This window comes from Scyliorhinus torazame, chromosome 5 (assembly GCF_047496885.1).
Source record: "Scyliorhinus torazame isolate Kashiwa2021f chromosome 5, sScyTor2.1, whole genome shotgun sequence".
Classification (NCBI taxonomy): domain Eukaryota; kingdom Metazoa; phylum Chordata; class Chondrichthyes; order Carcharhiniformes; family Scyliorhinidae; genus Scyliorhinus; species Scyliorhinus torazame.
This window is the reverse complement of record NC_092711.1, coordinates 114,485,707-114,556,345: the sequence shown is the minus strand read 5'-3', so window position 1 is coordinate 114,556,345 and position 70,639 is coordinate 114,485,707. Positions and strand designations below refer to the sequence as shown.

Below are 70,639 nucleotides of genomic sequence, written 5' to 3'. Positions count from 1 at the left end.
GACCCACACTGCAATGGGTCCTTGTCCCGCTTCAAGATCAACGAGATCAGCGCCCTGGACATTGTCGGGGGCGGGGTCCCCTCCTCCCTCGTCTCATTGAAAGTCCTCACTAGCAGCGGGCCCAACAGGTCCATGCACTTCCGATGGAATTCAACCGGGAACCCATCCGGCCCCGGGGCCTTTCCCGCCTGCATGCTCCCCGATCCTTTAACCAGCTCCTCCAGCCCAATCGGATCCCCCAGCACAACCGCCTGCTCCTCCTCCACCCTCGGGAACCACAGCCGATCTAAAAATCAGCGCATCCCTCCCTCCCCGTCGGGGGCTCAGACCTATACAGCTCCTCATAGAAGTCCCTGAACGTCCCGTTTATTCCCACCGCCCTCCGCACCGTGTTCCCCCTTTATCCCTAAGTCCACCAATCTCCCTCGCTGCCTCCCGCTTACGGAGCTGATGTGCCAGCATCCAACTCGCCTTCTCCCGATACTCATACACCGCCCCTTGCGCTTTCCTCCACTGCACCTCTGCTTTCTCGGTAGTCATCAAGTCGAATTCCGTCTGGAGGCTCCGTCGCTCCCTAAGTAGCACCTCCGCGGGGGCCTCTGCATAGCTCCTGTCCACCCTTAATATCTCCCCCATCAGTCTCTCTCTCTCTCTCCTCTCTCTCTTCTCCCTATGGGACCTAATGGAGATTAGCTCTCCCTTGACCACCGCCTTCAATGCCTCCCAGACTACCCCCACCTGCACCATTGTCATTGGCCTCTAAATATCTTTCAATACACCCCCGGATCCGCCCGCACACCTCCTCATCCGCCAACAGCCCCATATCCAGACGCCACAGCAGGCACTGGTCCCTCTCCTCCCCCAACTCCAGCTTCACACAATGCGGGGCATGGTCAGAAATAGCTATGGCCGAACATTCCGTGCCCTCCACTCTCGGGATTAGCGCCCTACTCATGATGAAAAATATCCGGGAGTAGGCTTTATGGACATGGGAAAAGAAGGAAAATTCCCTGGCCCCCGGCCTGGCAAACCTCCATGGGTCCACTCCCCCCATCTGGTCCATAAACCCCCTGAGCACCTTGGCCGCAGCCGGCCTCTTACCCGTCCTGGACCTAGAACAGTCCAGTGCTGGGTCCAGCACAGTGTTGAAGTCCCCCCCCCCCCATTATTAGGCTCCCTGCCGCCAGATCCGGAATCCGACCCAACATGCGCTTCATAAATCCGGCATCATCCCAATTCGGGGCATATACATTCACTAGTACCACCCGTACCCCCTGCAACCTACCATTCACCATCACGTACCGACCTCCATTTCTGCCACAATGTTCAGCGTATCAAACGACACCCGCTTCCCCACCAAAATCGCCACCCCTCTATTCTTCGCGTCTAACCCCGAGTGAAAGGCCTGCCCTACCCACCCCTTTCTCGGCCTAACCTGATCTGTCACCTTCAAATGCGTCTCCTGGAGCATAACCACATCTGCCTTGAGTCCCTTTAGGTGCGCGAACACCCGGGCCCTCTTGACCAGCCCGTTCAGGCCTCTCACAATCCAAGTTATCAGCCGGATCAGGGGGCTTCTCACCCCCGCCAACTAGCCATCTCCCTTTTTAGGCCAGCCACGCGCCCGCCCTTCCCGCACCCTCCATTCCCCCAGGAGGCGCCCCCCACCCCCACCCCCCCACCCCCCGACTCTCTCTCTTAACTCCAGGTCCGCTTTGGCCAATGCAGCAGCAACCCAGTTTCCCCCTTCCCCCCCCCTCCCCCAGCTAGATCATCCTCTAGCTGTATTGCTCCCCCCATGGCACACCCGTAAGTCAGCTGACTCCTGCTGACCCCGGCCTCTCCCGCCATTCCATCGACCTCCCAGTGTGAGAATCCCTCCACCTCCCCCTGGTAATCAGCGGGCGCTCCTCTCCAGCACTGCCCTTCCCCCGGCCCCGCCCCCTTCCTTCCCTAGCGCGGGAAAAAGCCTGCGCTTTCTATCCAAACTGGCCCCGCCCTCTCTGGCACAGCTCCCTTTCTGCGGCCTTGTCTCAACTCCCCATCCCCGAGCCTCCAACCCCCCCCCCCCACCCCCCCCCCACCCCCCCGCGGGGCCGTGTCCTTCCAACACCAACGCCCACATCACACAGCCCTCACATTGAACCATTTCGCCCAACCCCACCCAGCCCCCAAGAAAACAGAACAGAACATCCCCTAAAACACAGTAACCCCCCTAGGCACCCCCTCCCAACAAACCCTCAGCTCGAGTCCAACTTTTCAGTTTGGATGAAGGTCCACACCTCCTCTGACGTCTCGAAGAAGTGGTGCCGATCCTGAAATGTGACCCACAATCGCGCTGGCTGCAGCATCCCGAATTTCACCCCCTTCCGATGCAGAACCGCCTTAGCCCGATTGAAGCCGGCCCTCTTCTTGGCCACATCCGCGCTCCAGTTGTGGTATATTCGGATCTCTGTGTTCTCCCACCTGCTGCTCCGCTCTTTTATGGCCCATCTCAGGACACAGTCCCTGTCCACAAAGCGGTGGAACCGCACCATCACTGCCCTTGGCGGCTCATTGGCCTTGGGCCTCCTCGCCAGGACTCGATGAGCCCAATCCAGCTCCAGGGGCCTTGGGAAAGCTCCCGTGCCCATCAGCGTATTAAGCATCGTGACCACATATGCCCCGGCATCGGACCCCGCCACTCCTTTAGGGAGACCCAGAAACCGGAGATTCTTCCTCCTCGACCTATTCTCCATGTCCTCAAATTTCTCTTGCCATTTCTTGTGCAGCGCATTGTGCGCCTCCACCTTCACCGCCAGGCCCAAGATCTCACCCTCGTTCTCCGAGGCTTTTTGCCACCCCTCCCGGATCGCCGCCCCTTGAGCCTTCTGGGTCTCCACCAGCTTGTCGATCGACGCCTTCATCGGCTCTAGCAGTTCTGCCTTCAGCTCCACAAAGCAGCGTTTGAGGAACTCCTGCTGCTCCTGCGACAAAAATGCCGATGCTGCTTGGTCTCCACCCACCTCCATCTTGCTTCTCCTCCCTCCCACATTTCGCTGCACCAAAATCACTTTTTTGACTGCTCCACTCCTGGTCCAATCCATACAGTGCCGGGGGAACCGTACTGTCACCTTCCCACACTGGGAACTGTCGAACAATTGCCATTGGGGCCCCTCAAAAGAGCCCAAAAGTCCGTTTCTGACGGGAGCTGCCGAACGTGCGACTTAGCTCAGTGTAGCTGCAACCGGAAGTCTTTATGGGACAGATTAGATATATTTGATTTATTAATGTCACATGTATTAGTATACATGTTGTTTATTACATGCTATACAGATAACACATACAGTACACAGGGAAGGAAGGAGAGACTAAAGAATGTAATGTTTCAGTCATAACTGGGATGCAGGGAAAAGATCAACTTAATACAACGTAGGTCCATTCAAAAATATGATGGCAGTAGGGAAGAAGCTGTTCTTGAGTCGGTTGGCACTTGACCTCAAAGTTTTATATCTTTTTCCTGACGGAAGAAGGTGGAGGAGAGTATGTCCGGGGTGCGTGGGGTCCTTAATTATGCTGATTGCCTTTCCGAGGCAGCGAGAGTCAATGGATGGGAGGCTGGTTTGCGTAAAGGACTGGGCTACATTCACGACCTTTTGTAGTTTCCTGCGGTCTTGGGCAGAGCAGGCTCCATACCAAGCTGTGATACAACCAGAAAGAATGCATTCTATGGTGCATCTGTATTATTTACAGTTCTGTAATAAAGTAAATATATTATTATTTCTCGTGTTGTGATATAAGACTGTAGCTACGTTATAAATTTCCAGTCATCTCTTCCCTCAGAGCGTTGTTAGTCTTTGGATTTCTCTTCCACAGGGACCAGTTGTATCTGGGGGTCATTGAATATATTGAAGCACAAGTTTGTCAGATATTCTATTGACAATGGAGTTGAGGGTTATGGGGAACAGGTAGAAAAATAGAGAGAAAGCTGAGATGAGGAGGGATTTCTTCACTCGAGGATGTGGTGAAGTTTTGGAATTCTCTACCCCAGAGGAATGTGGAGCCTCAGTCATCAGGTATGTTCAAGACAAATGTTGACAGGTTTCTAGATATTGAAGATATCGAGGGATATGGGGACCGTGTGGGGAAAATGGTGCTGAGGTAGATTGGCCCTTGTGCTCCCCATAATCTATGAAAATTTGTGGGTCAGGTGAACTCCATGATATACTTTGGTGTTCTCTAAACCCTGGCCCATAACATTAAATATTGAAGATATTGGGAGCTAATGAGGATGGTGTGAGAAAATGGTGCTGAGGTAGATCGGCCAAGGATCGCATTGAATGGTTGAGCAGACTTGGTGGGCCGAATGGCCTACTCTTGCTCCTATTCTAATCTCTGTGTCCTGGTCAGGAAGCAGTGAGCTCAGCTCGGATCTGTCAATCAACATGAATCAGCACCTTCAGGAGAATTGGGAGGGTGAATATTAGATACAGCAGAGTGAGAATGGAGGGAGTGTGTGGGATGGTGATTTACAGCTTTTTGGAGAATGAGAGAGGAAATAATGTTCCATAGGAATTAGAATTGTCTGTTCTGAATTTCTATCCTGTACCAACAATGATGACTTTTGTAAATTGTATTTAAAGGATATCAGAAGAGGAGGAATTATAGACAGAAATCTCAAACGTCACGTCTCGATGTGACAAACTCACTCGATTCCTTCTGATCTGAATATCATCGGGCTCTGAATATCATCGGCGAGAAGGAGAAATGTTTGTCCGATCTGTCGGCTTCAAAAGATTTTAAACGTGAGTGTGACTGGAAAAGCACCAAGACCCACACAACACACACCCGAGTGAGGGTGTTCCAGTGAACTGACTGTGGAAACATCAGTGTGATTGGAAAAGCACCGAGACCCACACAACCCACACCCGAGTGAGAGAGTTCCAGTGAACTGACTGTGGAAACATCAGTGTGACTGGAAAAGCACCGAGACCCACACAGCACACACCCAAGTGAGAGTGTTCCAGTGAACTGACTGTGAAAAGGGCTTCAACAGGTTACACAAATTGAAAAAACATCACGCCATTCACAGTCAGGAGAGACAGTGCACATGTTCTGTGTGTAGACAAGACTCCCCTGATTGTCCAATCTGGAGAAACACGAGGAGACCCAAAACATGGAGAAACGATGGAAATGTGGGGCCTGTGGGAAGGGATACAGATTCCCATCTCAGCTGGAGGTTCATCGACGCACTCACACTGGGGAGAGGCCATTCACCTGCTCTCAGTGTGGGAAGGGATTCCGTGATTTATCCAACCTACGGATCTATCAGCGAGTTCACACTGGTGAGCGCCCGTTCACCTGCTCTCAGTGTGGGGACGGATTCACTCAGTCATCCAGCCTGCAGACACACCTGCGAGTTCACACTGGGGAGAAGCTGTTCACCTGCTTTCAGCGTGGGAACAGATTCAGTGATTTATCCAGCCTGCAGCGACATCAGCGAATTCACACAGGAGAGAGGCCGTTCACCTGCTCTCAGTGTGGGGAGGGATTCATTGATTCATCCACCCTGCGGACACACCAGCGAGTCCGCACTGGGGAGAGGCCATTCACCTGCTTTCAGTGTGGGAACGGATTCAGTGATTTATCCAGCCTGCAGACACACCAACAAATTCACACTGAGGAGAGGCCATTCTCCTGCTCTCTGTGTGGGAAGGGGTTACATAGAAACATAGAAAATAGGAGCAGGAAGAAACCATTTGCCCCCTTTAAAAAAATGTTTTTATTCTCCATTTTCACATTTTCCCTCACAATTTACACCCCACCCACAGACAGTAAATGGTAACAAATACAAAATCAATCCCCTTAACAATAACAACGATCCCATTCTCCCACCACCCCAAACAATGGCCCACCTGTCAATGTAAGCATCCAATAAAACAAATCCTCCCACGGTGGAAACAAAAGACAAAGGAGAAAAAGAAAAAGGAGTCTGGGACCGCCCATGGTCACCATTAACCTATAGAGTCCACTCCCCTCCCCATCCAACCTCTGAAACAGTACCGTACATGATACCCAAGTGTTGTAAATAACCCCCCCCCCTCTCCAACTCCTCCCGTCCACTGCCTCTTGTAAAGCTCCTCCCCCCAACCTTGGTTCCTTCCCCCCAACTTTCCACCACGGCTACACCACTCAGACCCTGTTCTGCCAGGCTCCGATGGCCGCAGTCCCTCCCCCACCTCACTCCCGTTCACTGGCCGGCTTAAACCGGCCAGCGTGGAGGCCCCTGCCCGGGTCCCTTTCCCACTTGCCCGGCCCCAGGAAAGCCCAGAAATCCCCTTTCAGCACACAAACCCCGCATATCCACCTACACCCCAAAGAGCCCTCATTTCGAGTGAAAGTCCCATCACTTCCCTTGTCCAAATATATACATCATTGGTTCCTTTAGCCCCTACACCCGCACGCAGTGAAACAAAAAAGAAGAAAATACAGTCATGAGGTTACATCGGCACATGGCCATTTCTCAATTTCTCAGTTCTGCCACAGTCCTCCTGCCTTCGCAAACCCCTCCGCTGCTTCCGCCGTTCCAAAATAAAAGTCCCTGAGCTTGTAAGTAACCCTCAGCTTCGCTGGATATACAATGCCGCACTGCACCTTGCTAATGTACAGTGCTCACTTCACCCGGTTGAAGGCAGCCCGCCTCCTCGCCAGCTCCACCGTAAAGTCCTGGTATACACGTATACCAGCTCCAGCCCACTGCACCACCCGCTTCTGCTTGGCCCAGCACAGCACCTTCTCCTTCACACTGTACCTACGGAAGCACAGAGTCACTACCCTTGACGGCTCATTCGCCTTGGTACAGGCCTCCACGACCGATGAGCCCGATCCAGTTCATATCGGGAGGGATCCTCCCCCTCCTCCAATAGTTTCGCCAGCATCGCTGGCCATTTCTCAATTTCTCAGCAAAATACTCAGTCGGCCTCGGTCCTTCAACTCCTTCTGGCAGCCCCCCAATCCTCAAATTCTGTCGCCTGGATCTGTTTTCCAGTTCTTCCATTTTTCCTCGCAGATCCTTGTTAATCTCCATCACCTTCCGCATCTCCTTCCCCATCGAGGTAAATTAATCAGCGTGCTACAATAATATCTCCTCCACTTCCTTCAGTGCCTCCCCTTGCTCCCGCACCTCCGCCACTGCACTCGCCACCACCATCGTCACCGGGGAAATCGCCTCCTCCACCAGCACACTCAAAACCTCCCTCATCTCAATTCCTCATTGTCTCCATGTATTTTGTAAACTGCCTTTCGAATTCCGCAGCCATCACCTTAGTTATTTCTTCAGCCGTAAGCAATGCGGCCTCCCCTGGTGCTCCAGCCTCCATTTTCCTTGGTGACCCCGTGGTGACCTTTCCATTTCCCGACGGACCTTCAGCTGTTTTTTTTACGGCCGTTTCTTTGCTCACCCTCGATATTTTCCTTTACTGTGCCTTCACTGTGCCTCCTCTGTGCCTTCTCCCTGCTTTTGCCGCCTCAGTGGACCCTGGGACCGGGCTTAAAGCCCCGAAAATGCCGTTCCCAGATGGGAGCCCTCCATTGTGTGGCTGCCTCCCGCCCGCCATTATCGGAAGTCCCCATAATTTGCCCCTTTGCCCCTGGTCCGCCATTCATTATGATCATGGCTTATCATTCAACTCAATAGCCTAATCCCACTTTCCCCTCGAGATCCTTTGATCCCCTTCGCCCTAAGTGCTGTATCTAACTGTTTTTGAAAACATACAATGTGGGCAGCACGGTAGCACAAGTGGCTAGCACTGTGGCTTCACAGCACCAGGGTCCCAGGTTCGATTCCCTGCTGGGTCACTGTCTGCGCGGAGTCTGCACGTTCTCCCCGTGTCTGTGTGGGTTTCCTCCGGGTGCTCCGGTTTCCTCCCACAGTCCAAAGATGTGCAGGTTAGGTGGATTGGCCACGCTAAATTGTCCTTAGTGACCAAAAAAAGGTTAGTAGGGGGTCATTGGGTTACGGGGATAGGGTGGAAGTGAGGGCTTAAGTGGGTCGGTGCAGACTCGATGGGCCGAATGGCCTCCTTCTGCACTGTATGTTCTATGTTCTAATGTATTGGCATCAACTATTTCCTGTGGTAACAAACTCCAAAGGCTCACCACTCTCTGGTTGAAGAAATTTCTCCTCATCTCCGTCCTAAATGGTCTACCTCGTATCCTCAGACTGCGACCTCTTGTTCTGTACACTCCCACCCTCGGGAAAATCTTTCCTGCACCTACACTGTCAAGTCCTGTTAGAATATTATAGGTTTCTATGAGATCCCCCATTCTTCTGAACTCCAGCGAATACAATCCTAACTGATTCAATCTCTCATACGTCAGTCCCACCATCTCAGGAATCAGTCTGGTAAACCTGCTCTGCACTTCCTCGAGAGCAAGAACATCCTTCCTCAGATAAGGAGACCAAAACTGCACACAATATTCCAGATACGGCCTCACCAGGGCCCAGTATAGAACAAAGAACAGGCCCTTCCGCCCTCCAAACCTGCACCGATCACGTGTCCTATCTAGACCAACCGCCTGTAGCCTTCTATATCCCGTCTGTTCATGTGCCTAGCCAGATAAGTCTTAAAGGTCGCTAACGTATCTGCCTCAACCACCTCACGTGGCAGAGCATTCCAGGCCACTACCACCCAATGTGTAAAAAAACTTCCCCCGCACATCTCCCCTGAACCTTTCCACCCTCACCTTGAACTTGTGCCCCCCTTGTAATTGTCATTTCCACCCTGGGAAAAAGCCTCCAACTGTTCACCCTGTCTATACCCCTAATAATTTTATAAACTTCTATCAGGTCGTCCCTCAGTCTCTCTATGGGGAACAATCCCAGTTTATTAAATCTCTCCTCACAGCTAATACCCTCCATACCAGGCAACATCCTGGTGAACCTTTTCTGTACTCTCTCCAAAGCCTCCACGTCCTTCTGGTAGTGCAGTGACCAGAATTGGGACAAATGTGGCCTAACCAACATTCTGTGTAATTGGAACATAATGTTTGAGCTGTTATACTCGATACCCCGTCCTATGAAAGCAAGCATGCTATGTGCTTTCTTCACCACCATTTCCACCTGTGCTGCCACTTGTAAGTATCTGTGGACCTGCGCGCCCAGATCTCTCTGTGTCTCTCTGCTCCTGATGGTCAGCATCTCCACATCATGAGTGTTAAATGCTCTCAGTTCTGTCTATTATGAATCTTTGTTGCACCTTATCCAGTGCCTCTATTTCCTTTTTCTAAATGGAGATCACCAATGCTGTCAGAGCTCCCAGTGTAGTCTAACCCTGGTTCTAAACAAGTTGAACATTTCCTCCGTGCTTTTTAATTCTATCCCTCTGGAATGGAACCCTAGATATGGGCCTCACACTTTAAGAAACATGTGAAGTTCTTAGAGAGGGTGCAGAGGACATTTACAATAATAACAATCTTTATTATTGTCACAAGTGGGCTTACATTAACACTGCAATGACGTTACTATGAAAATCCCCTAGTCGCCACACTTCTGCGCCTGTTCGGGTGCACTGAGGGAGAATTCAGAATCTCCAATTCACCTGACAAGCACATCTTTCGGGACTTGTGGTAGGAAACTGGAGCACCCAGAGGAACCCACACAGACACGGGGAGAACATGCAGACTCCGCACAGACAGTGACCCAAACCGGGAATCGAATCTGGGACCCTGGTGCTGTGAAGAAACAGTGCTAACCATTGTGCTAGAATCGCACCAGGGATAAGGGACTCCAGTTAGTTGGAGTGACTGGAGTAGTTGAATTTCTCTCCTGAGATTACAGCTTCTGGAGGGTGGAGAATAGGGCCATTCAGCCCTCTGAGACTGTGTCGGCTCTCTGTGGAGCAAGCCAGTCTGTCCATTGCCTTTTTCTTTCCCCAAATTTGTGCAGGTTTATTTCTCTCAGTGCCTGTCCACTTTCCCATTGAAATCCTTCTGTCATCTCTGCATCTCCTACCCTCATAGGCAGTAGGTTCCAGGTCATTACCACTCGCTTTACAGAGACATAAGGCTCCGAGAGCACGGATTAGTCTATTTGGCCCATTTTCCCTGTGCCAGACCCATTTAATCCCAGACTTTGACTATTTTGTTTTCTTTTTTGGAATATATCAAATGACAGTCCAATGAGGCTCGACCACCGTTTACAGACAGTGTATTACAAATCACAACAACTCGCTGTGTTTTACAACAAATAATTGAGCTTATGGTGTGTCTGGAGGTTCACAGAGTATTCAAAATGTGTCAACACCGTGGTTATTACTCAAAATTAAGACTCAGTCTTCATCAATGATTTTGGTGAGGACACAGAGTATAATATATCTTAGTTTGCGGACAATTAGAATAAATATTTCTATAAAATCTCTCACTACCACTAGACCTCCTAAAGTGTTTTAAAGCCAATGGAGTACTTTTGAACCATATTCACTGTTGTAATGCAGGAAACTGTAAGTACCATGTGTAATCACATTTAGTTTTAAAATTGTTATTTTCATAGTATATTCACTGTCATTAGTAACAAGGTCAAGGAAGCCCTTTTACACCTCTTAACATGTGGCTCCCTGCAGCCATTACACCTTCTGTACCTTTTCTATATTAACTATGTATTGATTTCACATCAAAAAACAATAATTAAATTAATGATTATTCAGTTGTGAACATTCATCATTAGTGAATTGGTGTATTGGGTAATTATATTGTAAAGACTAGATCTTTATTTTAAAAAATAACATGATCAACCAAAATGTTTCCAGAAACTGCAGAGCTATCAGAATCTGTTTGAAAAAATAAATTACTCGATAATTTTGAGAAGTTACGAGATGTGGTGATAAGCCTGTAGATAATATTGCATGTACTCAGCAGTGTTACCTCCCACCAGTAGGTGGTGTCAGGCATCAATCAGGTGTCATCTGGCTACCAGCAGAAGGTTGTAAGGTATACATGAGGCCAGTCACACATAAGGATAGTTCCAAGGGAGTCTAATGCAACTCTGTGATAATTTGGTCTGTAAAGCATTCTGATCATGACCTTACCACGTGTACATTAATAAATCATCGTTCTGCCTAAGTCGCACAGAACACAACATTAGACATCATATTCTGTCAAGAATATGTAGGCTAGGCATTGGGTGTAATGGTATTGTTATTGGGCTGGTAATCCAGAGACCCAGGTTAATGTACCAGCCTCCCCGAACAGGCGCGGTAATGTGGTGACTAGGGGCTTTTCACAGTAACCTCATTTGAAGCCTACTTGTAACAATAAGCGATTTTCATTTTCATTTCATGCTCTGGGGATCTGGGATCGAATCTGCCTTTGACAGATGGTGAAATTGAATAAAAGTCTCGAATTAAAAGTCTGATGACACTGTTGATTGTTGTAAAAACCCATTCACTAATGTCTTTCAGGAAATCTGCTCTTCTTACGTGGCCTGGCCTCCACATGCCTCCAGATCCACGGCAATGTTGTGGTTGATTTGTAAGTGCCCTCTGAAATAGCCTCATAAGGCACGCAGTTCAAGAGCAATTGGAATGAGCAGTAAATGCTGGCCCAGCCAGTGACGCCCACCTCCCATGAATGAATAAATTCTAAGGCGGCTCATTGTTCAATCTGAAGACGAGTAAGAAACGGTCTCTTTGATTGGATTGGATTTATTATCGAGGTACAGTGAAAAGTATTGTTCTGCGTACAGTCTAGATAGTCTCCACCTTTGACCTGTTCATTTGGTTTTTAGATGAAGCAAAAATGATATAAACGAAGAACAAGAACTACACTCCAGAGAAGAATGTTTTAGACTGTATGGGGGGGGGGGGGGGGGGGTGGAAACTAGTGATACAACTGGCTACATATTTGAGGGAATTAAATGACAGAATTCGGAGGAAAAACCTCACGGGTTAGAAACAAATCAAAATATCAAATTATTACTGAATAGTGAAACCTCCAGTCAGACATCTCTAACTGGACATCAGCTGATGGATGATCTGTCGTCTCCACGGGGTATGTACTACGCGGTGGAATTATTAAGGGTCTCGGCAGACAGCAGCAACTGACGAGGAACTCCTGCATTTTAAATGACAATAGTTTAGGAATTTTGGCAGCTTGATGCCACGGCGGGAAATTTGTAAACAATGCAGCAAACAATATTGCAATGGAGAGTGTAATAGATATCACGGACAAAATGTCCTGTAAATTGTTAGGGACTGTTATGTATGGATTCAATTGGGTTGTAACCCCAAAGGTTGACTGTATTAAATGTGCAAGTGGTGTTATTGCAAAGTAGAAAAACAAACAAATAATGGCAAGTGTACGCTTCATGCTGTAAGGGAAATGATAACGGACAAAAGGGATTTGAAGAAAACTGAGTTATTGTCTCATGTAAGCCAGGGCTGGCAGACTACACGGTTCAGTCCAATGTTAGACGTTAGTGTGAGGAAGTCAGGAATAGAAACAGGATCGATTGAAGCTTCGGAAATTAATAAAGCAAGATAATCAGTGGATAGTTCATGAGATCATAATTTACCATTCCAATGAGAAATGGAAAGCACTTTCTAAACAGCCAGTGATGGACAAACGACCCTTTTGGTCGCTGATGGACTGAGATGTGTGCTGTTTCTAGGGTACATGAAGCTTCTACGGCGCTGCTACCCCAAGGCAGGCAGATGCCTTGGAGGTAGTGGAACACACGGATATAGCTATTGCGTTGCCTCCCTGAGCAGCGACAGCTGTGGTTCACAGTGATTGGACTTGAGGATCTATCGACACTGGTCTGCGAGATGGATGAATTTACAATTGATTTCCGTGCACAGTTTACAAATCACGACATGTACACACAAATGACAAGGATCAGGGATATCTGCTAGTCAGTACAACTAGAAGGGGGATATAAACCCTAAAACAGGATTCAGCTCAGAGTCAGCTCTCATAGCTCGGTCATGGGGTTTTACCTTATGCATGGATTGATAATACTTATTATAATTGTATACTGTATAATCATTGGATGCCTTAATATGTGTTGTAAGGTGACTATGGCTCGGATGATGCCAATAGACTCGGCCCATCACCAATCACCAAGATGACATCCCCTTACTGGCGACCATCAAACCAGAAGGAACCCGGACGGAGAGCCAGTGGCTGTAAAAATGTGATGAGGTGTTTTATGTACGGAATGTAATGAATTGTGGGACGGTCTTTCAGACAGACATTGATACAGGTTATTAACCCGGGGATGTTTATAACGGACACTGGAAGTTGTATGCCGAACCAAAATCCAAATTTGGACCGAGACAGCAACAGGACTATTGTTGGTCTGGCGAATTGTTAGCACACTTTTTGACCATCAGGGGGAATACCTACCCAAACATTTCTCTACCAATAGAGACCCCCGTGGCAGAGGTGAAAGAAAATATAACATGTCTGTTCTCCACCTGCACTGAACGGAGGTGTAGCGTAACCCAGACATTACCCCAATGCATCAGCCACAACGCCACCGGTGTCCCGTTATCGGCAGGTAGCGAAAGGGAATGTTGGTTAGGAGGCGGAATAGTAGTTATCATAGAATTATAAAAGGAGGGAATGAGGAAATGGGTAGTTAGGAGTAAAATTTTACTACAGTAGAATAAGGAGTTAGGTTAGCGGACTTTGTAAAGATCTCTAGTTTATGCTGGGGAAAATGTGCAGCCTGCAAGTGGGATTCAAGGCAGGAAGAGGGGGGCGGGATGGGCAGCCACTGGGACCATTTCTTTGTTGTAGGAGATACTGGTGAAAGGGGCCTCAGGGTTAAGGGATGTGGGGAAAGCCTATGGGAGCTTCGCATTTGCCACCGTTGCCTTATTTGGTTGTGTGTAATTTGGTCATGTGTATGTGAAACTTGATGCTACATGAATGTATATGAAAACGAGGTGCTTTGCCCCTTTGTCTCTCACTTGCTCCGGGAATCTCAGGGACTGTGTTGGTGTCCTGTGTTATCAGAGCGAGTCTAGCTTGCAAGCTGCTTGGAATAAAATAGATTTTTAACCTATAAATCTGACTTGGTAATTTTACTGAGACCAGACTGAGAGCAAAAAGAACTCGAAATCGTCATTTTCAAGAATAATAATCTTTATTGTCACAAGGAGGCTTACATTGCATTGAAGTTACGGTTAAAATCTCCTTGCCGCCACGTTCCAGCACCTGTTCGGGTGCACGGAGGCAGAATTCAAAATATCCAAATTACCGAACAGCACATCTTTCGGGACGAGTCGGAGGAAACCCACGCAGACACGGGGAGAACATGCAGACTCCACACAGTGACCCAGCCAGAAATCGAACCTGGGACCCAGGCACTGTGAAGCCACAGTGCTAATCACTGTGCTGCCATATGGCAGAAGCAGTTAGATATAGCACTTAGGGCGAAGGAGATCAAAGTTTATGAAAGGGAAAGCAGGATTAGGCTATTGAGTTGGATAATAAGCCATGATCACGATGAATGGTGGAGCAGGCTCAAAGGGCCAAATGGCCACTTCCTGCTTCTATATTCTATTTTTCCATGTAATCCCTTCCGCAGATTGGGTAACTGTATGAATCCATTCTGAAAGGGAGCAGATGAATGGCCTCTCCCCGGTGTGAATCCACTGATGTCTCTCCAGGATGGGAAAAAAAAAAAAAAATCACTGAATCGCAGGGTGGATGTATCAATAAATCTCTTCCCTCACTGAGAGCAGATGAATGACGTCTCCCCAGTGTGAACTTGCTGATGTCTCCGCAGGGTAGATGAATCACCAAATCCCTTCCCACACTGAGTGCAGGTGAATGGCCTCTCCCCAGTATGAACTCGCCGATGTGTCTGCAAGGTGGCTGACTGACTGAATCCCTTCCCACACTGAGAGCAGATGAATGGCCTCTCCCCAGTGTGGACTCGCTGATGTGTCTGCAGGCTGGATATCTGAGTGAATCCCTTCCTACACTGAGAGCAGGTGAACAGCCTCTCCCCAGTGTGACTGCGTCGATGAACCTCCAGCTCAGAGTCCACACCTTTCCACGGTTTCTCCATGTTTTGGGTCTCCTCACGTCTCTCCAGATTGGACAATCAGCGGAAGCCTTGTCAACACACAGAACATGTGCACTGTCTCTCCTCACTGTGAATGGTGTGATGTTTCTTTAGGCTGCGGAACTGGTCAAAGCTCTTTCCACAGTCAGTTCACTGGAACACTCTCACTCGGGTGTGTGTTGTGTGGGTCTCGGTGCTTTTCATGTCACACTCCCGTTTAAAACCTTTTGGAAGCCAACAGGTCGCACAAAAATATCTCCTTTGCCCCGATGATATTCAGATCAGAAGGAATCGAGTGAGTTTGTCACATCAAGACGTGATGTTTGAGATTTCTGTCTGTAATTCCTCCTCTTCCAATATCCTTCAAAAACAATTGACAAAATTCATCATTGTTGGTATGAGTTAGGAATTCAGAGCAGACAATACTACTTCCTAAGGAACATTATTTCCTCTAGTTCTCCAAAAGCTGCGAATCTCCATCCCACACAATCTCCCTCCATTCTCACTCCGCTGTATCTAATATTTACCCTCCCAATTCTCCCGAAGGTGCGGATTCATGTTGATTGACAGATCCAAGCACAGCTCACTGCTTCCTGACCAGGACACAGAGATTAGAATAGGAGCAAGAGTAGGCCAATTGGCCCACTTGAGTCTGCTCAACCATTCAATGCGATCCTTGGCTGATCTACCTCAGGACCATTTTCCCACAAGATCCCCATATCCCTCGATATCTTCAATATCGAGAAACCTATCATTATTTGTCTTGAACACATCTGATGACTGAGGATCCACATTCCTCTGGGGTACAGAATTCCAAAGCTTCACCACATCCTCGAGTGAAGAAATCCCTCCTCATCTCAGTTTTCTCTCTATTTTCCTGCCTGTTCCCCATAACCCTGAACTCCATCGACAATAAAATATCTGCCAAACGTGTGCTTCAATATATTCAATGACCCCCAGATACAACTGGTCCCTGTGGAAGAGAAATCCAAAGACTAACAACCCTGTGAGGGAAGAGATGACTGGAAATCTATAACGTAGCTACAGTCTTGTTTTAGGAGAGAAATAATACTTTACTACAAACTGTAAATAATATATCTAGCAAATGCCATACAAGAGCACGGGACATATCTCTGTCCATTATTAATTTACCGTCCACTGAAATGTCAGCCACCTCCTGGGGAACCCACCCCTTTAATTGTGAACATTAGGAAAGAGACCATTTAGAATAACTGATTATTTTTTTCCAATTAAAGGGCAATTTGCCATGGCCAATCCAGCTACCCGGCACATCTCAAGGTTGTGGAGGTGAGACCCACGTAGACGTGGTGAGAATGTGAAACTCCTCATGGATAGTGACCCGGGGTTGGGATCGAACCCGGTGCTGTGAGGCAGCAGTGCTAACCGCTGCACCACTGTGCCACCAGTGACCATCCTTTTAGTCAGACAAATAAATGCGTCAACCTGTTCAGGAGAAGGGTGGGAGGAGTTGGAAACACTTTGTGGAGCCGCAAATCTGCATGAAATTGTCCCCCCCCTTGAATTATAATAATCTTTATTGTCACAAGGAGGCTTACATTAACACTGCAATGAAGTTACTGTGAAAAGCCCCTCGTCGCCACATTCCGGTGGTGCCTGTTCGGGTACACAGTGGGAGATTTCAGAATGTCCAATTCACCTAACAAGCATGACTTTTGGGGCTTGAGAGAGGAAATCGGAGCACCTAGAGGAAAACCCACGCATGAGGAGGATGTGCAGACCCCACACAGACAATGACCCAAGCCGTGAATAGAACCTGGGACCCTGGCGCTGTGATGAAATAGTGCTAACCGCTGTGCAATTTAGCTTGGTTCCAATTTGGGCTCAAGTCATCAATGAGGACTCTGATCTCTGGCAAGGAAGGAAACCCTGGCAGGTGGGCGGGGAGGATTCACGAACACCCGCTGGAGGCCCCAAGCCCCCAATAAGAACTATTGATTTTATTGTCAGTCTGCAGACAGGAGTGGGAGAACTGAACCCAGGCAGAGGAGAGGGAGGGAGAAAACTGGGAGTGGAGGAAAGAAATGGTGCAGATGGTGAGATGGGTTTGCATTTCAGCCCAGGGAGGAGGGAGAGTGTGTGGGACAGGGAATAATGTTACAGCGAAACTAGAATGGTCTGTTCAAAATATCTATCCTGGGCTGTCGGTGATGGCTTTTGTTTTTTATTTAATTAAAAAATATGTATATTTGGAGTACCCAATTCATTTTTTCCCCAATTAAGGGGTTTACAGAATTTACAGTGCAGAAGGAGTCCATTCAACCCACCAAGTCGGCACTGGCCCTTGGAAAGAGAACCCTACCCAAGCCACACACCTCCACCCGTTCTCCCGTAACCCAGTAATTTTAGCGATGCCAATTCACCTACCCTGCACATCTTTTTGGATTGTGGGGGTGAGTCCCACACAGACACGGGGAGACTGTGCAAACTCCATACGGACATTGATCCGGGGCCGGGATCTAACCCGGGTCCTCAGCTAACCACTGAGCCACCGTGCAGACTTTTGTAAACTCCTTTTACTGGAGGATTTAATAACAAGGGGAGGATTTACAGAAGGAAACTCAAATCAAACTTCACATCAAGATTTAACAGTCACTCCATTCATCAGGACCTGAATATCATTGGTCTGTGAATGTGGAAGCAAAAATGTTTGTCTGTTCTGTCTGTAGAAAAAGATTTTAAAGATCAGCGTGACTGAAAACCCCCTGAAACACTCACTCGACTCGAGTGAGAGTTTTCCAGTCTGAAAAAAAAATCACACTGTTCAGAGCAGGGAGAGACCGTACACATGCTCTCTGTTGGGACACGACATTAACTGAGCGTCAAACATGGAGAGGGACAAGGACACCAGCAGCATGCTGAAACAGCGGAAATGTGGGGACTGTGGGAAGGGATTCAGATCCCCATGTGAGCTGGAGATTCATCACCGTAGTCACACCAGCGACAGACCATTCACCTGTTCTGAGTGTGGGAAGGGATTTACTCAGTTGTCCCAGTGAGGATGTACCAAGATGTAGGAGCCGGGCTTGCAGGACATGGACTGGGGTCCAGTTATCTGTATTGGACAAGATCTACGTTTCCTGGGGGTGGGATGGGTGTTGTGATTTCCTGTATTTAGTCTTTGATATTGTCTGATAGAAACACGTGTTTCTGTGTGGGGATGAAGGGAGATTTTCTTTAGGTAGCACAAAGTAGATATAAGGGTGGAGGGGGGGGGGGGGAACAGAGGGAGACACCTTTGGAAATTAAGGCTAATAAAGGGACTGCATTCTGAAATATGTTTATCCTCCAGGTGGGCAATATTGTTTTCATTTTATTTTTGTCCTGAGAGGAGCTGCCCCACCAGCAATAAGCTGGTGAATGGGAGTAAGATGGGGGGGGGGGGGGATCTGCAGCCAGTGTACCAGTTTTGACCAGAGACTGTGGGTGGGTTTTCATCCAATCTGGGTCTATGTGGAGCATTGGCGGGAAATGGGGGGGGGGGGGGGTTTAAGCTCGCTGATGACGACTATAGAACTATTTTTGTTTTAATCTGAGGGTGTGTGTGGCGGCCATCTTGGGTGGAGCTTAGGCCTGTACTTTTTGAAGATTTAATGGATAGTCCCTCACGGTGGAAATTTCATACAGTGCAGAAGGAGGCCATTCGGCCCAACGAGTCTACACCAGCCTCCAAAAGAGCACGCCATCCCGCACCTCACCCTATCCCCCTAAACCAGCAACCCCACCTAACCTTTCATCACTAAGGGGCAATTTAGCGTAACCAATCCACCTAAGCTGCACGTCTTTGAACTGTGGGAGGAAACCGGAGCACCCGGAGGAAACCCACGCAGACACATGCAGACTCCGCACAGTGACCCAAAACGAGAATCAAACCTGGGGGTCTTGAGCTGTGAAGCAACAGAGCTAACCACTGTGCTACGTGCTGCCCCAAATGGCTGATTCCCATGATGGGGAAGGGAGGTGGGAGACCCCTGATTTGGCTGGTCACCTGGAACTTAAAGGAATTGGGTGGACCAGTGAAGATCAAGAGTTTTCGCTCCCTAATGAATCTAAATGCTGGTATGGTGTTCTTGCAGGAGACTCACTTGCAGGTTAGAGATCAGATCAGACTGCGGTGGGGTGAGCCAAGTGTTTCACTCGGGCTTTGATGAAGGGCTCGAGGTGCTGCAATTCTAATCAATAAAGGGGTCCCTCTTCCGGTCACTGCGGACACGAATGGGAGATACGTGGTGGTCAGTGGGTCATTGGTGGGTACATTGGTGGTGCTGGTGAATGGCTATGCCCCTAACTGGGATAATGTGTCATTTGTAAAAAAATTGTTGGGATCCATCCCAGACCTGGATACACATCAATTGATTCTTGGAGGTGATTTCAATTGCGCTTTGGATCCAAAAATGGACTGGTCCAAGCCTATTCAACCGCTACAAATACTCAAAAAGGGAATGAAACCGGACGGACCACCCGGTACGACCCAGGCACCAGAAACGACAACAGCAAACCCGGCAAAAGATAAAGAAATCTGTTCCCATCAGCAGATTGTAAAAGGATTATGGGACACAGATTTAAGATTGTGAGCAAGATCTACAGGGAGATATGAGGAAGAAATTTTACACAGTGAGTGATAATGATCTGAACTCAATGCTTACACACAAAGGTCGATAACATCCAGATCCTGATAACCCGAATGGTGCTGTCAGAATTTGATGTGAGGATCGGTTGTGAGTTTCCTGTCTGCAAATCCTTTTCTAAGTCCCTGTGAAAGAAGTTTACAAAGGCATCACTGTCAGTCCAGAAATGAAATTCAGGAAAGATAAACATTCCTCCTGGTTTGAATTTGCTGTGTGCAAATCCTGCGCTTATAATCTGAACGAACACAGGACATCCTGAAGGGGGACGGTGAACAGCCAGAGGTCATAGTTAAATCAATAGCAAGGAGCGATATAGGATCAGAAGGCATAGAATCTCTGTGGGTAGAGTTGAAGAATTGCAAAGGTAAAAAGACCCTGATGGGAGTTATGTACAGGCCCCTTAGCAGGAGTCAGGATGTGGGGCAGAAAATAAATCAGGGGGTCCGTCAGTTTCAACCTTTTTTGTAGCGGTTGAATAGGCTTGGACCAGTTCATTTTAAAATACAGTACAGAATTGAGGTCTCCTCCAAACGGTGAGTGCAGTGGCATCACTAAGGAGAAGGTTCTGTGGAAACTGAAAGGTCTGAAGGTGGATAAACCACCTGGACCGGATGGACTACACGCCAGGGTTCTAAAACAGATAGCTGGAGGAGATTGTGGAGGCATTGGTGGTGATCTTTCAGAAATCACTGGAAGCAGGAAGGGTCCCAGAGGACTGGAAAGTGGCTAATGTAACACTGCTGTTTAAGAAGGGAGGGAGGCAGAAGATGGGAAATTTTAGGCCGGTTAGCCTGACTTCGGTCATTGATAAGATTTTAGAGTCCATTAAGGGGCAATTTAGCATGGCCAATCCACCCAACCTGCACATCTTTTGGGTTGTGGGGGTGAAACCCACACAGACAAGGGGAGAATGTGCAAACTCCACACGGACAGTGACCCAGGGCCAGGATTCGAACCCGGGACCTCAGCGCCGCAGTCCCAGTGCTAGCCACTGTGCTGCTCTCTAGAGTCCATTATTAAAGAGGAGATCGTGGAGTAGCTGGAAGTGCATGGTAAAATAGGACTGAGTTAGCACTGCTTTGTCAAAGGGAGGTTATGTCTGACAAATCTGTTAAGAGTTCTTTGAGAAGGTAACAAGGAAGTTCGACAAAGGAGAACCAGTGGACGTGATTTATTTAGATTTCCAGAAGGCTTTTGACAAGATGCTGCAGAAGAGACTGTTAAATAAGTTAAGAGCCCATGGTGTTAAGGGTAAGATCCTGGCATGGACAGAGGATTGGCTGACTGGCAGAAGGTAGAGAGGATAAAGGGGTCTTTATCAGAATGGCAGCCGGTGATTAATGGTGTGCCCCAGGGGTCTGTGCTGGGACCACAACTTTTCACAACATACATTAATGATTTGGAAGAAGGAACTGAAGGCACTGTTGCAAGTTTCAGATGATAGAAAGATCTGTAGAGGAACAGGTAGTATTGAATAAGCAGAGGGGCTGCAGAAGGATTTGGACAGGCTAGGAGAGTGGGAAATGAAGTGGCAGATGGAATACAATGTGGAAAAGTGTGAGGTAATGCACTTTGGAAGGAGGAATTTAGGCATAGACTATTTTCTAAATGGGGAAATCAGAAGCACAAAGGGACTGGAGAGTTCTCGATCACGATTCTCTTAAGGTTAACGTACAGGTTCAGTCGGCAGTTCAGAAGACAAATGCAATGTTAGCATTCCTGTCAAGAGGGCTAGAATACAAGACCAGGGATGTACTTCTGAAGCTGTAGAAGGCTCTGGTCAGACCCCGTTTGGAGTATTGTGAGCAGTTTTGGGCCCCATATCTAAGGAAGGGTTTGCTGGCCCTGGAAAGCGTCCAGAGGACAATCACAAGAAAGATCCCAAGTGGCCTAATTCTGCTCCTATGTCTTATGCTCTAATCCCCTGTGAAAGGAGTTTCCAAAATCCATCGCAGTCAGTCCTGCTGCTCCCTGGTCCAGGATGACCGCTCATGCTCCCTGCTGCACACTGACCCTCGTTGTCATCAGTTTCTGCCCCGGGTCTTCATGTGACTGAACCGAGCCGCAGAGCTTTGGACACGTGGGGCAGGATCTCCAATAAGACAGTTAAATCTGGAGACCAGCATTGGCTTCCTTTTCTTTCCATCTCTGCATCATCAATAAGACATTGGGACTGAAAGACTAATGCAGTTTGATGGACAAGTTGTCTCCATTCTGAACAATGGGGAACAAGCTCCTCCCACTCATTGAACATCGCTGGACAAAGGAGATGCACATCCAATAAAGATGGCGGCCGTTAACCCGAGCTGAACAGGAGGAGCTGCAGTCCCGCTCGGTACAAACTATGACCCAGAAACTCATTTCCGAGGTTTACTACTTACAACAACTTCACACAATGTTTCCGCCCACCCGCGCGATCTGCCGCTTCCTTCATATTGTTAAACGCCTCTTACCGATTTCGCATCTGAAGACATAGCCCTTCCCCTTCGCCATTACCCACAGTGCGCATGCTTGAATTAGAGCGGGTCCCGCCTTTTATTCACTCCGATTGGTTGGAGGACCAGCCGTTATCTGTCGGTCCTCCAGCCCCATCCCTCTCATTCTATTGGTCAGGACTGCCGTCAATCACATGCCATTGTGACGGTTACAGATGGTGAGTGGCCATAGGCTCAGGCTGACTCGCGATTGTCCAATAATCATTGAATCATGGAATTCGCAGTGCAAAAGGAGGCCATTCGGCCCATCAAGTCTGCACCAGCCGTTGGAAAGAGCACCCTACCTGAGGCTATGCCCCCATCCCATCCCTAGACCTCCACCCTATCCTCGTAACCCCACCTAACCTTTTTTTGGACACTTGAGGGCAATTTGTCATGGCCAATCCACCTAACCTGCACATCTTTGGACTGTGGGAGGAAACCGGAGCATCCGGATCAAACCCACGCAGACACGGATAGAACGTGCAGACTCCGTACAGCCAGTGACCCAAGCCGGGAATCAAATCTGGGACAATGGCGCTGTGAAGGAATAGTGCTAACCACTGTGCTACCGTGCCACCCAAAGTGAACAATTGCTATTTAATCTAAAGAGTCTGTGCTGAGAAAAGTGACATCATAATTACTGAGTGAAAGTAAATCTTTAAGTATGAATTGCAATTTATTTGTACAATTGTAACAGGCAGTGAAAAGTCAGATTCTCTGAAGTTAAACTTGAGCCTTAACGTTCTGCATTGGATTTCACAAGCTTTTGGAAGCTCCATCCTCTTTAACCCTTTTTGGTCTAGGAAGGTTGAAGCTTTGGGTTACTTGTGAAAGCTCATCGTTTTACTTTTATTTTTCTTTTGTTTTATTTGAGTCAGTTAGAAAAGGGCCTGAAGAAAGAGGGGGGCAAAACAAATTTGGGCAAAGCTGAAAAAGTTGCCAAAAGAATTGAGAATACAAAGTTTAAAATGGTGTTTCATAGAATTTATAGAATTTACAGTGCAGAAGGAGTACACCTGGCCCATCGAGTCCACACTGGCCCCTGGAAAGAGCACCGCACCCAAACCCACACCTCCGCCCCATCCCCACAATTCCGCCCTATCCCCACACCTCCATCCTCACTTAATCTTTTTTGTACTCCAAGGGCAATTTAGCATAGCCAATCTACCTAACCATGCAGATCTTTGGACTGTGGGAGGAAACTGGAGCACCCGGAGAAAAACCACGCAGACACAGGGAAAACATGCAAACTCCGCACAGCCAGTGACCCAAGCCGGGAATCGAACCTGGGACCCTGGCGCTGTGAAGCCGTTGTGCTAACTCATTTCATATCTGAAAATAAAGTTACGTAAAGTCAACACAGTTGTGAACATTTGACAATGTTTGTTCCAACACCCTTGAGAGCAGAGAAGTTAATCATTTCCACTGAACAGCACAGTGATGATTTAAACAAAAGGCATTGCCTTTTCAAGATTTGGCTTCTTTTAAGGCAAAGTGTTTTGGAATGAAAAATATCAGCATTATCTCCAAACTGATTGCAAATTGAATGACGTGCTGTTAGGTGGTTTGGACATTCTGAATTCTCTCTGTGTACCCGAACAGGCGCCGGAATGTGGTGACTAGGGGCTTTTCATAGTAACATCACTGAAGTGTTAATGTAAGCCTGCTTGTAACAATAAAGATTATTAATATTAAATTGGTCAGAAAGATTCCTCAGTTGTTCCTTCATAGTCTCTGTTGTTCTAACCCTTCTGCCTGTCCACCAACTGAATCCAGAGACTCCTTATTCTCATGGTGACATTCCCTGTCTGCCTAGTAAATCAGCCCTTCAATTTTTTGCGGATTATTTCAACTTGTTGCCACATTACAGTAACAAATGTTGAAATGTTTGCTCCCCACCCACAGGGTTTCGGCTGCTTAAAGCCACAAACAGAAAGGTCCAGTTTTCTCCTGGGGTTTGAGACAAACCAGCTTTCAAAATGATGCAGAGTTTCAGCCAATGAGGGAGATCCGAGCCCCGCCCCTCATTCACTCCGATTGGTTGGAGGACCAGCCGCTCCCGCTCGGTTATCCAGTCCCGTCCCCTCTTACCATAGCAGCTGTCAATCACTCCCTGGTATTGTGATCGAGAGCATGCGCAGTGCCGATACTGGAGTGATGTTGGTGAGAAATTCTTCGCCGTTCAGAATTAGAAACTGCAGGCGAGCGGGGAGCAATAGTACTGGCGGCTGGTTGAGAGGCTTCATAAACACCTGGTGTAGGCCCAGGACCCCGAAAGCTAATGATCCGCGCTTGCAAACAACGGGCTGCAGTTGCGGTTCTCTGACAACAGGCCCAAGTTAGCGGCCGCCGTCTTGCTGAGGGCGATATGCTGCAGTGCGCGTGCGCGATCATTGGGTCAGGAAGTCCGAGGGCGCTCCAAGCCCCGCCCAGTGACAGAAACATAGATTCATTTTAGAATTTATAATCATAGAATTTACAGTGCAGAAGGAGGCCATTCGGCCCATCGAGTCTGCACCAGCTCTTCGAAAGAGCACCCTACCCAAGTCCACACCTCCACCCTATCCCCATAACCCAGTAACCCCACCCAGCACTAAGGGCAATTTTGGACACGAAGGGCAATTTATCATGGCCAATCCACCTAACCTGCACATCTTTGGACTGTGGGAGGAAACTGGAGCACCCGGAGGAAACCCACGCAGACACGGGGAGAACGTGCAGACTCCGCACAGACAGTGACCCAGCGGGGAATCAAACTTGGGACCCTGGAGCCGTGAAGCAATTGTGCTAACCACCATGCTACCGTGCTGCCCATCTTCAAGCTGAAATTTTCTTATTTATTTATCCTTTCATGGGATGTGGCGAAGCCAACACTAATTGCCCATCCCAAATTGTCCCTGAGAAGGTGGTGAGCTGCCTTCTTGAACCGCGGTTCGTGAGGGAATTCCAGGAGTTTGACCCAGCAACAGTAAAGGGACAGTCAAAAGAGTGACATGGTTGCACAGCAGTTAGCACTGCTGCATCATAGCGCCAGGGACCCGTGTGCGATTCTGGCCTTGTGCGACTGTGCAGTGAGCACCTTTGCTTTTTAAAAAAATATAAATTTAGAGTATCCAATTTTTTTTTCAATTAAGAGGCAATTTAGCATGGCCAATCTCCCAAGCCTGCACATCTTTGGGTGGTGGGGCTGAAACCCACGCAGACATGGGAAGATTGTGCAAACTTCACATGGACAGTGACCAGGGCCCGGATTCAAACCCAGGTCGTCAGAGCCGCAGTCCTAGAGCTAACCACTGTGCCACATGCCACCCTACACCTCTATTTGGAATTATTTTGCAGATTCCTTAAATCCACTTCACAAATTACTTCTCTACCTGAATGAGTCATACATTCAATCCCGTCAGGTGACATTCCGCTTGTCACATTTTACCAACCCAGAAATGACCCATTTATTCCTACTGGCTGCTTCCTGTTAGCTAACCAATTCTCTATCCATGCTGATATTTTGCCCCCACACTATGAGCTCTTATTTTGTGTAATAACCATGGCAAATATCTTCAGGAAATTCAGATAAAGCACATCTACAGGTTTTCCTTTATTGACATCCCTTGTTACTTCCTAAAGATCCTTGAAAAATAGTTCATCATGTTTGATTCCCTGAGCCTCATTTTCATTTTCAACAATGTCAAAAGAAAAATCAAATCTCCTCTACCCCTCTGGCTCCTTTGCCATTTACCTTAGATGGACTCACTTTCTGTTAAAGAGCTTGTCAACCCGTCTCACCCACTTTCCCGAAAGTGAACATATTTAATCAGGAAAAGTCCTGCAAATTAAAATACTTTCTGGTTAAACATTTATTGACGAAACAGAACATGGTTAAAAAACTAACAGAAAATGACTTGAGGATCACAGACAACCAGAGTAACAGGATGTTCACAATGTTCTGGTCCCAAATGTTTTCCCTGCGGCTCCTCTGTACCCTGTTCCTGTGACTCCCCGCTTTGGACCCAGGGGCACTGAACCCTGGGGGTCGCAGCAACATCAGCCCCGGTAACCCTCCACCCCTGCTTAGTTGGAGATCCATTTCCCAGTCAGGTCTCCAGCACCTTCCTGTCTCTATTAGTGAACAGGCCCCTTTATTCTCAGCTAAATTCAGCCCCCAGCTCCATCACCGGGCTGTCATTGACAGAAGCAATAGAAACAGAAAGGTGCCCGAGGCTCAAATGGGAAGTCAGAATTTGTGGATTGGAACCTCCATAAAGGTCGGAAACTTCTTGAGAAAAAAAAATCGAGTTCCCAGTCAACAAATTAAAGAATAACACAACGGGACTTCAAGTTTTGTGACTTTTAATGCAACAAGCAAAATAGAAGCTACTTTAACCTACACATAAAACTTTTCCCATTTATAATACTAATGATAATCTTTATTGTCACAAGTCGGCTGACATTAACACTGCAATGAAGTTACTGTGAAAATCTCCTAGTCGCCATACTGTTTGGGTACCCAGAGGGTCAATTCAGGATGTCCAATTCACCTAACAAGCACATTGTGGGCAGCACGGTAGCACAGTGGTTAGCACTGTTGCTTCACTGCTCCAGGGTCACGGGTTCGATTTCCAGTTTGGGTCAGTGTGTGGAGTCTGCACGTTCTCTCCGTGTCTGCATGAGTTTCCTCCCACAAGTTATGCTGTTAGGTGATTTGGACATTCTGAATTCTCCGTCTGTGTACCAGAACAGGCGCTGGAATGTGGTGACTAGGGGCCTTTCACAGTATCTTCATTGCAATGTTAATGAAAGCCTACTTGTGACAATAAAGATTATTATTATTACAAAGGAGACAGAACATAGGGTGGGAGAAATCGAGGGAGAATAGAATACGAATGTGAAGGAGCAAAATACACACAAATGGACTGCAGAAGTGTCTATAGGTACGTAAAAAGGAAACGTTTGTCATTCCAGATAGTCAGGAGAGTTTAGAATGAGGAATAGAGATCTCTACAGCCACCTCGTTCAACACTCTGGGATGTAGATCATCAGCTTTTGGGGATTTATTCACTTTCAACCCCATTAATTTCTCCAGTACCACTTTTCACGAATTCTCATCTCTCACTGTTCCTCGTGCTCACGAATCCCTCGGTTCGCTTGTGTTTTGGGGAAATTTTTGCTTCTTCTCCGTGAAGACAGACACGCATTGCTTAGTTTCTCTACTATTTCCTTCCTTCCTATTATGAACTCTCCTGTCTCTTCCTGGAATGGACACATATTTGTCTTTGACAATCTTTTCCTTTCCACATACCTAGAGAAGCTTTTCCAGTCGCTTTTCTCCCCAGTTTGCTCTCATATTCGATTTCTCTTTATCTGTTTCTTGGTCCCCCTTTGCTGAATTCTAAAACAAGTTCCCAATCCTCAGGTTTACTACTATTTTGACCATGGTTTTGAGCCTCTTCCATTGATCGAATGGGATCTTTAACTTTTCTTGTCAGCCAAGGTTGCATCACTTTTCCTGTTGGATTTTTATTCCTTAAAGGAATCTATATTTGTTGTATATATGTGAAATAAAAGTTGCAAAAATCCCAGAGGACCATAGGCTGCTCTCACCTTTGACAGAGAGAGAGCGGACTGGAGGTGATTTAACCTGAGGGTCAGCACACCTCAGGTGAGGGGCCTGGTTGAGAGAAGGCAGGGCCTTCATGAATAAACGCAGCCAGTACAGGAGTCGAATCCACTCTGTTGGCCTTGCTCTGCATCACGAACCAGTCATCCTGCCAACTGAGCTAACCGACCCCCTGATAAATATGTAATAATTGCCATGCTTTTGGGGGGGGGGGGGTCCAAATGGAAACTAAATATCTTCACACTTCCAAACACCCTTTCACTCTGTGATCACCGCGCAATTTGAAGCCAGGTATTAGCAACAAGGCTCAAAGAGCATTAGCCCACTGGAGGCAAAATGATGAGACCTGCCGTCCAGAAGAAAGAAACCCTCTGACCATCCCCACTGACCACCTGTCAGAATGAACAAAATGCAGTCCTGGATGTAGAGCAGAAACAATAACAGCAGAATCCAACTCCTGTAATCGACTGTGAAATTGTTGGTGTCACTGCAAGTCCGATGAAACATGCAATCCCGTCTCACATTGAGAGGTGGACGGCCTCTCCCCAGTGTGAACTCGCTGGTGTCGCTGTAGGGTGGACAATTGAATAAATCCCTTCCCACACTGAGAGCAGGTGAATGGTCTCTCCCCAGTGTGAACTCGCTGGTGTGTCTGCAGGATGGACAACCGAGTGAAGCCCTTCCCACACTGAGAGCAGGTGAATGGCCTCTCCCCACTGTGAACTCGCTGGTGTGTCCGCAGGATGGATAACCGAGTGAAGCCCTTCCCACAGTGAGAGCAGGCGAATGGCCTCTCCCCACTGTGAACTCGCTGGTGTGTCCACAGGGTGGAGGTGAATGGCCTCTCCCCAATGTGAACTTGCTGGTGCGTCTGCAGGGTGGATGAATCACTGAATGCCTTCCCACACTGAGAGCAGGTGAATGGCCTCTCCCCAGTGTGAACTCGCTGATGTCTCCGCAGGGTGGATGAATCACTGAATCCCTTCCCACACTGAGAGCAGGTGAACGGCCTCTCCCCAGTGTGAACTCGCTGATGTGTCCACAGGGTGTATGAATGACTGAATCCCTTCCCACACTGAGAGCAGGTGAACGGCCTCTCCCCAGTGTGAACTCGCTGATGTCTCCGCAGGGTGGATAACTGTGTGAATCCTTTCCCACACAGAAAGCAGGTGAACGGCTTCTCCCCAGTGTGACTGCGTCGATGAATCTCCAGGTGCGATGGGGCTCCGAATCCCTTCCCACAGTCCCCACATTTCCACGGTTTTTCCATGTTTTGGGTCCCCTCCTGCCTGTCCAGGTTCCACAATCAGTTCAGAATAATAGCGTCTCTTCCACTGTGAATGGTGTGATGTTTTTTCAGGCTGTGTAACTGGTTAAAGCTCTTTCCACAGTCAGTTCACTGGAACTCTCACACTCGGGTGTGTGTTGTGTGGGTCTCGGTGCTTTTCCAGTCACACTGATGGTTGAAATCTTTAGCTGACAGTTCAGGCAAGCATTTCTCCTAGTTTCAAAGGCCGATGATATTCAGGTTCCAAGGAATCGCGTGACTCTGTCAGATCGAGACGTAACTTTTGAGATTTCATCTGAAATTCTTCCTCATCTGTAAAAACAATTTACAAAATTCATCACTGTCAGTACAGGATAGAAACACAGAACAGACAATTCCTAGGTGGACGGGTAGGGATGGGGTGGAGGTATGGGCTTAGGTAGGGTGCTATTTCCAAGAGCCGGTGCAGACTTGATGGGCCGAATGGCCTCCTTCTGCACTGTAACTTCTATGATTCTATGATCTACAGGAGGGACATAGAGAACCTAGTGGAGTGATGGTACAACAGCAATCTCTCCCTCAATGTCAGCAAAACTAAAGAGCTGGTCATTGACCTCAGGAAGCAAAGTATCGTACACACCCCTGTCAGCATCAATGCTGCTGAGGTGGAGATGGTTAGCAGCTTCAAATTCCTCGAGGTACACATCACCAAAAATCTGTCCTGGTCCACCCACGTCGGCCCTACCACCAGGAAAGCACAACACCTATACTTCCTCAGGAATCAAAGGAAATTCAGCATGTCCACATTAACTCTCACCAACTTTTACAGATGTACCAGAGAAAGCATCCTATCTGGCTGCATCACAGCCTGGTATGGCAACTGCTCGGCCCAAGACCACAAGAAACATCAGAGTTGTGAACACAGCTCAGTCCATCACACAAACCTGCCTCCCATCCATCAACTCCATCTGCACCTCCCGCTGCCTGGGGAAAGCGGGCAGCATAATCAAAGATCCCGCCCACCTGGCTTACTCACTCTTCCAACTTCTTCCATCAGGCAGAAGATACAAAAGTCAGAGAACATGCACGAACAGACTCAAAAACAGCTTCTTCCCCGTTGTTTCTAGACTCCTAAACAAGCTTCTTATGGACTGACCTGATTAACACCATACCCCTGTAAGCTTCACCCGATGCCGGTGTCCATGTAGTTACATTGTGTACCCTGTGTTGCCCTATTATGTATTTTCTTTTAGTTTAGTTTATTTTCATGTACTTAATGATCTGTTGAGCTGCTCTCAGAAAAATACTTTTAACTGTACCTCGGTACACGTGACAATAAACAAACCCAATCCAATGTATGGAACTGTACGCCAAACAATTCTTTTCATTGTACCTCAGTACATGTGTCAATAAATTTAATATAATATAATCCCCACTCTCTGCTGTCTGTTGGTTAGCCAATCCTCTATCCAAGCTAATATATTACCTCTCAACCCACTGGGATCTTACCTTCATCAAATGTATTCTGGAAATCCAAATATACCTACAGGACCCCCATTATCCATTTGGCTTGTTACATCTTTCACCATTCATATATCACAGAATGGAGGGGAAGGGCATATATCATAATCCTACAAAATAGAATAATATACCCACTCCCCAGAGGTGTTCGGAAAATGAATGCATAAATTGAAAAACAACTCTTTATTTTAAATTTAATACCTTCGTTTATAAATTGAATTGTGTTTGTTTAACTATATTTCCAAAATAACTTACACACCCTCGTATTATTTTTTCTTCTGAGACCATGAACTCTGACAATGATCGGTAAGTGGACCGGGTCCATAAGACATAGGAGCGGAAGTAAGGCCATTCGGCCCATCGAGTCCACTCCACCATTCAATCATGGCTGATTTCAACTCCATTTACCCGCTCTCTCTCCATAGCCCTTAATTCCTCGAGAAATCAAGAATTTATCAACTTCTGTCTTAAAGACACTCAACGTCCCGGCCTCCACCGCCCTCTGTGGCAATGAATTCCACAGACCCACCACTCTGGCTGAAGAAATTTCTCCTCATCTCTGTTCTAAAGTGACTCCCTTTTATTCTAAGGCTGTGCCCCCGGGTCCTAGTCTCCCCTGCTAATGGAAACAACTTCCCTATGTCCACCCTATCTAAGCCATTCATTATCTTGTAAGTTTCTATTACATCTCCCCTGAACCTCCTAAACTCCAATGAATATAATCCCAGGATCCTCAGACGTTCATCGTATGTTAGGCTTACCATTCCTGGGATCATCCATGTGAATCTCCGCTGGTCCCGCTCCAGTGCCAGTATGTCCTTCCTGAGGTGTGAGGCCCAAAATTGCTCACAGTATTCTAAATGGGCCCTAACTAATGCTTTATAAAGCTTCAGAAGTACATCCCTGCTTTTATATTCCAAGCCTCTTGAGATAAATGACAACATTGCATTTGCTTTCTTAATTACAGACTCAACCTGCAAGTTTACCTTTAGAGAAAATCCTTAAAGGATTCACAGAATGGAGGGGAAGGGCATATATCCCTTAAAGGGTCCTTAAAGGACATTTGTTTCCTTCTTTCCGTGTTTGTTTAAGAAACAGAGATTCATATCCTCTCGTTTTGTACCTATTGTGGACGATGTTTCACTTTACAGCTCTGGGTAAATAACGTAAAATTTTGATGCCTAATTTCGAATTCCTACACTGCAGAAGGTGTCCATTGAGTCGGCACCAGTCCTCTGAAAGAGCACCCTACCTAGGCCCACCTCCCCATCCCCGCTTAACCTGTACATCCTTGGATTGTGAGAGGAAACGAAAGCACCCAGAGGAAACCCATGCAGACCCGGGGAGAAAGTGCAAACTCCACAAGTCACCAAAATCCTGGAATCAAACCCAGGTCGCAGGCACTGCGCGGCAGCAGTGCGACCATGCTCACCACTGTCCACCATACTACCTGGGTTCGCAATATTGCTGATTTCCGCTGCAATCGCCAAATCATAGCGAAATAATTAACAATTCCCTGCTTGGTTGGTAGCTATCATGGCGGGGACATTACCCGACACCCCCCGCGGTGGTGAATGTCCTCTGTCCAGAGCACAGGAGAGCAGTGCGCAGGCGCAGGGCCGCCCTGTCTTGGAGCATGCGCAGTGATAGCGATGGGAAGCCTATTGTTTATCGGGTCTCCAAACCGGTGAGGATGCGGAAACGCGGAGGGGGCGATGGAGCCGGCGGGTGGACGGGGAGGGTTTCTAAACACCTGGTGAAGGCATCAAGCCCCGAATCCGAAGCTGCGGGTCCCACATTTGCAGCTCCGGCTCTTTTCCCCGGAGACAGACCCAGGCTTACGGCCGCCATCTTGTTTCAGGGGAGAGAGTGCGCATGCGCACCTGTTTTGTCGAATTCGAAACATGGTGGGCGGGGCTTCAGCGCCTCTGTTTCCAACCAGGTCCTAGTGTCCGGGTAGTGCATTAGACGACAGGTGCTGCTTGCAGCCCAGAGAATTCCATGGGCCATGTATACATTCAGTGTGGGAGGTTGCAGTCCCGATAGTTAGTTACCTGCAAAAGCTACTTCTCAAGTTTTTGTTACACTTCAGCCCCGTGCTCCTAATCTTTGGCTGCCCCGTGTGGAGAGACTGGGTAAGTCAGAGGATCTTCTCCTGGACTTGCTCTTGGGCCTGGTTAAAACAGCAATTTATAGAATTTGGATGATCAGGTCCCATTTGGTGGTGGGGATTACACTGGTTAAATATAAGAAATAGGAGCAGGAGGCAGCCACTACGGCACTACCACTATACCAGTACCACATAGTGGAATTGTCACTGGACTACTAAACCAGAAATCCAGGGTAATGCTTGGGTAAAACCCAGGTTCGAATCCTGCTACTGCAGATGTTGAAATTTGAATTCAATAAGCATCTGGAATTAACAGTCTAATGATGACCATGAAACCATTGTCAACTGTCATTAAAAACTCAACTGATGCGGGGTGGGCTGATTTATTTTCCTTTATGTAAGGGGCGCATGCACCATTTTGGTTTGAGTTGGGGGTTTACCGTTTAGAGGGTTAAAACATTTTGTTTTGTTGGCATGTTGCCCTGTTTTCTTTGTATTATTTTCCTTTTTGCAGTGTTCTGTAAAATTATTGAAAAATCTTGAACAAATACATTTTAAAAAACTGAACTAATTCACTAATGTCCTTGAGAGAAGGAAATCTGCCGTCCTTACTCAGTCTGGCCGACATGTGACTCCAGACCCACAGCAATATAGTAGACTCTTAACTGTCTCGTCCAGGGCAATTAGGGATGGGCAATAAATATGAACGAATAAAAAAAAATCAGTCCATTGAGCCTGCTCCACCTTTGGATAATGTCACTTTACTGCCGCCCCATAAGAGACTTTTGTCCTCTCTTCCAATTGCCTGCCTGTGTCTGGGTAGCTCTGGGGAGGGAGCATGCGGTGTCCACCAGAACAGTTGACACCTTCCACAATCGGTGGATTCCTCAGAGTACAGGGTGTCTCATAGACATTGGTAATAACATTCTGGTTTAGCCAGGAAGATTCGCTTGCTCTTGTTGGGACTTTGTTTCTGATTTTGGTTTATTTTATTATGATTGAGCAACACGTTTGGGAAAACAAGAAAAGAATGAATGTTGCATAGAAACTAGAATTGTTTGTTGTAAATTTCTCTCCTGCACGGACAGCAATGACTTTTGTAAACTCTGATTATAGGATATTAGGAGATGATTTGTGGATGGGGAACTCAAACCAAGCATCACATTAAGATCTGATCATCACTTGATTTCACTCGGAGCTGAATATCATCAAGCTTTGAATGTCAAAAGAGAAATATTTATCTGTTTTGTCTGCGGGAAATGATTTCAAACATCAGTGTGACTGGAAAAGCACCGAGACATACACACACCCAAGTGAGAGTGTTCCGGTAGACCGTTAAGCAGTTACACAGCCTGAACAAACATCACACCATTCACAGTAGGGAGAAACCATACATATATTCTGTGTGTGGGACGAGGCTTCAACTGATCATCCAACCTGGAGAGACATAAATTCATTCGCAATACAAAGAAACCGTGGAAATGTGGGGACTGTGGGAAGGGATCCCTTTGCCTCAATTCCTCCCTCCTGCCTGTTCGCCAGAACCCTTGATTCTCTGAGAGACCAAAATTAAGTCTATTTCAGTCTTAAATATGTTCGACAATGGAAACAGAACATTTAAATTTATAGGACTAAAGGAGGCCTGTTGGCCCATCATATCTGTATCAGACCACCCCCACTTTCTAGCTCTTGATCTGTAACCTTGTAGGTTACAACATGTCAAATTCCTCACTTTAATGATTTATTTTATGGTCACTCTCTACTGCATTACCGCTAAATAATCACAAGAAAGTGAATTGTGAATCACAATGGTGGTTTTTTTACCCAGCATTCCCCACAGTGGTGAATGTCCCCTATCTACACCACAGGAGACCAGTGTACAGGTGCCGTGTCGCCCAGTATTTGGAGCATGCGCTGTGTCAGTCTTGACCATGGATAGGTGTTTATTTGTCACATCTACAGCTGGTCGAAGGAGTGATGGAGCTGGCGGCTGGATGGGGAGGATTTGAAAACACAGAGAGAGAGATAGAGAGAAAAAAAAAGCCCGGGAGGCTTGGAGAAACCACCTTAACAATTGCTCATTTAATCTCCACACAGTCACTTCTGGAACAAGGTTAACGTTGGTTATTCCGTCTGGTCCATCAAGGTGATCCAGATTCATAGAGAATTAGTTTGGTTCAATAGATCATTGGTTTGCTTCAAAATCATAAGTGTGGCAGGTTCAGAATTGTGATGATGCTACAAATATAATAAGTAATTAGGATTCATCACATAGTTGTAGACAGCCATTAAATAAAAGTATAAAATAATAAAAGTATTGCACATTATGATCATTTCATCAGACAAATAATTACAATAGGTTACAAAAAGCAGGAGCCCTTAACCAGCAGAATAGAAATGATTCTCTGCAATCTGCATTTTGTATTAAATCCACAGATCATATGTTGTCAGCATGAGTTCATTAAATTCTCAATCATTTACATACTGTCTGTGAGCTTTATAAAGTAGGTCATTGCACTGCCTTGTAGTCTATTTGTTCTATATCTTATTTGTGGAATAGAGTCCTTTCTCCTGAATTTCAATCCACATTTATATTTATGTGGTTGTGACAAGAGATCATAGATTTAAGTGTTTTCCAGTGAAGTCTAATAGAAAGTTTTCTAACTTGCTGGGAACACATATTCAGATGATTGATTGTGAAACGTTTCAACAGGATTCATGAATGAAGTGAATTATCAAACATGATTCTATCTCTATTTGTACAAATTTGTTAAAGGGATGCAGGAAAATATATCCAACACTTTATCTGTATTTCAGCCCAGTGCGGAGGGAGAGTGTGTGGGACGGGGATCTGCAGCTGTAGTGGAATAAGAGGGAAAAAATGGTCCCTAGAAACGAGAATTATCTGTTCTGCATTTCTGTCCTCTACTTACAGTGATGACTTTGGTAATCTCCTTTTACAGAGCATGAGAAGGTGAGGATTTGCAGACGAGGATTTGCAGATGAGGAAAGCAAACATCATGTCAAGATCTGGCAGAGTCATTCGATTCATCAGGACTTGAATATCATTGGCCTTTGCATGTCGAAGGAGAAATGTTCGTCTGTTCTGCCTGTGGGAAAAGATTTCAAACATCAGTGTGACTGGAAAAACACCGAGACACACACACAGCCGAGTGAGCGTGTTCCAGTGAACTGACTGTGGAAACATCAGTGTGACTGGAAAAGCCCCGAGACCCACACAACACACATCCGAGTGAGAGAGTACCAGTGAACTGACTGTGGAAAGAGCTTTAACCAAATACACAGCCTGAAGAAACACCACACCATTTACAGCGAGGAGAAACCGTTCACATGTTCTGTGTCCGATCAAGATGGGCAACTGATCATCCAACCTGGAGACACAAGGACACTGGCACCATGGAGAAACCTTGGAAATGTGGGGACTGTGGGAAGGGATTCAGTTACCCATCCCAGCTGGAGAGCCATCGGCGCAGTCACACTGGGGAGAGACCGTTCAGGTGCTCCATGTGTGGGAAGGAATTCGCAAAGTCATCCAGCCTGGGGTCACACCAGAGAGTTCACAGTGACGAGAGACCTTTTAAATGCTTTTACTGTGGGGATTGCTTTAAAACCTCTCCAGATCTAATTAAACACCAGCTTGTTCACACTGACAAGAGACCATTCAGTTGCTCTCATTGTGAGAAGAAATTTAGACAATCATCTCACCTTATTCAACACCAGCGAATTCATACTGGGGAAAGGATATTCACCTGCTCCGTGTGTGGGAAACAATTCACTCAATCATCCAATCTCCAGACACACCAACGCACTCACAGTGGGGAGAAACCATTCACCTGCCCCAAGTGTGGGAAGGGATTCAATCGATCATCCAACCTGCTGAGACACCAGCGGGTTCATGTGTGACTCCAGGGATTGGATGTTATTGTTAATCACGTCCTTTGTTTATTTCTGCTCAAGTTAATAACCCCTATAACTAGGCTGGAGTTTGATGTTCTCCACAGGACAGGTGATGTGCTAGGATTGCAGTATGTGGGCGTTTGTGGAGAACGTTACAATCCTGGGCAATCATATCTGAGGAGTGTCTGCAACTTGCAGAACCTGGGCTCAGGGGTATTGAGCTGGAGTCTGAGCTGCTGACATTGTGGGGCATCAAGGAGAGGGAAAGTCACCTGGACACTTCCCCAAGGCTCAGTAGAAATTTGCAGAGGGTGGGGGACTCAATTTTCTGCATCAATCGACAGTTTGAAATGTGTGGGGGTAAGTGAGGAACGATCAGTGAGCTGCAGCTGTCTGACAGCGCGGTGTATTACTGCAGGCTGAGAGACTCAGTGACAGGAACCAGAGGGAACCTCATACAAAAACACTGTTGCAGTGGGACATGAGCTCTGAAGAGAGAAGTCAGATTTCATGCACTGCCCGTATATTTTTCTGCTCTATTTGATATACCACTGATAGAGGATAACAAGAATAAATCTTACCCTTTTTATGTCCCCAGTGGAATGTTAATCAGAACCCACCCTGTCACCAAGCTGAATCTAATTCATGACAGTGAATGAAATATGGGCAGCACGGTAGCACAGTGGTTAGCACTGTTGCTTCACAGCACCAGGGCCCCGGGTTCGATTCCAGGCTTGGTCACTGTCTGTGCGGAATCTGCACGTTCTCCCCGTGGGTTTCCTCCGGGTGCTCCGGTTTCCTCCCACAAGTTCCGAAAGACATGCTTACTAGGTGATTTAGACATTCGGAATTCTGCCTCAGTGTACCTGAACAGGCACCAGGGTGTGGTGACTAGGGACTTTTCACAGTAAATTCATCGCAGTGTTAATATAAGCCTACTTGTAACATTAATAAAGATTATTATTAAACAGGACATCATCTACATTCAACACCTGTTTTTGAGATGATTTATTTCAAATCAATTAAAGATCAAACTGTCTCTCGGATCAATGAGATCGCTGTCATTATTTCATTCCAATTAATTGGTTACATCAGTGATATTGTGATTCTAATCAACCTTTACAACAACATTGCTGTTGACCAATGTGTGCAAATTGTCCTCCCATCAGTTCCAGCACCTGCAGGAAGTCACAATATTTCATTGCAACTTGGCTGCAAGGGTTAGCCCTGAGCCTGGTGGTAGCTTCACTCATGATACCCAGTTACATGTGAGGTAGAAATGGGCCGGGAATAGAAGTAAAATATTGTGGATGCTAGAAATCTGAAATTAAAAAATGCTGGATAAACTCAGCAAGTCTCGCATCACTTGTGAAGAAACCGTTGACATTTGGTTGCTCGACGTGCCCCTAACAAAGATGGGGGAGACGTGAGCGATGTCTGCATTTCGCCGAGGACGTCCGGACAGCAGCGCATGCGCATTGCAGCGGGTGTGGTTTGTTGACGGAAGCGCGCGGATTATTCCCCGGATCAGATTTGAGGAGGGACGGTTAACGGTCGCCGGCGTTGCCATGGCTGCGGGGGCGGCGCTCGCCAACCGCGCGCGCTGGCAGAAGTGGACCCTCGAGCTCAACCCGAGCGGCAGCCGCAGGTGCAGAGGCCGCGCTGGAGCCTGGGGCTCGAGTAGGAGGCGCAGGCCGGGCCAGCCTGCTCTCTCGCATGGAGGGCACCGCACACTGACCCGGGGATGTGGGCATCAACCTAAAACTTTCCGCCCCTCACTTGGCCCCTTGGCAGAAAGCAGCTTCTCAAATCTCCCAGAAACCACTCCGACTCCACTTGGCTTCTTTTCCCGGGGTCACGACCCTGCGACGCCATCTTGGTTTCAGCCCCCCACCTGAGTGTTGGCTGGAGGAACGATTGCTCGTTTCTGGGGCCGGGTGCTGCAGTGGGTCTCTCTCGACATTCAACATCGTTCACTTTCAAGCAAAAATTCATTGCCTCCGGTGACTCGGTGCAATCGCCTTTTAACGGAGGACTGGACAAGGGGATTGGCACCCTGATTGTCAGTTGACTCCAATGCACTTTGTGGCTGTCCAATCCCATGGCAGTTTGGTGCATGCAGTGTGCCCTAGGCTTGCTCATGGTTTAGTTCATGCTGGCAGTATTGCCACCACAGTGGGATCCCTGATGGAGAGACTCCCTCTTTTAAGAGGGTCCTGAAGGGCTTGCTGAGGTGACCCAATTTGTGTTCTCTGTTTCTCACAGGAGCCATGATCAACAGTATGGCCAGGGCGACTTCATGAGCCCAGTCGCATATTCAGACAAACAGCTTCCAGACATCCGCGTCCAAGAAACAGACCGGATCCTGGTTGAGAAAGTAAGTTGGATTTGAATGTGTCCTCGTTGTCCAGCTGGCCAGGCTTGGTTTGTCAACAGTGGTAAACTGGGTTGGTGAACCGCTGCACCCCATGTACTAAAGGAACCTTTTGTGGTGTTAACCGTCATCCTTATTTCCAGCCCTGGGTGTAAGATCAGTACGTGACCTTCCCCAACCTGGCTCCCTTTACTGATGCCCTGCTCACTTTCTGTTTTCAGCTCTGCTGGGACATCGCCTTTGGCCCATTGAAGCAGCTGCCCATGAATCTGTTCATTATGTACACAGCCGGCAACAACATCTCCATCTTCCCTATCATGATGGTTTGCATGATGGCCTGGAGACCTATACACGCACTGATGTCCATGTCGCCAAGTGAGTATTGTATTGATTCTGCAGCTGAGAAACAGCTTTTAACTGGCATCATTTGAATGGGACTTAGAACAGAGAGCTGGGTGAATAAGGGAGTTCAGGAAGGACAGGGAAGAGGAGCTCTTTTACTCTCCAGCTTTCTCAGCCTTGAAGAAGTGGTCTTACTCTGCTACAGGAGAAGAAGTTAGTTTGTTGATGAGTAACTGCCAAGTGACATGGGGTTATTCTATTTCTATGGCTCAAAATACTATAGCAACTGGTTCTCAGGTTGATAAAATATATAAAAACAAAAGTAAAACATATTAGGGGTGGCAAAGTAGGTTTCTACCTTCATTGTACAGATATCCCCCTGGGGGAGATGGGTTAATTGAAGACACCAGTCAGTGTACAGATATCTCCCTGAGATTTCTCTTGGTGTCCAACAATCCATTGATCTCAGCCTGGAATATAATCAGTGATTGAACATCCACAACTCTCTGGGTTAGAGACAACTCATGGGGTGAGGAAATTCCTCTTCAGCTCAGTCCGAACTAGCTGCCCCCCTGAGGCTATGTCTCTGTGTTCCGGATTCTGCAGCCAGAGGAAACCGTGTCTCCGCATCTCCCTGTCAAACCCTCTTTACAATTATATCTGTTTCAATCAGATCAACTCTCAGTCTCGTAAACCCAAGAGAGTAAAGGCCCATTCTTCCCAATCTCTCCTCGTTGGACAATCCTGTCATCCCAGGAACCAATCTGGTGAGTCTTTGTTACCCTCTCTCCTTGACAATTCTGTAGATAAGGAGACCCAAACTGCATAAGTTATTCCTCCTGTGTTTGACCAAAACTCTGTACAATTGCAGAAAGATTTCCTCACTCAAACTCCAGTGAATCATAGAAACCCTACAGTGCAGAAAGAGGCAATTTGGCCCATCGAGTCTGCACCAACCATTTGAAAGGCCACTATACAGAGACCCAATTCCCTCCCTGTCCCTGTACCCCCACCTTACCTTTGGACACTTAAGGGGCAATTTATCATGGCCAATCCACCTAACCTGTACATCTTTGGACTGTGGGAGGAAACCAGAGAACCCGGAGGAAACTCAGGCTGACACAGGGTGAATGTGCAGGCTCAGCACGGACAGTCACCCAAAGCTGTAATCAAACCCCGGTCCCTGGCGCCATCCCTCGGTGAAGGCTAACGGAACATCTGCCTTCCTAATTTCTTGCTGTATCTCCATGCTGTCTGTTTGTGATTTGAGTACAAGGATCCCCCAATTCTCTATGAACATTTCACAGTCTCTCCCCTGTTCCTGATCTTTCTGTTTTTTTATTCTCACTCCCAGTCTTTAAGGTCCTGGGGAATTCGACTCAGCACTGGCTGCAGCGTCTGCTCTACTTCATCGGCAACCTGCTGGGGTTGGCCCTAGCCGTCTACAAGTGCCAGGCGATGGGGCTGCTGCCCACACACTCCTCCGACTGGCTGGCATTCCTCCAGCCGCCCCAGGTAAGATCTGAACTCGGAATGTGAGGGGGAGCCAAGAAAATAGGAAGAGGAGGAGACCGGTCAGTGCTCTGGAGCCTGAGCAATGGGCCCAACATTCCCTGCAGTTTAGATGCTCCGATTGAAAGGTGTGAAATTCTGAGGAGACTCCATAAGGTTGATGCGGAGAGGCTAATTCCCAGAGAGTCAGGGACACGGGGCCAGTCTCGATAAGGGGCGGCCATTTTGGACTGAGATGAGGGAGAATTTCTTCACCCAGAGGGTTTGTGAATCTTTGGCATTCTCTATCCCAGGGAATGCTGGATGTTCTGTCATTGAGTGCGTTCAAGGCTGAGGTGGAGATATCCTTGGGAATTGAGGGGTGGGGAAGAGTGGAGTTGAGGTCGATGATCAGCCGTGATCTTGCTGAATAGTGGAGCAGGCTCGCCAGGAACTATTCCCACTCCTATTCCTGACGTTCCCCTCTTTTCACAGAGAGTGGAGTACACGGGCGGGGGGCTGGTCCTGTGATGGTCCCACTCTCCTCCCATCGCTCGGAGAGACAACGCCCGAGGATGATCGACACTGGACTGAATCTGTTTCCGCCTGGTTAACGTCTGACCAGGCCGGCTCCAGGTAACTTGCCCTCCCATCGCTCGGAGAGACAACGCCCGAGGGTGATAACACTGGACTGAATCTGCTTCCGCCTGGTTAACGTCGGACCAGGCAGGCTCCAGGTAACCTGCTCTCCCATCGCATGCCCCCCCCACCCAACACACACACAAAGAGACAGACAGCTGGCCCGTGTACACATGACCACAGGAATGGCCGGAGATGTTGGCAGCAACGACTGTGCATTTTGTCACTGGGTATTCATTCATTGATTCTTCAACTCCCTTTGCTGAGCCACGAATGAAGGATGTGTTGGGGCTGACGATGGGACGGGAGGCGCCTGAATCAGTCATTCCCGGATGATCCCGGTGGGTCTTGCTCTCCATCTGTCCCTGTCCACCCCCTCAAGCGAATGTAAAATATAAACAGCAACAGCAGGATGGGGAGGGAAGTTCTCTCCAGTGTCCCTCAAACCCCCACTGAAATTAGGTTCCTGACCCTGTGTTGCATAACACTTTGTGGGATCTTACTGTGCATGTGGCAGTCGCCGTCTCCTCCCACAGAACGGCAGGGGCTGCACTGCAGGAGTGACCCATCAAAAGGAAGAGATCGTCTTCCTCCTGTGCCTTTTCAGACTGGCCCAGACCTTTCAATCAACACGGCAGCTTTTTGTATTTGAAACACGTTCACTGTTTTCACGTGGGAAACTCGGCAGGGACTGCACAGCAAGATCCCACAAACACTCCGATTACCACCAGATACCACGTCAGGCTGTGTGAAGGATAATACTGCCGCTCGGACACCAGGCTGGGAAAGGAGTGGTCTGGGTAGGTGCTGCCTTCCTTCTCTTCATCAAATTGGCCTCAGGATCTTGTACATCCTGAGGGGGCACAATGTGACAGGGACCCTGGTTTTATGTTCCACAGTACTGACAAGAGGCACGTTATTGAATATTTAGTGCTTGTGTATCTGTGAGCGGGCACACATACGTGCGTGTCTATGTGCCTGTGGGTGGGTGTGTGGGGTGTGTGTGTGCGCGGTGCGTGCGAGTGCACCTATGCATGTTGCGTGTGTGTGAGGGCGGCTAAGCGCGTGTGCGAGGATGCCTACGTATGAGTACATGTGTGCCAATGGATGTGTTTCTGGTCTTTCAACTGCCCTTCCCAGGTTCCAGAAAAGATTTGCTCCAAAGTCAGTCTGGGCATTGTACCTGAATGTGTTCCACTCTGATACTCTGCACTGTCACTGAGCTTCCCTGTTAACCTCCTCTGGTGTGTGAAGTGGCTGCAGCATCTCCAGGGGTTTCTGTCAATCTGGACATTATACCTGAATGTGTTCCACTCTGGTACTCTGCACTGTCACTGAGCTTCCCCATTAACCTCCTCTGGTGTGTGAAGTGACTGCAGCATCTCCAGGAGTTTATGACAGGTCTCGACAATCTGCTTTCACTTCATTTAATGTTTGTGTTTGAATTGTTCCTCTACTGTTGCTGGGGTCCTAATGGTCAGGGCGCACCCCTGACCCCTCCCAACTCTGAGACTGTGCCCGATACAGGAGTGGACCGAGGAGGCTGGATGCGAATCGATAACCTTGAGGTGAGTGGAGAAATATTCAGTCAGTGCGAGTTTGGCTGTGCTGTAAAGAAGCTGCAATGTCTTTTCAATGATCCTGTAACTGTGGAAATAAAGAATCTTGGCAAAACTGGGCCTCTGTGAAATGACAGCAAAGGAAAACGAGTCTCAGATTTCATAGACTCCACCAGCTCAAAGCTCTCCTGCTCCTTAATAGGTTTCATTTTTAACTCTGCAACAGCCTCGCCTCCTCTGTCCCAGACTTCATGCTGCTGTCTCAGTAAATGGAATGACTGAGTGATCCACACTCAGCTGGTGAACGCTCTCTGTCTCTCTCTCTCTTTCCCTGTTGTGCTGGTACCCATGAATTTCAGGCTGATCACTGAATTCCTATCTACAGTCAACAAGAACTTGATATTTATTGCACCTTCAATACAGTAAAAATCATTTACCATTGGAGCTGCTTTCACCAGATATTCTTGTGTTCCAGATCACCAGAATTCACTGAGTAAAATCATCTCTACTCATGTCCACCCTGGCTGTTATGACAAATATTTTAAAGCTGTCTTCTGTTGTTACCAACCACCCTGCCAATGGAAACAACTTCTCTCTCTATGTTGATGAAAACGCCTCAAATATTTCAGTCTCTCTTTCCTTCACCTTCTCTGATACTGGGAGAACAATCCCGGCTTTGCAGGTCTCTTCACAGAACAGAAACCTCTCATCACTGATACTATTCTAGCAAGGCTTCCCTGTACCCTCTCCAATTCCTTGCTATCTTTCCTAAGCTGTGGTAACACAATATTTCAGATGTGGATTAGCCAATGATTTAGAAAGATTCAGTATAACGTGTTTTTCCACTCTCTTCCTCCAATAAACCGAAGACCCAATTAGGATGTTTTGACCAAGTTGATCGACCAGAAGGCCTTTAACAAGGTGCCGCATATGAGACGATTAAATAAGTTGTTAAAAATCAATTTAGAGTACCCAATTATTTTTATTTTCCAATTGAGGGGCAATTTAGTGTGGCCAATCCACCTAACCTGCACATATTTGGGTTGTGGGGGTGAAACCTACGCAGACATGGGGAAAATGTGCAAACTCCACACGGACTGTGACCCAGGGCCGGGATTCAAATCCAGGTCCTCCACGCCACAGTCCCAGTGCTATCCACTGCGCCACATGCCGTCCTACTTTTAAATAAGTTAAGGGTATGATCCTGGCGTGGACAGAGGATTGGCTGACTGGCAGAAGGCAGAGAGTGGGGATAAAGGGTCAGTATGTAAGCCAGTGACTCGTGGTGTCCCTCAGGGGTCGGTGCTGGGACCACAACTTTTCAGAATATACATGAATGATCTGAAGGCACTTTTGCTAAGTTTGCAGATGATACAAAGATCTGCAGAGGGACAGGTAGTATTGAGGAAGCAGGTGGGCTGCAGAAGGACTTGGACAGGCTAGGAGAGTGGGCAAAGAAGTGGCAGATGGAATACAACGTGGAAAAATGTGAGGTTATGCACATTGGAAGGAGGAATGGAATCATAGACTATTTACTAAATGGGGAAGTGCTTAGGAAATCAGAAGCATAAAGGGTCTTGGGAGTCTTTGTTCAAGATTTTCTTAAGGTGAATGTGCAGGGTCAGTCGGCAGTTAGGAAGGCAAATGCAATGTTAGCATTCATGTCGAGAGGGTGAGAATACAAGAGCAGGGATATACTTCTGAGACTATATAAGGCTCTGATCAGACCCCATTTGGAGTATTGTGAGCAGTTTTGGGCCCCGTATCGAAGGAAGGATGAACTGGGCTTGGAAAGGGTCCAGAGGAGGTTCACGAGTGATTCCTGGAATGAACAGCTTGTCGTATGAGGAGCGATTGAGGACTCTGGGTCTGTACTCATTGGAGTTTAGAAGGATGAGGGGGTATCTTATTGAAACTTACGGGATACTGTGAGGCCTGGATAGAGTGGATGTTTCCACTTGTAGGAAAACTAGAACCAGAGAACACAATCTCAGACGAAAGGGACTATCCTTTAACACAGGAGATGAGGAATTTCTTCAGCCAGAGGGTGGTGAATCTCTGGAACTCTTTGCTGCAGAAGGTTGTGGAGGCCAAATCACTGAGTGTCTTTGAGACAGAGATAGATAGGTTTTTAATCAATTAGGGGATCAGGGGTTATGGCGAGATTGCAGGAGAATGGGGATATCAAAATATTAGCCATGATTGAATGGCAGAGCAGACTCGATGGGCCGAGTGGCCTAATTCTGCTCATGTGTCTTATGGTCTTATGGACCTGTCCTGTTGCATTGAAATATTTGTTTATATTCACTCCCGGGTCACTCTACCTGCATTCTGTTTAAAATTGTACTGTTTAGTTTACTTTGCCTCTCTTCATTCTTCCTTCCAAATACATCCTTTTTTGAAAAATGTTTTGAAATATTAAAAAAAAAAAAAATTTAGAGTACCCAATTCATTTTTTCCAATTAAGGGAAATTTAGCGTGGCCAATCCACCTACCCTGCATATCTTTGGGTTGTGGGGGCGAAACCCACACAAACACGGGGAGAATGTGCAAACTCCACACTGACAGTGACCCTGAGCCGGGACTGAACCTGGGACATCGGTGCCGTGAGGCAGCAGTGCTAACCATTGCACCACCATGCTGACTCATTCCAAATACATCCTTGATTTGAATCACTTTGGGATGTTGTGAGCTTGTAAAAGATGCAAAATGAACACCAGTATTTTCTATCACATTTACAGCTGACTTAAGTTGGAGATTTTGCTCTGGAACGTTTAAATGAGAGACAGTCAAAATTTAACTATTTTACTGCAGAATGAGTTGGTTATAAATACAAGGTTCTTTAGTGCAGCCTTGGCAAACTGAGTGTAACCCCGAGAGTCTGGTGAGTGGGGGAATTCGGTGAAGGAGGTGTTTGCTCCCTTTTTTTTAACCTTTTTCACCCTGTACAAATTGGTTCTTACTGGGAAATCATTTGCAATTTGTTGAGTATTTGGTAAGTTGTTCAGGTCTACTCTATTCCTAAGGTTCAGCAGGGAGTCAGTGAATTCAGAGGAATGAACCCAGACAGCAGTTCTTAAAGGTTCACTGCAGCCCTGGCAGCTCCATTCTCACCTCAGTAGAGTTCAGCAACTGCAGACACTATTTACACCGGAGTTCTCCTGGTGCAGCGGGAGCAACATTTTGCTTGAACACCACCAAAACAACCTGATTAATCAGATCACTCGTCAGATGCTGGTTGTGGAGTCTTCCAGCCAGCACAGGGCGAGTAAGTGAGCAGGACCTGACGTGAGAGAGCACACGGGCAGTAGAGATGTAGACGCTGACACGTTCTGGTCGGGGGAAGTGTGGACTGAATGTGAGGTTGACCGGGAATTTTAATAGGGGAATGGATGTGGGTTTCAGCAGCAGCCGAGCTGGGGTGGGTACAGGCGACATTATGGATTTTGAAATATCTGGTATGAGTGATGGTGTGAATATGTGGTCAGAATCTCATCTAGCGTGGTGGCACAGTGGTTAGCACTGCTGCCTCATAGCACCAGAACCTGGGTTCAATTCCAGCCTTGGGTGACTGTCTGTGTGGAGTTTACACATCCTTTCCGTGTCTGCATGGGCTTCCTCCTGGTGCTCTGGTTTCCTCCCACAGTCCACAAACGTGCAGGTTAGGTGGATTGGCCATGCTAAATTACCCCTTAGGTCAAAAGATGTGCAGGTTAGATGGTTTCGCGGATAGGGCGGGGCAGTGGGCATAGGTAGGGTGCCCTTTTCAAGGGTCAGTGTAGACTTGAAGGGCCAAATGGCCTCCTTCTGCACTGCAGAGATTCAATGATTGTGCAGAGTGTGGTTCAGCCTCAAGACAGTTCCCAGGGAGAGGGATGGACTTGGGAGTTAGAGTACGGAATTTCTTTTTTTAAAAAAATAAATTTAGAGGACCCAATTCATTTTTTCCAATTAAGGGGCAATTTAGCGTGGCCAATACATCTACTATGCACATCTTTGGGTTGTGGGTGTGAAACCCACGCAGACATGGGGAGAATGTGCAAACTCCACACGGACAGTGACCCAGAGCCGGGATCGAACCTGGGACCTCAGCGTTGTGAGGCAGCAATGCCAACCACTTTGCCACCGTGCTGCCCTGAGAACGGAATTTCTACTGGTGACCGAACACAATGGCCTTTGGTCTTCCCAATTATTAATTGGAGGAAATTTCTGCTCATCCAGTACTGGATGTGGGAGAAGCAGTTTGATAATTTAGTAACAGTGGAGCAATGGAGAGGGATGGGGGTGAGGTAGAGCTGGGTGTTGTCAGTGTACTAACACGGTGCTTTGAGATAATGTCACCTTGTGGCAGCGTGTAGATGAGAAATAAGAGGGGCCGAGGACCGATGCTTGGGGGACACAGAGCACAAGGACTTGGAGAGGAAAGTGATACGAGATGGACGGTACTTTGCAACGACAGTAGGAAAAGTTTTTCTTTTTTAAGAGGATAGGTGATGATGGTGGATTTAAAGGTGAGAGTGACAGAGAGAGAGAAATGTTAACAATATCAGCTAACACGGAGAAGCTAACATGGTCAGGATGTTTAGTGCGAATGGAGTCTAAGGAGCAGAAGGCAGATCTCTGACAAGATGAGCTCTGAGGAAGATTGAAGGTAGGAGTGAAAGTGGAGAAAGATGCAGGTTCAGGGCTCAGACTTAGAGAAATGGTTTGGTCTGGTGGGTTAGTGGGAGGGAGGGAAGCAGCAGAGGCAGCTGATCTGATTGTCTCAATCTCAGTGACAAAGAAGCTCCATCAGCTCCTCACACTTGTTATTGGAGGGGAGGTGAGGATGGAGGAGACTGGGGAACCCTTCAAAGGGAATTAATCTGTTATAGATATTTTAAAAATTACCACCCTGTGTTTAACATAAAAGGAGGTTTATTTGACTTTTATGTGAAATGTTAACCATTATAACTGGAGTTTATTAACACCAGCAGAAACAGATCCAATGAATATGGTTCACTCCCGGATACAATTAACAGAACAATTCAATCACAGTCACTTGTGAAGTTGCTGGTGTAGCAGCAGGTTGGCTGACTGTGTGAATCCCTTCCCACACCCAGGGCAGGTGAACGGTCTTTCCCCAGTGTGAATGCGCCGATGTGTTACCAGATGCGATGATTGAGTGAATCCTTTGCCACACTCTGAGCAGGTGAATGGCCTCTCCCCAGTGTGAACTCGCTGATGTGTCAGTAGGTGGGATGACCGAGTGAATCCCTTCCCACACTTGGAGCAGGTGAACGGCCTCTCTCCACTGTGGATGCGCTGATGTTCCAGCAGGGTGGATAACCGAGTAAATCCCTTCCCACACTCAGAGCAGTTGAAGGGTCTCTCCCCAGTGTGAACTCGCTGATGTACAATCAGATCAGATGATCGCCTGAACCCTGTCCCACAGTGAGAGCATCTGAACGGCCTCTCCCCAGTGTGAACACGTTGATGAAACATCAGTTCCCAGGAACTTGTATAGCCTTTCTCACAGTCCTGACATTTAAAAGGTCTCTCCCCGGTGTGAATTCGCTGGTGTGTCCGCAGGTGGGATGAGTGAGCAAATCCTTTCCCACACGTGAAGCAGATGAATGGCCTCTCCCCAGTGTGAATTCGCTGGTGGACAGTGAGGACAGATAATGTCTTGAAACCAGTCTCGCAGTGAGAGCATTTGAACGGTCTCTCGTCACTGTGAACACGTTGATGACCAGTCAGTTCCCGGGAACTTTTATGACACTTCCCACAGACTGGACATTTAAAAGGTCTCTCGTCTGTGTGAACTTGTCGGTGTTGCAGCAGAGAGGATGAACAAGTGAATCCCTTCCCACACTCCGAGCAGGTGAACGGTCTCTCCCCACTGTGACTGCGCTGATGATTCCCCAACTCAGATGGGTAATTAAAGCCCTTCCCACAGTCTCCGCATTTCCAAGGCTTCTCACTGTGGTGACGGTAGTTATGTTTTGTCAGACCAGATGAGGGACTAAAGTCTTGTCCATACACAGAACATGTGTCCGGTTTCTTTTCACTGTGAACGGCGCATTTTCCTTCCATGTTTCAAATATGGTAGTATACAGGTTACAATAAACTGGTTTCAGTTTCCTGACTGCAAATCCTCCCCTTCTAATATCCTGTGAAATTGATTTAAAACAGAAAAGATGGAGTGAGAGAGAAGCAATAAAAACACAACGGTAGGTTGTGAAATTGAGCTGAATGAATCTGGACATTTGTGGGGCTGGCACTTGGAAAAAGTGACCATGAATGAACTGGTTCATATAGAACATAGAACAATACAGCGCAGTACAGGCCCTTCGGCCCACGATGTTGCACCGAAACAAAAGCCATCTAACCTACACTATACCATTATCATCCATATGTTTATCCAATAAACTTTTAAATGCCCTCAATGTTGGCGAGTTCACTACTGTAGCAGGTAGGGCATTCCACGGCCTCACTACTCTTTGCGTAAAGAACCTACCTCTGACCTCTGTCCTATATCTATTACCCCTCAGTTTAAAGTTATGTCCCCTCGTGCCAGCCATTTCCATCCGCGGGAGAAGGCTCTCACTGTCCACCCGATCCAACCCCCTAATCATTTTGTATGCCTCTATTAAGTCTCCTCTTAACCTTCTTCTCTCCAACGAAAACAACCTCAAGTCCATCAGCCTTTCCTCATAAGATTTTCCCTCCATACCAGGCAACATCCTGGTAAATCTCCTCTGCACCCGCTCCAAAGCCTCCACGTCCTTCCTATAATGCGGTGACCAGAACTGTACGCAATACTCCAAATGCGGCCGTACCAGAGTTCTGTACAGCTGCAACATGACCTCCTGACTCCGGAACTCAATCCCTCTACCAATAAAGGCCAACACTCCATAGGCCTTCTTCACCACCCTATCAACCTGGGTGGCAACTTTCAGGGATCTATGTACATGGACACCTAGATCCCTCTGCTCATCCACACTTTCAAGAACTTTTCCATTAGCCAAATATTCCACATTCCTGTTATTCCTTCCAAAGTGAATCACCTCACACTTCTCTACATTAAACTCCATTTGCCCCTCTCAGCCCAGCTCTGCAGCTTATCTATATCCCTCTGTAACCTGCTACTTCCTTCCACACTATCGACAACACCACCGACTTTAGTATCGTCTGCAAATTTACTCACCCACCCTTCTGCGCCTTCCTCTAGGTCATTGATAAAAATGACAAACAGCAACGGCCCCAGAACAGATCCTTGTGGTACTCCACTTGTGACTGAACTCCATTCTGAACATTTCCCATCAACCACCACCCTCTGTCTTCTTTCAGCTAGCCAATTTCTGATCCACATCTCTAAATCACCCTCAATCCCCAGCCTCCATATTTTCTGCAATAGCCTACCGTGGGGAACCTTATCAAACGCTTTGCTGAAATCCATATACACATCAACTGCTCTACCCTCGTCTACCTGTTCAGTCACCTTCTCAAAGAACTCGATAAGGTTTGTGAGACATGACCTACCCTTCACAAAGCCATGCTGACTATCCCTGATCATATTATTCCTATCTAGATGATTATAAATCTTGTCTCTTATAATCCCCTCCAAGACTTTACCCACTACAGACGTGAGGCTCACCGGTCTATAGTTGCCGGGGTTGTCTCTGCTCCCCTTTTTGAACAAAGGGACCACATTTGCTATCCTCCAGTCCTCTGGCACTATTCCTGTAGCCAATGATGACATAAAAATCAAAGCCAATGGTCCAGCAATCTCTTCCCTGGCCTCCCAGAGAATCCTAGGATAAATCCCATCAGGTCCCGGGGACTTATCTATTTTTAGCCAGAGGCCCGTACCCCATGGCTTACCCCTGGTAAGTCGTCCCTCAAGGAAGGGAACCTGCCACTTGGTCTGGACCTACACAATTATCTGGTCTCGCTGGGAGAAGAGAGCAAAAGAGGAGAGGGGAGGAGCAGGAAAGGAAAGGCAAGGAATGAAGTAGAGATATTTTATATATCTACAACTCAACAAGACGTTTGATAGAACTTCCAAAAACTCCCATCTTCCTCCACCTAGAAGGACCAGGGTAGCAGGTGGTTGTGAACACCATCACCACCAAGTTCTCCTCCAACGTACACACCATCCTGACTTGTTCAACATCCAATACTGGATGAACAGAAATTTCCTCCATTTTCATATTGTCTACAGTTCCCGCCAGCCACTATCTTCACCCCTTCTCCTCTGAACTGCCAGAGTCCGAACCAGACTAAATATTTCACCTTAAACTTGAGCTTTCATCCAGATATCAACATCATCACCATTATTGACTATTTCCACCTCAATAACATCACCCAACTAAGGATGGCAGATTTACACAGTGAATGTCAATGATTTGGAACTCAATCATTATGCTAAAAGGGCGATTACATTCAGGTGCTGAGTAATCAAATAATGTGGCCAGATTTTGATGTGAAACTTGGTTCAAGTTTCGTGTCTGCAAATCCTCTTCTAATACGCTCTAAATGGAGGTTTACAAAAACCATCACTGTCAGTCCAGAAACTAAATGCAAAAGAGACAAACATTTCTCTTGGATTGAGTTTGCTGTATCTAAATCCTCCCCTTCTGACCCCCAGTAAAGGGGTTTCTAAAATCTATCACAGCAGTCCAGTAGAGAAATTCACAACACCCCCACCTCCGGCGTCCTGAACAAAGATGATGTGGAGATGCTTGGATTGGGGTGAGCTCAGTAAGAAGTCTTGCACAAGGTCAAAGTCCAACAGGTCTGATTCAAATCACTAGCTTTCGGAGCACGGTTCCTTTCTCAGGTGAATGAAGAGGTAGGTTCCAGAATTATATCATAGAATTTACAGTGCAGGAGGAGGCCATTCGGCCCTTCGAGTCTGCACCGGCTCTTGGAAAGAGCACCCTACCCAAACACACACCTCCACTCTATCTCCGTAAGCCAGTAACCCCACCCAACACTAAGGGGAATTTTGGACACTAAGGGCAATTTATCAGGGCCAATCCACCTAACCTGCACAACTTGGGACTGTGGGAGGAAACCGGAGCACCCGGAGGAAACCCACGCAGAAACGGGATGTGCAGACTCCGCAGACAGTGACCCAAGCCGGAATCGAACCTGGGACCCTGGAGCAGTGAAGCAATTGTGCTATCCGCAATGCTACCGTGCTGCCATATATTATATATACCTCTTCATTCACCTGAGGAAGGAGCAGCGCTCCGAAAGTAAGTGATTTGAAACAAACCTGTTGGACTTTAACCTGGTGTCAGACTTCTTACTGAGCTCACCCGAATCCAACGCCGGTATCTCCACATCATCAGCAGCTGGTAAGGATGTGGAAACGTACAGGGAGCCATGCAGTCGGCGGATAGACGGGTAAAATTTATAAATGTCTGATGAAGGCTTCAAACCTCGAATACGAACCTGCAGATCCCGCGTTTGCTGCTCCGAGTCTTTCTCCCGGGACCAAGCCCTGGGTAACATCCGCCATCTTGGTTCAGCGTGGAGCAGAGCGCATGCGCTGGCGTCTTGGTGACGCTGCAGCGTGGGCGGAACATCAAGGTTTCTGTTCCCAGCCGGGTCCTAGTGCCGGGTCAAACTTATCGTTCGCAACTGGTTTTTAAACCTCGCTCTTTTTTTTAAAAGTATTTTTATTAATGTTTTGAAGAATTTTTCATAATACAACAATAGAAACAATAATAACTAAACAAACTAGAGTGAATATTAACATAGTGTAAAAGGAGAATATAGAGTAACAATTAAATAGACATTACCCCACGCGACCCAGTCTTCCCACACCATCCCAATGAAGCACTCACCCCTCCCCCAACCCCCCCCCCCCTCCGGATTGCTGCTACTGCTGACATTTTAATTTTTCCCGAGGAAGTCAACGAATGGCTGCCACCTCCGAGAGAACCCTAGCGAAGACCCTCTTAAGGCAAACTTTATTTTCTCGAGGCTGAGAAACCCAGACGTCATTAACCCAAGTCTCTACACTCGGGGGCTTCGAGTCCCTCCACATTAATAAAATCCGTCTCTGGGCTACTAGGGAGGCAAAGGCCAAGATGTTGGCCTCTTTCGCCTCCTGAACTCCCGGGTCATCTGCCACTCCAAAGATCGCTATCTCTGGACTCGGCACCACCCGTGTGTTAAGCACCTTGGACATTGCCCTCGCGAACCCTTGCCAGAACTCTCTAAGCTCCGGGCATGCCCAAAACATGTGGACATGGTTTGCAGGGTTGCCTTGCACCACATACAACTGTCTTCTACCCCAAAAACCTTGCTCATTCTCACTGCTGTCATGTGTGCCCAGTGGACCACCTTAAATTGAATTAGACTGAGCCTGGCACATGATGAGGAGGAATTAACCCTGCCCAGGACCTCTGCCCACAGACCCGCTTCCAACTCCTCACCCAGCTCCTCCCACTTGCCCTTGAGCTCCTCCACCGGGGTTTCCTCCGCCTCCTGTAGTTCCTGGTAGATATCCGACACCTTCCCCTTCCCCACCCAGGTGCCGGAGACCACCCTGTCCTGTATCCTCAGTGGCGGCAGCGTCGGAAAGGCCACTACCTATTTTTTCAGGAAGGCTCATAGTTGCAGATATTTAAAGGCGTTTCCTGGCGGCAGATTAAATTTGTCCTCTAGCGCCTTCAAACTGGGAAAGCTTCCGTCTATGAATAGATCTCCCATCCTTCTGATGCCTGCCCTCTGCCAGCTCTGGAACCCACCATCCATCCTACCCGGGACAAACCTGTGGTTGTTGAATATCGGGATCCAAACCGACACTCCTTCCACCTTCCTCCTCCATTGTCCCCAAATCCGCAGTGTCGCCACCACCACCGGACTTGTGGAGTAACGGGTCTTTGAGAACGGCGAAGGAGCTGGTATCAAAGCTCCCAGACTAGTACGTTTACATGCTGCCGCCTCCAGCTGCTCCCACACCAAAACCCCCCCCCCCCCCCCCCCTCATCGCTCACTTCCTAATCATAGCTATATTGGCCGCTCACAACTGACTTCTGACTAACCCAGCTATTTCTAAGCTGTGATCTTGTTTTCCTAATTTCTTGATTATAAAGTGTAGATCAGTGTTCTTCAAATTTCTTTTTCCCAGGGATCCATTTTTACCAACCGGCCAACCTTCGAGACCCACGCCGGCTGACCTGAGCCACCCACCATTTTCTCTTCCCTTGTTTGCTGCTGACAAAAATGGAGGAAATGGCTTTGGGTCCCTTTGGCCCTCGGACACGCTCCTCTAATGGACCTGTTGGATGAAGGTGAAGCCTTCCGGTGTTGGAAAGTATGGAGTCTCCATCTGTTCAAAGTTCTTCATTTTTTTCCTGCAAAGTTTTATCAAATAAAACCCTCCCGAACTTGTTAAAAAAAAAATTTTTTAATGAATAAAATAAATGAAAAAAAAAAATTAAATAAATAAAATAAATGAATAAAATGAATAACCCCCCACCCCCAAACTTGTAAATCAAAAAGCTGCGACCATTTAAAAACAAAGAGGCCGCACTGCGCATGCGTGCCCGATCGTCGGAGCACATGCGCACAGTTTATGATCTGGCACGCATGCGCAATGCGGCCGCATTTTTTTAACATGTATTTTGAAGCCCGCTTGCAGCCGGTGTTAATAACAGCCGGCTGCTGCGGCTGTTGCGCGCAGATTTGCGCGATCGGGAGCGCCGTGACAGACAGCTCTGCGACCCTTCCTACACCCGCCCGGTCATGGTAATACTGACACTGTCAATCTCTTTTATAAGGTAAAAGAGGACACTGATTTGCAGATGGGAAACTCAAACCAGACATCACATCAAGATCTGACAGAGTCACTCAATTCATCAAGATCTGAATATCATCGGTCTTTGAATGTGGAAGGAGAAATGTTTGTTGGTTCTGTCAGTGGGAATCAATTTCAAACATCAGTGTGACTGAAAAAGCAGAGATCCACACACCTGAGTGAGAGTGTTAAAGTGAACTGACTGAAAAGAGCTTTAACCAGTCAGACAGCCTGAAAAAACATCACACCATTCACAGCGGAGAGAAACCGTACACGTGTTCTGTGTGTGGACGAAGCTTCAACTGATCATCCAACCTGGAGAGACACAAGGACATGAACACCATGGAAAAACTGTGGAAATGTGGGGCCTGTGGGAAGGGTTTCAAATACCCATCCCTGCTGGAAAAACATCGACGCAGTCACACTGGAGAGAGGCCATTCACCTGCTCCGTTTGTGGGAAGCGATTCATTCAGTCATCCCACTTGCTGACCCACCAGCAAGTTCACATTGGTGAGAGGCTGTTTAACCAGTCAGACTGTGATAAGAACTCTAAAAGCTCCGAGGACCTGGTCAAGCAGCAGGTTGTTCGCACTGAGGGGCAGTTCAGCTGCTCTCACTGTGGGACGCTGTTTAAACGATCACAGACACTCATTGAACATGACCGCACTCACACTGGGGAGAGACCGTTCACCTGCCCTGTGTGTGGGAAGGGATTCACTCCGTCTTCCAGCCTCCAGAAACATCAGCGAGTCCACACTGGGGAGAGGCCATTCACCTGCTCCTTATGTGGAAAAGGATTCATTTATTTAACTAGCCTCCGATCACACCAACTTGTTCACTCGGATAAGAAACCTTTCCAATGCTTTGAATGTGGGAAGAGCTTTAAATCCACAAATGTTCTGCTGAGACACCAGCGGGTTCACACTGGGGAGAGGCTGTTCACCTGCTCTGACTGTGGGAAGGGATTCACTCGCTCATCCCACCTGGTGATGCACCAGCGAATTCACACTGGAGAGACACCGTTCACCTGCTCAAAGTGTGGGATGGGATTCAGTCTCTCATCCAACTTGCTGACACACCAGCGCACTCACACTGTGGATAAACCATTCATCTGCTCCGAATGTGGGAAGGGATTCGTTTGTACAGCCTACTTACTGAGTCACCAGCGGGTTCACACTGGGGAGAGACCATTCTCCTGCTCTGACTGTGGGAAGGGATTCACTCGCTCATTTCACCTGCTGGTTTACCAGTGAGTTCACACCGGGGAGAAACCATTTACCTGCTCAAAGTGTGGGAAGGGATTCACTCAGTCATCCCACTTGCTGAAACACCAGCAAGTTCACACCGGGGATAAAACATTCATCTGCTCCGAATGTGGGAATGGATTCACGTGTACATCTGATTTACTGACACACCAACGCAGCCACACTGAGGAGAGACCGTTCACTTTCTCTCAGTGTGGGAAGGGAATCACTCAGACAGCCCATCTTCTGACACAGCAGCAAGTTGACAAGTGTCCGCAGGGGTTGGATTCTGCAGTTATTGCTGCTGTTAATCTCATCCCGGACTGAACCTTCTTCATTCTGACAGTTGGAGTTTATTTCTGATAATAATCCCTATAACTGGGCTGGGGTTTAATCCTCTGGATAAATGTCAAATGAACTAATATTGTTTCAGACACACAGTCGAGACCTTCATTTCTCCAGGATAAGAGGAGATTGATTAATGTCCTGTCACAGACTGCTGCATTTTGGGAACCTTTCTCCTTTCTAACTCCAGATTATTTCAGTTGTGACACCTTGAGTTACTCCATGGACTAGTCCCAGATCTCCATTGCTCCCAGAGTCTCTCTCTTAGCCTTGGGATCCAGGGAAGTTATCGGTAACATACGAGGGATCACTAAACACAAAACAGAGTCATTTGCACTGATGTGCTGGTCTCCCCAATCACTGACGATGTTATTGTTTGTGGACCTCCTGCTCCTCTGATTTGTTGAATTGTTCACCACCATCCACGACTGAATGTAGCCGGGCAGCACAATGGCATCGTGTTTAGCACTGCTGCCTCACAGCGCCAGGCACTAGGATTCGATTCTGACCTTGGGCGGCTGTCTGTGTGGAGTTTGCACATTCTCCCCGTGTCTGCGTGGGTTTCCTCTGGGTGCTCCAGTTTCCTCCCACAGTCCAAAGATGTGCTGGTTAGGTAAATTGCTCCTAGGTGGGGTTAGGGGACAGGATGGGGTTTGGGCTGAGATGGGGTGCTGTTTCAGAGGTTCAGTGCAGACTCGATGGCTGAATGGCCTCCTATACTGTAGGGATTCTATGACTGCAGCTTTGATCTGATTTGTTGTTTTTGCGATCGCTTACCCCTGTCTAGAGCCTGCTGTTTCCGCTGTTTATCATGGATTCTGTTTTAGGAATACCTGCTGCTCCTGACATGTTCTCCTCCACTCCATGTTGAACCAGGGTTGGTCCCTTGGCTTGATGGTAATGGTAGAGTGCCAGCCTATGAGGTTACAGATTGTGATTGAATATTAGTCTGCTGATGGCCCACAGCACCTCATGGATACCCTGTTTTTAGCGAGATGTATGCTGAATCGACCCAATTTAGCACAGTGATAGTGACACACAGGACAATGGAGGGTAATCTCAGGGTGAAGATGGGACTTTGTCTCATAAAATAACAAGAATATTGTTTTTTCTATTCTTCCTGCCAAGGTGGAGAAGTGAAATACATCCCCTGGCCCGAGGCCAGGACAAAGTTACACTTTAACGGTTTAATTACAGAGCAACTACTGCGAATCCCATAAAGGTTGGATGAGCTAAGGTCTAGAACTGTTAACTCCCCAGCCATTGGTTGACTCCCAGTGGGTCAGAATGGAGGAGAGTTTGGGTAGGGGGTCAGGATTGAAGGCGCTAGCAACAGCGCCGCTCCTGACAGCCCCGGGAGTCGGGTAGTAATAGGTTTGTTGCGAATTTGTAGGCAGTTTCACCAACATTTCGGGTTGGGGGTAGGAGCAAAGGAAATGCTGATTTGGGGGAAACCATAGATTTGAGCCAGGGAGGTGGGATGGAAATTTTCAGAGATGAGGGGAGAAAGGAATTAGGACACTGAAAGATTTGTGGGTCGGTTTGCAGGATTGAAGGAGCTGGGAGTAAGATATGGGCTGGAGCAGGATGAAATATTTTGATACATGCAGGTTTGAGACTTTGCCAGAAAGGAGGTACAGAGATCCTGGAAGAGCCGGCCTCCACATTGCTGGAAATGAAATGAAATGAAAATGAAATGAAATGATATTGTCACAAGTAGGCTTCAAATGAAGTTACTGTGAAAAGCCCCTAGTCACCACATTCCGGAGCCTGTTTGGGGAGGCTGGTACGGGAATTGAACCATGCTGCTGGCCTGCATTGGTCTGCTTTAAAAGCAAGCTCTTTAGCCCTGTGCTAAACCAGCCCCTATCAATATCAACTATCCCATCCTCCCACCAAACCCCAGACATTCTCCAGCACCCCTGGAGGAGGTGCTGACAACAGGGGGAACTGGAGAAGGGGGTAGTGTCGGCGGTTTACGTGGCTATTTTGGAAGAGGAGAAGACACTGCTGGAAGGGATCAAGGCAAAGTGGGAGGAAGAGTTGGGAGAGGGTATGGAGGAGGGGTTCTGGTGTGAGATGCTCCGGAGGGCGAACGCCTCACCACGTGTGCGAGATTGGGGCTGATACAGCTGAAGGTGGAGCACACCTCACATGGGCGAGGATGAGCCGGCTCTTTGAGGGGGTAGATGTGTGTGAACGTTGCAGGGGGAGGGTGGAGGAGGGGCACAAACCACATTCATATGATTTGGTCCTGCCCAAAGCTGGAGGATTACTGGAAGGAGGTTTTTAGGGTAATCTCTAAAGTGGTGCATGTGAAACTGGATCCAGGCCCTCTGGAGGCCATATTCGGGGTGTCAGACCAGCCGACGTTGGAAATGGGCGTGGAGGCAGATGTTGTAGCTTTCACCTTGTTGAGAGCCCGAATGCGGATACTGTTAGGGTGGAGACCAACCTCTCCACCCTGTGCCCTGGTGTGGCGGGAGGGACCTGCTGGAATTCTTGACTCTTGAGAAGGTCAAATTTGAACTGAGGGGAAGGATGGAGGGGTTCTACAATTCATGGGTGTTATTCATTATGCACTTTCAAGAATTGGATTACATCGAATATTAGAGGGCAGGGGGGGCTGCTGGGAGGGTTGCGGGGAGGGGGACTGTATGTGTTAATGGTGACTATGGGTGATTCCTGATTCCTTTTTGTCATTTGTTTATGTCAACATGCGGGCTGCTGTTTGGGGTTTGGTGGGAGGATGGGTTTGCTGTTGATGATATGGGGAATTACATTGCATTCATTACTGATTGTTGTTTATTGTGGTGAGTGTAAATTTGGGAGAAAATGTGAAAAAGGAGAATAAAAAAATATATATTTTTTTAAAACAGCCATTGATAATTAACTGTTATACTTCGGTTCGAGGCCCTGTTGTCTGAAGAAAACTGTGAGGTTTCAAACCTTCAACCTTGTGTTTGAAATAAGTTTAACCTTTAACTTGTAGACTCTGGAAAGAAGCAGTCACTTTCTGTCACTGTTTAGAACCACCGTTGGTTTGTGAACTGAAAGAATTTAAGTTCCCCAGTTAGTTTTCATAGTTCTTTGGTTATTTTAACACCTATTACTTACACATGTATTTGTTGAATATATCATACTATATTTTGCTCTCTCAACATTTACACCCTGATGACCTTTATGAACTGATTTTAAGGTAGTGTTTTTAAGGTTTGAAAGCTTTTGGGAGTCAGAGATATAATTATGGCATTGTAAAAAACTTGGGTAATGGAGTTTTGTTTGGATTAAGGAGGTTCCCTGTGGAGTTAATTAGATTTCAGCTTGGTAAGGTGATGTAATTAATGGGAGGATCTCAGGTAGCAGCCATTTTGCAGAAAAGAAGTTCGTTGACTTTTAGTTTTTAGAATAATCTTTACTGTCACAAGTCAGCTTACATTAACACTGCAATGAAGTTACTGTGAAAATCACTGAGTCGCCACATTCCGGCGCCTGTTCAGGTACACAGAGGGAGAATTCAGAATGTCCAATTCACCTAACAGCATGTCTTTCAGGACTTGTGGGAGGAAACCGGAACACCTGGAGGAAACCTATGCAGACACAGAGAACGTATAGACTCCGCACAGACAGTGACTCAAGCGGGAATCTAACCTGGGATCCTGGAGCTGTGAAGCAACAGTGCTAACCACTGTGCTTGGAAGGTGAGCTGAAACAAACTGAGAAGCAGCTTCTGAAGAAGTACAGCCAGAGATTCTGCGTGGGTCTGATTGTCAGTGAAGGACAGTCTGTTGTTGGGAGTTTTGATTCTCTGGTGTCTGAAACCACAAGATTCAATGTTTAGAGTCAACAAGATGAACAAGGAAACACATCAGGGCCCAAAACTCCAGCTGGATATTCACAGGAGAAAGTCTGTTATCAAACACCTCGAATGGACAGAACAGAGAAAGATCCCAACTGTAAGAAACTCTCAAATCATTTGTAAATATCTTTCAAATATTGACGGATTCCAACTGTCAGTTTCCAGTACATTTGAAGTCAATGGAAGGTGAAAGAGTGGTTATTCTGGACCAATAATAAACACTAATTAGATCACAGCGACTGAGTATGAGAGATGGTTAAAGGTTCCAGATGAAACTTGATTTTATTACCTTAAATTGGCAGATTCAGACATTTTATATCTTTGTGCTATTTACAGACTGGAAGCTGAAAGCTGCTGTTTCACTTTCAGTCAGGAGCAGATCCCAGTTTTACACCAATCTCTGATTTGACAGCACATTTCCAGCATTCACCATTGTTCTTCCTGACTCTGAACAAATTATAAAGGAGCTTCTGTGCCGCGTCTAGGAGCTCTGAACCATGGAAGAGAGCAGCTGGGACACATTTCTTACACACCTCAGGATTAACCCACACGGGGACTTTGCTGTCAGTGAAGAGAGATGACAAAGATCAAAGTGTCATTTGTCCCTCTCTGTGTGACCCTGAAGGACTGTGTCCAGGCTGAAGGTCTGTTCCTGCCGTGTGATCCTCCCAGATTGTCCTTTCTGAACTCCAGACAGGTGAAGTTAAACACTCAGGTGGGAAAGACAAAATACACAACAGGTTTAAACAAAGCTGATTTATTTGACATTAATCCACAATATTAAACTTCATTCCAGTTACTCTCAGCAGAAACAAACTCCAACTGTCAGAATGAACATGGTTCAGTCCTGGATGTGATTAACAGCAGCAATAACAGCAGAACCCAACCCCTGTAATCATAGAATTTACAGTGCAGAAGGAGGCCATTCGGCCCATCGAGTCTGCACCGGCTCTTGGAAAGAGCACCCTACCCAAGGTCCACACCTCCACCCTATCCCCATAATCAGTAACCCCACATAACACTAAGGGCAATTTTGGACACTAAGGGCAATTTATCATGGCCAATCCACCTATCCTGCACATCTTTGGACTGTGGGAGGAAACCGGAGCACCCGGAGGAAACCCACGCACACACGGGGAGGATGTGCAGACTCTGCACAGACAGTGACCCAAGCCGGAATCGAACCTGGGACATGTAAGAACATAAGAACTAGGAACAGGAGTAGGCCATCTGGCCCCACGAGCCTGCTCCGCCATTCAATGAGATCATGGCTGATCTTTGTGGACTCAGCTCCACTCTCCGGCCCGTACACCATATCCCCGAATCCCTTTATTCTTTAGAAAGGTATTTATCTTTTTCTTAAAAACGTTTAAAGAAGGAGCCTCAACTGCTTCACTGGGCAAGGAATTCCAGAGATTCACAACCCTTTGGGTGAAGAAGTTCCTCCTAAACTCGGTCCTAAATCTACTTCCCCTTATTTTGAGGCTATGCCCCCTAGTTCTGCTTTCCCCGACCAGTGGAAACAACCTGCCCGCATCTATCCTATCTATTCCCTTCATAATTTTATATGTTTCAATAAGATCCCCCCGTATCCTTCTAAACTCCAATGAGTACAGTCCCAGTCTACTCAACCTCTCGTCATAATCTAATCCCCTCAACTCTGGGATCAACCTAGTGAATCTCCTCTGCACTCCCTCCAGTGCCAAAATGTCCTTTCTCAGGTAAGGAGACCAAAACTGAACACAATACTCCAGATGTGGCCTCACCAACACCTTATACAATTGCAGCATAACCTCCCTAGTCTTGAACTCCATCCCTCTAGCAATGAAAGACAAAACTCGATTAGCCTTCTTAATCACCTGTTGCACCTGCACACCAACTTTTTGCGACTCGTGCACCAGCACACCCAGGTCCCTCTGCACAGCAGCATGTTTTAACATTTTACCATTTAAATAATAATCCATTCTGCTGTTATTCCTCCCAAAATGGATAGCCTCACACTTGGCAACATTGAATTCCATCTGCCAGACCCTAGCCCATTCACCTAGACCAAGTGCAAACTTTGCCACATTGCACTTGGTCCCCAACTCCAAATCATCTATGTGGATGATCCTGGAGCTGTGAAGCAATTGTTCTAACTACTGTGCTGCCCTTAATCACCGTGAATTCACTGGTGTGTCAGTGGGTGAGAAGACCAAGTGAATATCTTGCCGCACACACAGCTGGTGAACAGCCTCTTACTCGTGTGAATGTGTTTGTGTGACAGCAGATTCGATTGATTTTAAATCTCTCCTCACACTCTGAACTTTGAAAAATGTGGACAAGTGGATGTGTGTTGAGGTGGGATGACTGAGCTAATCTCTTCCCACATATGAAACAGATGTACAGTCTTTGCCCAGTGTGAGTGCGCTGACGGACACTAAGTCCACATGTTCACTTGAATCAGTCCCACTGTGAGAGATTCTGAACAGTCTCTTGTCAGTGTATTTTATAACACTTTCCACAATCCAGACATTTAGAATATCTTCAGTCAGTGCAAACTCACTGGTGTGTTAACAGGTTGAATGACTGAGTGAATACCTCCCCCTCCCCACACATGGAGCAGGTGAATGACCTCTCCCCGGTGTGAACTCACTGATGTTGCTGCAGGATGGACAATCGCCTGAACCTCTTCCTGCACTGAGAGCAGGTGAATGGAGTGGAACCGGAGTGACTGCACTGGTGAACCATCAGTGAATGTGGGTTTTTACAGCTAAGACTGTGACAGGAGCATTTAAACCCTCTCTCTGCAGTATGAACTCACTGTGTGTGGTGAGGCTGGCTGGAGGAGTTGGACACGGAGAGATATTTGTCCGGGTGGATTGGTGGAAGTGAGGAAACTAGCAGAGGCAGCTGATTGGATTGTCTCACACTTATTGGAGGGGAGGATGGAGGAGACAGGAGAGGGAGAACATTTCAAAAGGAACTAACTTGTCTTCGAGATATTAAAAAGATTCAACATGATGTGGGTGAAATAGAAAGTTGACTTATTTTACTTTGATTCACAATATTAACTACTATAACTGGGCTGGGGTTTATTAACAACATCAGAAACAGGCCCCAATGAACATGGTTCAGTCCTGGATGTGATTAACAGCAAAGTTCAATCACTGCCGTTACTCGTGAAGTCGCTGGTGTCTCAGCAGGGCGGATGAGTGAGTGAATCTCTTCTTACACACAAAGCAGGTGAATGGCCTCTCCCCCGTGTGAACTCGCTGGTGTGTCAACAGACTGGATAAAGTAGTGACTCTCTTCCCACCCCTGGAGCAGGTGAATGGGACCAACGCTGTGTGAGTGCGCTGGTGTATCAGCAGAGCAGATGACTGAATGAATCCCTTCCCACAACTGGTACAGATGAATGGCTTCTCCCCAGTGTGAGTGCGCTGGTGTATCAGCTGGTTGGATAAGGTAGTGAATCCCTTCCCACACATGGAGCAGGTGAATGGTTTCTCCCCAGTGTGAACTCTCTGGTGTATAACCAGGTGGGATGACCGAGTGAATCCCTTCCCACACTCAGAGCAGGTGAATGGCCTCTCCCCAGTGTGGGCGCGCTGATGTACAGTGAGTTGAGAGGACCATCTGAACCCAGTCCCACAGTGAGAGCACCTGAACGGTGTCTTGTTAGTGTGAACACGCCGATGTCGCATAAGTTCCCAGGAACTTTTGAAGCACTTCTCACAGTCTGAGCATTTAAAAGGTCTCTCCCCAGTGTGAACGCGTTGGTGTACGGTGCGTTGAGATGACCATTTGAACCCAGTCCCACAGTGAGAGCACCTAAACGGTCTCTCGTCAGTGTGAATACGTTGGTGAGACATCAGTTCGCTGGAACCTTTAAAGCACTTCCCGCAGTCTCGACACTTAAACAGTTTCACTTCAGTGTGAATTTGCTGGTGTTTTACCAGGCTCTTTGACTTCATGAATCCCTTCCCACACACAGTGCAGGTGAACGGCCTCTCTCCAGTGTGACTGCGTTGATGGGTTTCCAACTCAGACGGGTGTCTGAATCCATTCCCACAGTCCCCACATTTCAACGGTTTATGTCTGGTCTGACTGCATTTATGTTTTGACAGCCCAGATGATCGACTGAATCCTCGTCCACACACACAACACGTGTACGGTTTCTCCCCACTGTGAACGATGCTTTTTCCTTCCATGTTCGAAATTCGATGATATAAAGTCACAATAAATTGGGTGACTGTCAGATCCTGATGCGATGTTCGATTTGAGTTTCCCAACAAATCCCCTTCTCATACCCTGTGAAATTGATTTAAAACAGAAAATAGGGAGTGAGAGAGAACCCACAAAAACACAAAGGCAGGTTGTGAAATTGAGCTGAATGAATCTGGTCATTTGTGGGGCCGGCACTGGGAAAAAGTGACCATGAAAACTGCTGGATTGTCAGAAAAACCCAGCTGGTTCACTGATGTCCTTCAGGGAAGAGAACCTATCACCTGGTCTGGATCTACAGAAGACTCGGTCCTTTATGTCTTCAACTCAAACAGAACTTAGAATCTCCAAACTCTGAAGCTCTACCACCACCAAGAAAGAGCTGAGTGCTCAGCCATTCAGAGGCATTTAAGACTCAACCTCATTGCTGTGGGTGCTTCCACACGGAGGCCAGACTGGATAAGGATGACAGATTTCCTTCAAGGACATTTACCAGATGGGTTTTTACAACAATCAACAATAGTTTCATGGTCGTCATTAGACTTTTAAAATTCCATATTTTTATTGAATTCAAATTCCACCATCTGCCCTGGTGGGATTCAAACCCATTTCCCCAGAGCATTACCCTGGGTCTCTGGATTACAAGTGCAGTGACAATACCACTACGCCAATGTGTCCCCCTTTGTGATGTATGTTAACACCATCACCTTTAAGTTCCCCTCAAAATCACACAGCAGCCTGACTAGTCTGACCCAGTACAAGAGGAACTGGAATTTCCTCCATTTAAATCCTGGGAAAATGAAGTCATTGTCTTCAGTCCCCGCTACAAACTCCACTCCCTGAACACCAACTCCAACCCTCTCCCTGGCAACTGAGTGAGGTTGACGCAAACTCTTCACAACTTCAGAATAATATTTGACCCCAAGATGAGTGTACAAGCACAAATCCCCATCATCACCAAGACCATCATTTCCACATCAGGAACTTCACCCAACTGCACCCTAATCCGAGTTCATCTATTGCTGAAACTCTGATCCTTTCCTGTTACCTCTCAACTTATTATCCTACACACTCCCGGCCAGCCTCCCAGATTCATCCTCCCTGTAATCCTGGGGTCACACAAAACTCTGCTGCCTGTGTGCTTACTCACACCAAGTCCTGTTCACCCATCACCCCTATGCTCACAGACCGACCGCTGTAATCTCCTCCAGCCTCACAACCTTCTGGGAGAGCTGCACTTCCTCTAATTCCTGAACATTCTGATATTAACTGTGCCACCATTTGTGGCTGCACCTTCATTTTCCCAAGGCCATAAATTGTGGAATTTCCTCCCTAAACCTTTCCGCCTCTCAATCCAACTTTCCTCCTTTAGGATATTCCTTCAAACCTACCTCTTTGATCAAACTTTTGGCCATCAGCCTTAATATCTTCCTTACGTGGCTCAGTGTCAATGTTGTTTGATAACATTTCTGTGAAATATCGAGGGATGTTTCATTACCTTAAAGGCTCAATATAAATAGATCAGCGCATAATGATTTGGACATATATCACCACTGTTCCTTCATCATCACTGGGTGAATAACCTGTAACTCCTTATCTAACATCATTGGTGGAGCACCTTCACCACACAGACTGCAGCGGTTCAAGAAGCTCAAACGTTATAATCTCACGAACTGGGGTTTGGCAATATTTGCTGTTGGTCTTGTTAGTGACACCATTGAGGAGTCACCCGGGGAGTGGGAGTGATGTCACTGTGCAATTGTGGGTGTGTGATGACATCACAGACAGGAAGACAGAACATCTGGGTCGGTGCAAACCAGTGATCACCACACAGTATGGAGGATGTGAGGGTCTTTGAAAGGGTGCAAAGGAGATTTACCAGAATGGTTCCAGGGATGAGGGATTATAGTTGCAATGTTAGGTTGGATTTGGATTTTGTTTATTGTCACATGTACCGAGATACAGTGAAAAGTATTTTTCTGCGAGCAGCTCAACAGATCATTAAGTCCATGAAAAGAAAAGAAATACATAACAGGGCAACACAATGTACACAATGTAACTACATAAACACTGCCATCGGGTGAAGCATACAGGGGTGTAGTGTCAATCAAGTCAGTCCATAAGTGGGTTGTTCTCCTTGGAGCAAATGGCAGAGGGGAGATTTGATAGAGGTGTACCAGTTTCTGATAGGGTTGGATAGTTTATGATATGTCTAGATAAGGTAGATAAAGAAACATCCCCATTATCCGATCATACAATGATTTCAGGGCAGATTTACGATTTGGTGGTGGTGGGGATGTGATGAATAAATTACACCCAGTGAGTGGTAATGACCTGGAACTTTAATGCTAAAATTCAAAGCTCAATAATATCCAGATCCTGATGAATCCATTGTAGTTTAGATTGTAGTTTAGTCGGGCAGCATGGTCGGCACGGGCTTGGAGGGCCGAAGGGCCTGTTCCTGTGCTCTACTTTCCTTTGTTCTTTTGTTCATCCCTGTCAGTGAAGGAGAGAAATTAACAACATTCTCTCCTCCTGCTGACAGGACAGAGTTCGGCGCGCATGCGTCCTGCTGCTCCTTTAACATTAACCCTGGCCTGGCCCCTGCCGGAAATGCTGCGGCCCGGGGAAGCGCGCCGCAGGGTTGAGAGTTTCTTATTCGCGGTTTGAGGTCTTCACTGAGTGTTTATCAAGTCTTTCCGCCCACCCACAGCGTCCATTGCTCTCTCGGGCACACTGTTACCTTACCCGCTGTGGAGACCAGAAACAAGCTGCTCCCCATCACCCCCACTGCGCATGTTCCTTACACTGGGCTGTTCCGCACCTGCGCGATGGTCTCTTGTCCATATCCGGGAGTCTCTGCCGCGTGGCATGCTGGGCAAAATGCCCGCCATTGAAGATAATGGTTGAAAAGATTTATTTGTTGTTGTTGGATGTCGACTGGGACTGAAGGACCATACAGAAACGCAAAAGCACGACCCAATTCTCTTTTGGAGTTGGGCTGAAATTGTGAGACACAGTGGAAATAAATAGACAAAACCATCCCGCTAGGCACAAATGGATAATAATAATCTTTATTATTGCCACAAGTAGGCTTAGATTAACACTGCAATACAGTTACTGTGAAAATCCCCAGGGCCTGTTCGAATACACTGAAGCAGAATTCAGAACGTCCAAATTACCTAACACCATGTCTTTCGGGACTTGTGTTAGGAAACCCACACAGACACGGGGAGAACGTGCAGACTCTGCCAGACAGTGACTCAAGTGGAAATCAAACCTGGGACCCTGGCGCTGTTAAGCAACGGTGCTAACCACTGTGCTACCATACTTCGTGGTATCTCAGCAGGTTCGATCAACAAGTGAATCTATTCCAACACAGAGAACATTTAAACAGCCACTCTCCAGTAAGAATGTGCTGATCATGCATGAAACCTTTGAATCTTTAAGCTAGGGCATGTTCCGCTGGAATAATAGCAAGATGTCCTGGCTCACAAAGTATTTGAATGGTCTCTCTCCAGTGTGACTGTGCTATCTGTCAGTAAATGGTATGACCGAGAGCAGCGCTTCCCACATTGAGCTGCTGAGTGGTCAATCTGCAGTGTCATGACACCCTGGGCCAGTGCGTGGTCAATTCCAGCTCCACTTGACATGGAGTCACAACACAATGAAATTAACTTTTATCTTAAAATACCCCATGTCTTCAGATGGCCAATAACTACAGTCACCTGGCCTTGTAAATTTAAACACTATTAACCTTATATTATTAACAGTAACTATAATTAAATAGGCAACACATGCAACTGGTTAATTCTACTATCCAATGACTGGGACTACGGCGCTGAGAACCCGGGTACGAATCCCAGCCCTGGGTCATTGTCCATGTGGAGTTTGTACATTCTCCCCGTGTCTGTGTAGGTTTCACCCCCACAACCCAAAGATGTGCAGGTTAGGTGGATTGGCCATGCTAAATTGCCCCTTAATTGGAAAAAAAATAATTGGGTGCTCTAAATTTATTTTTAGAAAAATTCTATCTAATATCTAACTCTCAACCATCTCCCCTGAACTCACCCCACCCTCTACACATAGACAGACAAACAAACACAGAGGGGAAAGATAGTGTGAACTTAATGCCGATAATAAAAGGTTAAGAGTCTGTTTCAGATGGAAGTATTGCAGTTAGTTCCTTCACTCTAGGCTTTCAGATGGATGTTGCCTTTACATTCAGTTTGTAATGGTTTTCACAGTAGACTCACAGCATGAGCAGGCAACCAGCATTTGAGAGAGAGAAAAAGTTTCTTCTTCCGGGGTCTAGAAGCTTCATGCCTTCAGACAGTACGCAGTAGAGCAGAGTGAGAAAGCTGCTTCCACCTTGATGGTCCAGTGTCTTCTCCTGGGTTTTCTCTGAAAAACTACACCTGATAAGAACAAATCGCTAGCGGTTGCCGGGTGGAATACTGTCCCTAGCCAATCCATTGATCACCAGTCAGCCAATTGGAACAAACCCCTTATATCTCTAGGGTGCCATAAAATCTGGATTCGTCTGTCCAAAATAGAAAACTTGATAACACAGTGTAGTTTTGACACTTTGAGTTGCTTACTTCCTCTGCTCGAGTTAAATGTATGTCTCAATGGTCCAAAATAATAAAGAGAAAATTAAAGGAATACGAATTAAGGGAATCAACTGTAAGATCCAGATAGCAACATGGCTGTATCATGGGTTCCCAGATCAGAGAGGAAGTCCGTTCATTCCCATAGTCAGTGACTTGCACTTTATAGCACCTTAACAGTAATGACAACATTCCATAACCCTTCACAGGAATATTAACTTTCCCAATATTTAAATAGTTGATTGCTGACATTTTTATGCTCGTCTCTCCAATTTAATCCCAAAACACAGCTGTAATTCCCACACAGTCAAAACAGGAATGATCTGCTTTTCTCAACATGAATCAATGGCACTGCAAAATAGCATTCCATAACACACTGACAGTTGTGAAACCACTGGTCCTCTGATTCATGGTTAATTGACCTGCCAGAATGCAACATAAACGTGAATTGTGTGTGTATTTCATGTTTATTACATCACACATATTTTAGTAAAATGTCTTTCAACTGATTGATCCCAGACTGATTTATTCCACCAATATTAATAACAAATGTTTCATGTCTCCAGTTTTGTTTTACTGCTCCTGTATTCAGCCAATCTCAATTTTTTCTCTGTGCATTTCTTGCTGGTAATTTCTCTCTTATTTTATTCTCCGTACTGTTTAAATCAGTTTCCCATCTGTGTTGTGTCTCTCCATCCAGATTATTCAGACATTGTACCCAAGTTGGTAAAGATTTCAGCATTATGGTTTGTACATTTGATCTGCTAGGTGTCTGCCATTTCCCCCAGTCTCTCTCTTTGTCGTGATCTGTCTCACTGTTTCCTATATTTCCATTTCCCCAGTCTCTCTCTGTTCTCCTGGAATTTGTTACTATCCTCCCCACTATTCCTATATTTCAATTTTCCCCAGTCTATCTCTGTGTCATCCTGAAATTTGTTATGATCAGCCTCACTGTTTCCTATATTTCCATTCCCCCAGTCTCATTCTGTTCTCCTGGAATTTGTTACTATTCTCCCCATTATTCTTATATTTCTATTTTCCCCAGTTTCTCCCTGTCCTCACTGTTTCCTATATTTCAATTTTCACCAGTCTCTCTCTGCCTCCCTTAAGTTTGCCCGATAGGACAGGACATGTGCCATATGTGTTTGCTTGGGTGTTGGTGCATCCACGAGTGCCTGGTATGTGTGTTTGTAGAATATAATGGTGTGTATGTGTGTCTGTATATTTTCTATGAAATCGACATAGTTAATATAGAAAGATACAGGAGGTGAAGTGGCTGCATGAAGCCCCATGTTAGAGGACAGTGACCCAGGGCCAGGATTCAAACATGGGTCCTCAGTGCTGTAGGCAGCAGTGTTAACCACTGCACCACCGTGCCACCCACAATTTTAAAAACTAAACGTGATTACACATGCGTACTTGTAGCTTCCTACATTACAACAGTGAATATATTTCAAAAGTACTCCATTGGCTTTAAAACACTTTAGGAGGTCCAGTGGGAGTGAGGTTTTATAGAAATGTACATTTGTTCTCACTGTCCCTA

The 70,639-nt window shown here is 47.0% G+C and overlaps 4 protein-coding genes and 2 long non-coding RNA genes across 11 annotated transcripts; 3 read left to right on the top strand and 3 right to left on the bottom strand.

Moving 5' to 3' along the window:
• Positions 1-14,106: 14,106 nt before the first annotated feature.
• LOC140419498 (uncharacterized) lies at positions 14,107-22,222 on the bottom strand. 3 transcript variants are annotated; one of them, XR_011945824.1, is made up of 3 exons: positions 22,173-22,222; positions 19,738-19,844; positions 14,107-15,413 (listed from the first exon to the last, which is right to left on the bottom strand). It is a non-coding gene; the product is annotated as an uncharacterized lncRNA (long non-coding RNA). The 3 variants fall into 3 exon arrangements; XR_011945826.1 differs by having other exon boundaries at positions 22,101-22,210; XR_011945825.1 differs by lacking the exon at positions 22,173-22,222 and adding an exon at positions 21,395-21,982.
• Positions 22,223-26,034: 3,812 nt separating this feature from the next.
• On the bottom strand, positions 26,035-32,450 carry LOC140419516 (uncharacterized). Of its 2 annotated transcripts, none has more exons than XM_072503414.1 (2): positions 32,352-32,450; positions 26,035-29,410 (listed from the first exon to the last, which is right to left on the bottom strand). In XM_072503414.1, exon 2 carries the CDS (start codon positions 29,078-29,080, stop codon positions 28,295-28,297), a length of 786 nt encoding a protein of 261 aa, XP_072359515.1. In that variant the 5' UTR covers positions 29,081-29,410; positions 32,352-32,450; the 3' UTR covers positions 26,035-28,294. The 2 variants fall into 2 exon arrangements, with proteins under 2 accessions (XP_072359515.1, XP_072359513.1); XM_072503412.1 differs by lacking the exon at positions 32,352-32,450 and adding an exon at positions 31,360-32,296.
• Positions 32,231-37,672, top strand: LOC140419533 (uncharacterized). Of its 2 annotated transcripts, none has more exons than XR_011945843.1 (2): positions 32,231-32,285; positions 35,672-37,672. It is a non-coding gene; the product is annotated as an uncharacterized lncRNA (long non-coding RNA). The 2 variants fall into 2 exon arrangements; XR_011945844.1 differs by lacking the exon at positions 32,231-32,285 and adding an exon at positions 32,575-32,733.
• A 479-nt stretch (positions 37,673-38,151) lies between these two features.
• Positions 38,152-43,146, top strand: LOC140419523 (ER membrane protein complex subunit 4-like). Its single transcript, XM_072503427.1, has 5 exons — positions 38,152-38,274; positions 38,892-39,003; positions 39,222-39,375; positions 40,697-40,857; positions 41,329-43,146. The coding sequence occupies exons 1-5, from the start codon at positions 38,195-38,197 to the stop codon at positions 41,362-41,364; spliced, it is 543 nt and encodes a 180-aa protein (XP_072359528.1). The 5' UTR covers positions 38,152-38,194; the 3' UTR covers positions 41,365-43,146.
• Positions 43,147-54,605: 11,459 nt separating this feature from the next.
• LOC140419514 (uncharacterized) lies at positions 54,606-59,033 on the top strand. Its single transcript, XM_072503410.1, has one exon. It carries the CDS (start codon positions 55,165-55,167, stop codon positions 56,083-56,085), a length of 921 nt encoding a protein of 306 aa, XP_072359511.1. The 5' UTR covers positions 54,606-55,164; the 3' UTR covers positions 56,086-59,033.
• A 1,988-nt stretch (positions 59,034-61,021) lies between these two features.
• Positions 61,022-67,305, bottom strand: LOC140419510 (uncharacterized). Of its 2 annotated transcripts, none has more exons than XM_072503403.1 (2): positions 67,235-67,305; positions 61,022-64,573 (listed from the first exon to the last, which is right to left on the bottom strand). In XM_072503403.1, exon 2 carries the CDS (start codon positions 64,471-64,473, stop codon positions 63,436-63,438), a length of 1,038 nt encoding a protein of 345 aa, XP_072359504.1. In that variant the 5' UTR covers positions 64,474-64,573; positions 67,235-67,305; the 3' UTR covers positions 61,022-63,435. The 2 variants fall into 2 exon arrangements, with proteins under 2 accessions (XP_072359504.1, XP_072359505.1); XM_072503404.1 differs by lacking the exon at positions 67,235-67,305 and adding an exon at positions 65,878-66,025.
• Between the last annotated feature and the right edge of the window lie 3,334 nt (positions 67,306-70,639).

What these genes read in the sequence shown, in the direction of transcription:
- LOC140419516 (XM_072503414.1), bottom strand. Translation starts at nt 29,080, where the DNA reads ATGGAAAAACCGTGGAAATGTGGGGACTGTGGGAAGGGATTCGGAGCC.
- LOC140419523 (XM_072503427.1), top strand. Translation starts at nt 38,195, where the DNA reads ATGGCTGCGGGGGCGGCGCTCGCCAACCGCGCGCGCTGGCAGAAGTGG. An exon ending in AACCCGAGCGGCAGCCGCAG is followed by an intron (nt 38,275 to 38,891) that starts GTGCAGAGGCCG and finishes TGTTTCTCACAG; the next exon opens with GAGCCATGATCAACAGTATG. An exon ending in CATTCCTCCAGCCGCCCCAG is followed by an intron (nt 40,858 to 41,328) that starts GTAAGATCTGAA and finishes CTCTTTTCACAG; the next exon opens with AGAGTGGAGTACACGGGCGG.
- LOC140419514 (XM_072503410.1), top strand. Translation starts at nt 55,165, where the DNA reads ATGAACACCATGGAAAAACTGTGGAAATGTGGGGCCTGTGGGAAGGGT.
- LOC140419510 (XM_072503403.1), bottom strand. Translation starts at nt 64,473, where the DNA reads ATGGAAGGAAAAAGCATCGTTCACAGTGGGGAGAAACCGTACACGTGT.